The sequence below is a fragment of the Harpia harpyja genome, chromosome 12 (assembly GCF_026419915.1).
Source record: "Harpia harpyja isolate bHarHar1 chromosome 12, bHarHar1 primary haplotype, whole genome shotgun sequence".
In the NCBI taxonomy this organism is placed as follows: domain Eukaryota; kingdom Metazoa; phylum Chordata; class Aves; order Accipitriformes; family Accipitridae; genus Harpia; species Harpia harpyja.
This window is the reverse complement of record NC_068951.1, coordinates 119,274-181,233: the sequence shown is the minus strand read 5'-3', so window position 1 is coordinate 181,233 and position 61,960 is coordinate 119,274. Positions and strand designations below refer to the sequence as shown.

Below are 61,960 nucleotides of genomic sequence, written 5' to 3'. Positions count from 1 at the left end.
ACAACACATAGCATTAATGTAGTTATATCACCACTCATGTTACTCATAAGGGTAGAGCTTATTCCTTTCACCAAAAAGGATTCAACTCCTAAGACAGAAGCACCATTTAGAGGCCCTTCTGTTTTGCACTAAAACCCAAGACAGTCAATTCAGCTACTCTCACAACTCCAACATCAGAAGCCACACCTGGATTTACCTCTGCTGACACAGTCACCATGAACACGATACCTTAATTACAGCAGGTTGCCACATACCTAGAAAGTTTAAAGTTAGTCTGTCCTGCAGGCAGAATTCTACAACGTCCCTACAGCAAACTGCTCTCTTCATGGAATTTTTACAGAAATCCCTACTGTACTTCCCTTAATCAGAAAATGCTTGGCAGCTTACTAAAATCTCTAGTCCTGTAGAATATAAAAATACATGATTTAGATGCTTTGGCCCAGAAGCAAAAGCTTCTTATCTCCCCTCCCAAAGGCAAAAAAAAATTAATCAGACACCAAAACATGCAAGGCCCAATCCCACAAGGTGCTGAGCACATTCTGAAACATGCTGGAATATCCAACCTGCTCTACTCAAGACAACACATTTGTCCCTCCTCTTTTTAATATTACTATTTACTTAGTTGTATGACGATAGCACAAGGGAAACTCAGTCATGGGCCAGAACTCCATTTGTGTTAGTGCTAAACAAACAGCACTGTGACCTCAACAATGCCAAATTTTGCCTCAAAAATGCTATCATACACAATGTGAAGAGCAGAGTCATTCACCCAGATGCTAAGCATGGTCTGCATAGGGCCAGTAAAAGGTATCCGCCGCTGTCACAGATATGGAAGGTCACGCAAATTCTGCTCTGGGCACCACCATTGCAGCTAAGATGCTTCTCTTGCCTTTCACTTCTCCGAGCAACCTGGCACGGCAGCATCGTTTTCCACTGGTTTTGGTAGGGCCCACCAATAAATGACAGTAGCAGTTGCTAGGAGGATTCGGCTCACCCTGAAGTTCAGGATAACTGAGCAGAGCTTCTCATCGGGCACATTTAACATTCTTTCCAGGCCAGCTCAGTTCATTGGAGGTAGCATCCTACAGACTACTGCAGTATCCTTATGCTCAGAACTTTCAGTTCTTTCCAGTACTGAAGAGGCCACTTCCTCCTTGACCAGATGATGGAAAGTTCTGCATTCTTGCACACTGAGCAGATAAATATCTGCTTGCATGGTACCTTCTGGATTTCTGAAAATTGTCTGGTTTGCAAATGGCATAGCCTGTTTCACAAGTGCCACTGGCACACAAGGTCCCGATGCCATCTTCGAAAGCACAGTCCCCAGACTAAGTCATTATGCCAGTCTGTGTCAACTGGATCCTGCAGTGAGACCCAAAAGGGCAAAAGCACATGCTGCAGCTTTTCCATATTAGATCTTTATTTTTCAAAAGCAATGCTCTGAACTTAAGAGCTAATCAGCCAGTCTGGTACTCGCAGGAAAGAATTTATTCCTTGCTTATTCAGTGAAGCATGGAACAGAAATGTTACGTCTTGCATGGTCCTTAATCAGAGAAAGTTTGCAGTGGAAGAACGCCCTCACTGGCTTTTTTGTCTTTATACTTTTTACTCCTGCAATACGCTCCTTCTCTCAGAACTGCTTTATGCTTTGGAGTGAAGCATAACAATGCAACATGTTTCTGTTGCTTTTTCTGAGTTCAAATAGCACCCCCAGAGTGTGCCATATGCCACTACACATAAAATGGTATAACTTTTTAAGGTAGGAAAGCCACAGTCTGCCGGCTTCAAGGCTACACTGTTCATGCTGTAGCTGGTATGTGGATAGAAGACCCACAAGTCTGAAGCTGCTAACTAGACACCTCTCCCCAGCCTCAAACTCACGACAAAGCTGTAAAAAAACCCTGGCGAGACAAGGCGAATCTTATTTTCTACCATCTTTGACCTACTTACGACATGATCAAAAGAGCCTTTACACCATTGAGCGTATCACCTGACACAGTCTCATCAAGGTAGAGAACCTGAGAGGGGCTTAAACCAGCCCTCACATCAGACCTTCTTTAAACATTGAAATAACCCATTTCCAGATCCGGACTTGCAACTAGACTACTGGGCCCAAGCAAAACATTATTTCTAAGCTTCACTTTCCTTCCCCAAGTAGCCTCAGAAAGACCTTGTAAGTAAGAGCATAAAGCTGCCATTGAAGAATTGACTTCAATCAGGTATTACTACAGCAAGCAACTGCTAGGTATTTATCAAGGCATACACAATTACAGTCAGATATTCTGGCTTCCAGGGTTTACTAGTAAGCCCTTCATCATTTTTTTTATAAGGGTCAAATCACTGTGGACAAGACAATGACAACTAAGTACTTATAGTACTGTGTCATTTTGCATTTTACAACATATTTTACAATATATGAGAGATTAATTATGAAAACAGTGAGGTCACTAGCTTTGTCAGACTCGAAAACCCTGCAAACTCAGAATAAGCCAGTTGAACCCTGGGCAGAACTGCCCTCCTCATCGTTACACACATCAGCACCTTAAGGACGGTAAAGTTTTCCAGCAGAGGCAGAAGCCAGACTGCCAATTTCATTGGCTATAATACATCACATCACTGGAGTATTGTCATTCCCCAGGAAACAGCAGCATCATTTATTCACTCCTCACTAACAAGCCACGACTCTGCCTGACATCAACATGCTGTGAGCCATGTCCTAGACAGGTGGGTGGCTACCGCTGCTTTGGTGACTGAAGCTTTCTTTCATCCACACATTTGCCACAGATGGATGGGTAAGCCAAAGTAAAAATAACATAAGGAGAGACATGCCACATTGCCAGGCAGCATTAGCAAAAGGGCATGGACAACCGATGCTGTCCCTAGGAACTGTGAGGCTGAAGCACCTCAACAGCAGAAGTTAGCTGTCCCAAAATACTCTTCTTTGCTGGGACAACTTATGTATTGACACCACGAGCCCCCCCGCTCCCATGCCAACTCTGCTTATTTGTGTGATAACACAAATCCTCACGTACTAGTGCATACATATGTCATCAATGTTTTTTTCTCCAGTGTCTTTCATGAATGAGGATCTTAATGGAGGGAGACCAGAGTCCTCATCCCTACAAAGTCCCCATCTAATGAAAATTTCCTAATCTTGGCTGCCTTCTCTCTTTCTCATTCTAGTGGAGCTGTTCCTGATTTACTCCACTGCAGCATGTAAGCAAGAAGAATCAAGCCTGCTTTTCAAGTCAGAAAGAGCAAGCCTGGTCTCCCACAATGCATAATCTCCTCACTTCAGCCAGAGCAGAGAGGGGGAGGATCAAGCCTTACGGATACAAGAATGTTGCTGCTTATCCCATCTTCTATTGGGCAGGTTTGTTTTCAGAGTTGCTGTGACTGGGGATGGTGCAGGGCCATATTCAGGGCTAACAAGAAGGCTCGTTCCATGAATAAAGAATGACCTGAGATAAGCAAACCAGCAGTAGAATAAAAAGCCCAGGATCACTCCACAGCCTCTAAGGACAAAACTGTGTCTTTGTTATGCTAGAGGTGAATCCAGCTGCATCAGAATTCATCAGTCCCAGGAGAGAAGCATTGAGATAAGAATGCAGTGAATCCACAGTGGAAAGTGTTCCTGGTAGGGGTGATCTCTCCTTACGCTGTATCTACTCCTCCCCAGCTAGCCACAGGGAGGGAAGGAGTGACTTCTTCCATTTTCAAATTCAACACTGTCCTGATAGCCCCTGTTGTTACCACCTCCATACCCGAGTGCCTTGGTTGCTATGAAAAAGGTATATGCTCATCAACAGGTAATGAGTAGTCATTGAATTCAATGAACACTGGAAGAGCATGAGCTTAAACAGTTGGATTGATCTTTGCAGGGCAGGGGATTGTCTTATATTTTAAATTCTTTAAGGTCAAAGTGACTAGGCAATTGGATAAAACCTTGCAAAAACGTGTGAGTACTGAAAATAACTGTGGAACCGTTCATTTCTCCTTCCCTTATTTGCCAGAGGATACTAAATTGGAATTACTACCCCGATATCGAGTTATTTTTTGGTATCCATCTAAACCTTCCTGGGTATGATGTGATTTGACCCAAATAGGAGATAGGCTCAAGAGGAAAGCCAGACATGCAAAACTGTGTGGCTGTTCTTGCTTGCTCTGATAAATATAATGGTTGGAGATAGGGTAGCTTCTCTGAAAATATGACTGGATTTACCATGCTATCAGATGTTTACTAAAGAGAAATACGCTCTTATTCAATGGTGTTGTAATAAAGCACGTAAATTAACACAGCGTTTTGGAACTATGCAGATTTGTATCAGCCGAACATTTGGCCTGTGGCCCACATAACAAGCAGGGATAGGGCAAAGCTGTGCATTATAAGTAGCCCATGGGATCAACATCTCCCTTTCCCAACACACATGCTATTTTTACCTTTCCTTTTTGGCTTCCTTCCCAATTGGAAAAGCAAAATTGAGACACTAATGAAAACAATGAGACACGATATATTGATTCAAAGATTCCAAGTGCTCCTGGTCCATTTGCATCTTCCATGTTCTTTTTGGTCATCAAAATGCCTTTGAAATAAGGAAGAGCTTAAAGGCATGAGGAAAGGTCTCAGGCATGAGGAAAGAGACCATGTGAGATACATGAAATAGAAAGATGGGTCTGCAAGACAGGGACACTTGGAAAGCCATACTGTAAGAGTGCAAAACCTCTTTCCTTGGCAAAAAGATACATACTGTTAATTTCCTCATCGGTTACTGCCATCACACACAAGGCAACATAGTTCCTCTCATTTCTCCAGTTCCAGTGTAAAACTGGCCAATTTTTTTTTTCTTCCTTCGCTTTCAGGGCTTAGACTGGCAAAGTGCACGTTAAGGTTAGAAGCCTTGACGAACTGTGGAGCAACTGGAAAGTTCTCCTAGGTTATAGTATCACTTACCGATAGATCTTTAACTCCACTGATGACCCTATTACTGTCCATGAAGTCAAACTCCTCTGCTTACAGGTTTGTTAAGAGCAGTCTTCTAATGGACACACTCCCTTGGCCTTTAGGGAGGGAGCATAAAACCCACGTACACTTTCGCATGTTTTCAGGAGACTAAGACTCTGGGTGGTTGCCAACACAGCTGAAAAAAGGATAGATGGATGTTACTCCTCTGCAGAATAGACACAATACAGCAGCCTTTCTCCTCCATCCCCTTTGAAGTACCTGACAACGCAGAGGAGACAATGAAAAAGATGGAAATTTGATGTGAACGCACCTAGGAGTAATCAAGAAAAGATCCTCCTCTGCAATTTGACCAGAAAAGCACACCATTCTTGAAGGAAGGAACTGCCATCTAAAAGGAAGTTCATTCAGAGTAAGGGAGGTCACAAACATGCAGCATGTGGTGTATTCTACACCTCTTCCTTATACAGACACTTATGGGGTTAAGAGAGATGATACAGTTGATCCAATCTAATGGTACAGTGTGGCTGAGATGGAAAGCCAAGCCCCCTGTTACCATCCTCACTCCCACTGTTTGTGTTGCACCAGCTCCAGGTTCATCAGAACACTTCATGAGCTAACTCAATCATTCAGCCCAGCAGAAAACCAGTCCAAGTGAAAAAGAAATGGATTTGCTCTCTTCTGGGCTAGTAAGCTGAGTCAGCCCAGAATAGAATCTGAAAAGCCCAGGAGCCAATGGAAGGAGAAGGAAAGAACTGGGCAGCACTCAAAGCAGCAACCAGGAAAGGAAGAAGACCACTTCTGCTGGGCAGCAGTGAGTGGCTGGTCTGGTTCTTAGCATGCAGTGAGACTACCCTTGAATGGAGCCAGTTCCTCAGTCTCACTCTGCACAAAGCATGCTGATTAATTAGCGCACATCAAATTTGTATCATACCTCATTGCCCAGTAACTTCCAACAGCTGACACAGATCTCACCACACTGGCAAAGCTTCATAAACCAATAGGGTGGCAGGGATGATTGCCATCAGGGAAGATGTCCCTGCCTTGGAAAAAAATATAATCAGAGACGTCTTCCTTCCAGAAAGGTGGTGGGATGCAACTGCTGTATTCTCTGACAGCTACCCACTGGGGTGGAAAATGTTTTCTCTGTGGGAATGCTGCTTTTGGCAAGGTGTCAGAGAACAATGCTGTCACCAGCCCTGGCCACACTCACGTTTTCCATCTCTCCTTCTATATTTTGTTCTCACATAGTTACTTGCATCCTTTATCTGGCTGCAGCAGGAGCCATTTATCTCCTGTGGTACACCGCTTCCCAGGGCGAGTCTGCCTCTGCCTCTCCCTTCCCCCTTCTCCTCTCTTCAACAGCTTGAAAACCATACCTTAAATTCTATAAAGTAACCGAAGGCCTTGTTCTCTGCCATCAAAAGAGTCTAAAGGGCTTGCTGTGACAGACGCTGGACAGTCCTGATACTGGAAACCTCTGTACTGCTGCCAGCCAAAATTCTGCTTGTGAAGAGACTAAGACTGTATCTCTCCACCACCGCTCTCTGCTGCCACCGCCAAAAGAGCAGTGAGAATAAAGCAGGATCCTCAGGGTATCAGTACTGAAAGCAACAAAGGAGTAAAGAAGTGAGAACGGAAGCTAAAAGGAGCACTGAAGAGCAGGCAGTAGGATGAGTAATGGGTGTGTGTGATGTGTGGTGTTGTATATGCACCTGGAGTTTTGGTACACATGGGTCTATCCCATCTACACTCCACTTACTCTTAAATTGGGCTGTGAGAATAAATTTAGTGTTGCCCACAGGTGCTTAACCACTTCTCATACTGTGCCTTTTCCGCTTGGCAAGGAAGCGCTATCTCTAGCTAAAAGCTGAAGGTAAAGCTGTCTGTGATTTTTCTGCACAGACTAACAGGTCAGTCTGTGTTGCCTCCCTCTGGTGAGGAAACTCCTCAGAGTATTTTTGAATCATTGTTTTCCTGCCATTGCTGGAGCAGAGCCGAAGCACACTGGCTGACCTCAAAGAGAACTCAGTTCAGGGCTCCTGCTTCTGAGTTTTGCAGAGTTTAATGACTGAGTTTTGCAGATATGGACATTTCACCTTAGCAAACAGTGGCCTGACAAGGACTGGCAAATGGAGGAGCTCAGAGAGGAGCCGGCACGTACCCGATTTCCACATCATCTGCTGTCTTCCTGCAAACAGATGACCTTCAAGCACAGCCAGGTGGCAAGCATACGGGAACACTTGAAAGTTTCAGAGCAAAAAACGTGGCAGGCTTTTTATCCCAGCAGGCATCTGTTCATCTTCCTGTTGACTCTCCATTTCCCAGTGACCTGCAAAATGCCTTCTTTTGGAGAAGGCTCCCATAGAAAGGCTTACCACGTGAGTGTTTATTGTTTAAGAGTTTAAGTCCAGAGAAAGTATGTCACAAATTCTGTCCTTTCCAGCAATCTCTAAACATCTCTAATATTTAAATGGAGCGTCTGCATGGGTGTGCACTTCATACTGACGAGCAAGAGGTTACTGCTGTGCGAGGGCAGTTTGTTCATGAGCCTGCCAATTTTGTAGCAAGTCTGCATTGGATCTGCAATAGAAGAACATTATTGTTTATATTCCTCCAACAAAGCAAACATGCACTCTTCGAATTACGCCAGTCCTTCCTCAGCTTATCCTAGTCCTTACTGCAATTTATATGCCAAAAACATTGCTATTTCTCCCCCTGGCATTCCAGCTGGGAGTGCTCTGGGAAGGTACAGAATCGATTTTCCCTGCAAGAAGTAGGTCACGTGGCAGTATCTTCACTTCCACCCATTTGTTCTTTGCCAAGCCCCATCCTAATATCCTCTTGTCCCCTGCTGATTCTGATGGGGTTGGCCTTTTTCCAGTCTGTACTGGGAAACCGGCTAAAAAAAGAAAATCAACCAGCTTCTGCTTGTTGCCAGATGCCGTGCTTTGTAAAGATGGCTTGGGTGAGATCCTGCTGGCCAAGTCAGTAGGAGATTTGCCAGTGATGTACGGGATGCTGCATCAGGCTGTTCCTGCAAGAAGCAGTCTTGGTATTTATTACAGAAAGCACCTTGTCATACTAACAACCACCACCACCGAGACTTGGTTCCAAAGGAGTTTGAAATGCGCTGTACAGACTGGATGTAGAGGTGCAATAGATTAAGGGTGGGAAATGTTTCTTTCTTACTCATTTTTAAGACAGCAGATTTCTTCTTTTTCATGCCGGGCCAGACGCTTCTAAAACTACAGGCATAACCGCTTAATGCGGTAGCCCGAGTTGCTTCAACCATTCTGTCAGAGACATCCTCCTTGCGCTAGTCACCTTCATCCCTCCTCTGCCTCAGTTATCCTATATGCAGAATACAGCTAATAACAACCCCTCGGGTAAAGGTAAAGCACCTTCTGTTGACTGTCTTGCCAAATATGGCGGTCAGCTCTTTTGGTGACAGACTATTTTTTACCCCATGAATTACTGGGCAGCATCCGGCATAACTGGGAGCTCTCGGTACTCCTATAATAGAAGAAGTACTTGTAACACTGGCACCATTCATAAGGCAGCATGCCATCCTAACCACCAGCTTAACCCATCAGCTCTCAGCACATTCACAGGTTTAGGCTTGGAATCTTGATGACTATAACCAACTGCCAGGATGCATGTCCTGCTGTTAGGACAGGACATTTTGCCAGCCTACGTTGCTTCTTTCCCCCTGCTCTGACAGGTTCCAGGCTACCAGACTTTAAGCAGCGACCTGCAAGATGGCTCAAGCCTTCCACTGGGAGACCATGCCCTATGCTAGCAAGCGGTGCTTGGCATCTTCCACGGCTCACTCCTGCTTGCTGTCATTCGTATTCCAAAATTAATCCTCTAACCAAAGAGGAGATGAAGTTAGAGAACAAGATTCAAAGTTCTACGTTGCTGCCAACAAGACAGCTTGGATTAATCAGCATACATCTTTAAAACGTACTATAATGACTGGCAGTGTCAAAGCGGAGCTGAAATACACCGTTTGTAAAAGTGCTGGATTAAGCAGGCAGCTTCACAGCATCAGGCAAAGCAGAGGGAATGACCGCATCACTGAAACGCATGTGTCCACTTGAACTCCGACTCAAAAAGACGCGTAAGCCTGTGTCCAAATTTGCATCTGATTGGCTTTGCTCTTAAAAACAGATACTCCTGGGTGTTTTGCTGTACTTCAGCGTGATACAAGAAACATAGACATGCAGTGCCAAAGCAAGCACAAACCACATCAATGCACATGCAAAAGACCAGAGGCTTTGCATTTACTGTGTGAAACTTGATTACTACCAGAAGGCAAGTGCACATGCAAAAAGATTGCTAGTGCCCTCAATGTGATTTGCCAGTGTGTTGCGTGCTGATCAACACAGCACTTTGCAGTCATAATTCCAGAGCCCTTAAAATCAATTGTGCACTACGGCAGCATACCGCTAAGTGCTTCGCTGTTGGATTTCCTTACTTCAGATTTGTTCCCCTTTGGATGTAATTTCTAAGTTTGTTCTATTTTATGAACTGTTTTAGTTCCTTGAGTCTCTTTTCATTCACATTAGCAGACCAGTCAGAGCAGGGACTAGCAATTAGGCTCCAGTCTTCCCTCTGCCACTGACTTTCCAGCAATCATTGGGCAAGTTGTTGAATCTCTGGGACTACTGAGACTTAAAGGCCCTTTACACTCTTCTGCCAAAACTGGGGTGATGGGAAGTGGATGTGACTTCAGTTTGCTGTAAGGCTTCTTTAAAAAGCCATGATCATATAAAGAAAGAAGTAGGTTCCTACTCCACAGCAGCTCGGATATGTTATCAGGTTCTGTGAAGTGATCTTCCTGGACAGCACTGTTGATGACTTTAACATTTGGAACGACAAATAAGCATTGCAGAAAAGAAGCTGATATATCAGAGGACTTTCCATATTTCACCCTTTGGAATTTACTCCTCTGCAGGGAAGCCTGGGATCATGCCTATCATCTCCCACTAGCCAGCATCTGAAAACAGATGCCTGTCTGTTTACTCCTATCGGCCAGAGGAGGTATCCCTCCAAAGCTGGTGGGGCTGTACCTGGATGAAACTGGTGTAAGAAGAGTAGGGGAGTGCAGCCCACTGATTGTGGAGTTGTTCTGCTCAGTTGAGGAAGGGGATAGGCTCCCTTTCTTGTCACAATCATCTGGCAACTTGGTAAGTTTCAGCTGACCTTTCCATTCTTTGTTAAGTGTCACTATCCTTCCTCCCCTCAAGAGACATTGAAAGTGAAATACAATTTTTCCTTGCTTTTTTCAATAGCTTGCCTTTTCTCTCCCCTTCTTTCACCAATAGCTTTTATCAATCCTCTCCATGCCTTTTTCTCTATTACCTTATATAATCTTTCTCTTGCTGCACTAGTCATCGCTTTTCCCACTATGGTCTTGCCATTCAGGACAACAGGAGGACTGCCTTTCATGCAACTTCTTCCAGTAGTGTTTTAACATCAAGTTCCCAGGCAGAGGATCTGGGGGAGTGAGAAGGTGGGAGAGCTTGGAAGGTAGGAAAAGAAACCTAAATTCCATCACGTGAGTGTGATGAAATAAACAGAACCATATGGCAAATCTGGTCAACATTCACTACATCTTACAGTCTCTGACACGAGCGCGCATGTGTCTTTGTGTGGCCGGTACTGTTTGCCCGTAACATCCATGGTTGTGCCCATGTGCATTTGTGAGCTGAAGCACGAGCTGGGGAATCCTCACCTGAAATAAGTTCTTTCTAGACTTGTCTTAAGTCATACTCATTTCAGACCTTGAGAAAACACAACCTACTAAAATGGACTAATCTAAAAGCAAAGTAATCCACTGGAATTTATGCAACAAGGATTTAAAGAGGTGCCTTAGGTGCAGAAAGACTTTGGATAGTTTAAGTAACAAGCCGATTCTAAAATGGGATGAGTTGAGCGCACATGAACAATTGCCGCTCAGATGAAGTTTCACAGTCTGATGGCATGTGAAATTACAAGATTTTAGCAACTAAAGGAGCACAAACATTCTAATATTAAAAATCAGTTATGTTCTTAGTGACTTACCTTGGTCATTAGTTCTAATCTGCAAAGCTTATTTGAAAACAGCTGAAGATAACCATCACTTTGTGTGGGCTAACAGTCAAGAGTCCTCAGTTGTTTAACATAACTGACAGGCAACTTTACCGTGTCATCCTTTCCTGGCACTGGGAATTATCACAACACTGAAATGACAACGGCAGAAAGCAACAGAGCGCATGCACAAGGCATGTGCCTGCAGATACATGTGCAATCACATACATCCACAGGCAGCAAAAGGAGCAACCCTTCCCCGATTTGTGCACGGTCTTTCAGCTCCTTCAGCCCCGTTGACTCACCGCAAGAAGGACTAACAGTCTCTGTTACACTTCAGGGTGCCAAGCCCTGTAAAGGGTAACATTTAAGAGACAGCAGTCGCTGCCATGGCTGCAGACTTTGTTGTCTCAATACTGATCTTGGATAACACTGAGGCCTGGTCATCCTCAGCAAATCGCTATCTGATCGTGTGTCTGACAGCATTCCGTGGGCAGCTCCAATTCTTTCCAGGTCAGAGTTCTAGCTTTTCATGGCAGAAAGCAACCTGATACTCTGGCCTAGCTCCAGCTTACACGGGACTGCCAGCCGAGGGGAAGGCCTCAGCGATGGGACATTTTTTGTCAGCACCTGTCTCAAAGTGCTCTGTTACAGAAGAAGTGGAAAAAATCTACAATCACTTCACCGAAACCAGTTCCTTAATCACATTTCCTCCTTAGCACCTGCTTCATCATGCACAGCATCTTACAATGTGTCTTATTATTAGCCATTATTTTCCACAGCACTTAGCTTACCCAGCCTGGGGGCCAGAGGTGATGCCACTGGAAATTCTGAGACTGGGGCAGAGATGGGCAAAAGGGAAAAGTAACCGTGAGTCTTACCAGGCTCTGGTGCACTGTGAGAGTGACCCAGGCCAAGGGTCTCACAAGCAAACCCCTGGGAGGGAGGATGAACACTTGCTACTGTAGTAATTGACCTTTGGATTTTGCATTTGAAAGGAGCAGGGTTGCCTACTATGGGAAGGTGACGGCTCCATGGTTAGCAACCTGACATACCATCAGGCTGGGACACCGCTGCGTGCATCCATGGCTGGGGAGCTTCTCCCGTGGAGTTGCCAAAAGACATGCAAAACTCCAACTAAAATGGCCAGTGCTTTGTTCCCAAGTCAGCTAATTGCAGTCTGCTTTTGTCTTCATTCTAAGAAACACCTTTGCCAGGCATCTGGAGAGTTTCAGGAATGTCAAGAGACCAGTAGCATGCTGTTCTTGCTCATGCCTCGGGTGTAATCTACTGCTGGGTACCCCACTATCTCACTCTGCATTCCCCAAACACTTCATAAACTACTCCAGCTTCCATTACGGAATTCTTCAGGGCTCTTTGACCATTTATCAGGCCAGGGCTTGATAGTGGCTTTCCTGTCTGATAATGCTGGTTGATGAGCTCTTCAAGCATCCTTCACAAACCCTCCAACACATTCCTGTGTACCACATAAAATTCCCACCATTTGGATAGTGGCCTGACCAGTACGTTGGCTTGTCTCTTTTCCTGAGTGGGGTTCCCTTTTTCCTGGATGCTCTGCTTTTCTGGCTTGTTATCCTTCCCAGCCTGCTACGACCTGTCCCTCTCTTCCTTGTTCTACAGCAAACTGATTTCATTACATCTCCTTTGGGAGGGAGATCGTGAGTGTTAAAACATGCTCACAGCCTACGGCAAACCTGTACAAATTTGATACAGTCCCAAAGAGAGAGCAATCAGCTCTCTTCCTTCAACAGGAGAATTTTAGCCCTTGGCTGCTGTGGTGTTTCGGCCTGTGTAACATAGGTGACATGGTTAATGCTCATTAAATCACTGACTGTACCAGTAATTGGCAATAGAGTCAGACATTTACCAAGGGCGGCCATGTAATGTTTGCAGTGCGATTTCTGAAAGGTTGGGAAAGACTTCTGCCAAAGACAGAACCCAGACCTTGCATATTTGCATTAAACATAATGGAAGGAATGAGCTGAAGCTCCTAATCAAGGTAAATATGCATATGCTATGCTGGTAATTTAAAAGATAACAGGGCAAATTCCAGTCTCAGCTATAATACTAGGGTAAATGTAGAGTTATTCTATCAATTCCTGCAGTTACTTGAGATTTACAGTTGTGTCTCTAAAATCAGAATGCAGGCCTTGGTCTTGATTTTGAAGATTACACATACTAAGTACTGGATTTATTAGGATGTTTTCCCAGCCAACTTCTGCTGACAGCAATGGCAGTTAGGTGTCTTTTCTTTGGTTTCGGGGGTTTTTTTGTTTGGTTGGTTGGTTGGTTTGTTGTTTTTTTTTAATATCTGACCATAAGTTAAACCAGAGCTCCAACACTCTGTCATGAGAAAGGACAGGGAAACTGAGTGGGTGAGTAGAATATTGGGAGGGGCATGCTATAAGTACATAAGAAGGAATGTTAACAGGGAAACTAAAAATAAATGGGGGCTACAGATGAATCCTGATGTAACTGCTTTGACCTCAACGGAGTCATATTTTGTTTCCACTGAGCCATTGCCTCCAACTCTGGCTTCATATGTGATCCTTCATAAATAGCTAAACATGCTCTAATTCACTAGTTCTGTTCTCCCTTTATTGCTGTTCAGGTACTTCTGAGCTAAAAAGGAAGCTATCTCATCTGCTTATGTATTTGCAGTCACAGAACTAGTGAGGACCATGCAGGGAGACTACGTTTCAGCTATAGCAAGCCACTGTAATAACAAGGATACCAGAGCATCATTTGGACATATAAACTTTGGCACTGAAAACATGTAAAACCTTATGGCAGATATTAAAGGCCACTTCAGTATATTCCCAGAAACCAGTTGTTCAAACAATAAAAGGGGGGCAGTGGTGAGATACAATCTCAAGGTGATTACCCTCTCTCAAATTCTTAAACTCTATTACTATTGAAGTAAAACAATGCTAAAGACTTCTGATGATACACCCATCTATTTAATGCAAACCCGTTACAAGAATGAGCCTGAGTTTCCTGCTACTTAAGGCAGTACAAACGCACTGATACTACACTAGCATTCCTTGTTTCAGCTCTCACATGCAACAATTATGTCCAGACCCTTCACAAAGTTCTGCTTCTCCAACATTGAACTCCATGCCTCTGCTTAACTGCATTGTTTAAATACAGACAAAATAAAGGACTGACTCTCACTGAAGACAGTGGTATTTGGATGAATCGTAAGACCTTGACTTTAGTGTGGTTCAAGCATACATAAAGAAGTGGGAGCTAATCTCTAGCCAGCACCAACTGTCCTAGACGGTCTGAAGTTACTGAAACTAAAAATATTTACATTCAGTGCAGAGTTGCTCCCCCAGCCATCTGTAGAATAACAGGATATATCAAGTTGATGATATAAGGACACAGGTAACTCAGAGAGCTTCCACATCAGTGCTTTGGTCACAGTACCATAAATACTGGACACTTCACAGATTATGATCTGGAACATGGTGAGGCAATTGGTGTCCAGGTGGCCTTTATCCAGCTCCTGGGAATGCTGGCTGGTTAACCCACAGACCAAACTAAGCAGGAAGTTATTTTGGGGTGTGGCGGGAGGGTGCATTTGTATAGACAGAAAGAGAACATGCCATGGCCACTGCATACCCATCATTGTGCCTTGAGTTACCTGGCTGGGCACAGAGTTTGGTCCTCTACGATGGCTGGCATTCAAAAGCTGAGGCTTGTGTGACACTGGATGCTGATTTATCCGGGAGTGCACAGAATTCAACATTGAAAAATGGAAGCAACTAGAAACTGTCTCACTCCTCCTCAGGCAACTATTTGAATAACAGTTCCCATGCTTTTACCAACTATTTGAACAGCTTCACACTAGCGAGTAATCACACTTTGCCTAAGCATAATAGTTCCCCCCGAAGGTCATCAGGGTGGTTTAAACTTGTGACCTTCAGCACTGTCATGAGCTTTGCACAGGAGTAAAAAAAAAAAAAAAAACCAAACAATTCTATAAAAGAGGATTGTTATCCTCTCATACAGGCTAATAAATGAGTAAAAAAGGAAGGTGTTCTTTATCTAGGTTTACAAGAACATTCACAAAAAGAGGGAGATAAAAGCATTCTCTTCTCATTTGTGTTTTGCTTCATCAAAAACCTTTGATCCCAACTGCTGCTAAGCATTTCTTAGGCAGTACCCAAGTGCTAGTGCAAGCAACTGAAAGGCACTAGTCTAGAAGCCCTGGACAGGCTAGCTGGACCCTGGTGAGGCATTAATATCAGAGCAATGAACAGAGATGCGGAGAGTGGCAGCGTGCTCACCAATGACCTTGCTTCAACTCATTTTATATAGAGCCAAACTAATCCCTGATTCCTTAGATACATATACCTCTTCCTGTGAGTAGATCACTAAGTTCTTTAAGAAAGCCAAGATTTTTATCCACATTTTACAGACAGGACAGAAACAGAGGCATTTTCTGAAGTGATCTGCCTACAGCACCACCGGTTAAGGTGCTGTATGAGAACTCACCTTTGTACAGTTCCCATTTAGTCCTCTAGCATCAGCCCTGAGCTTTGCCTCCATGCTGCTTCAGCATGTGCCCTGACAGCTACGAAAGGAGGAACCGGGGGGAGTGCACCTATCCGTCTGTCTCTTTCTCGCTGCACTAAGATATGTCCCTCAGCTAAGAAATATATAAGACTTCCCCAATGGAATTAAACTAATACAACTTCCTCATTCTTCACCCTAAATTTAGAGAAAATATGGGGACCTTCCATACGCTTCCGGTTTTAAACTTTCCTATGAACATCAACATCAAACCTTTCCAGAAATTCCTCCCCCCACCCCCCATCCTGTATTTAGAAAGGTGGGGTTTTCTTCCATAATCTGCAGGATTGTGGAACTGGCAGTTCCTTTACCTATATCCTGTACGGCTTGGAACAGCTTGGGAGCTTTGCTCCAAATTAGCATTGCAAGTAATACCCAAAAGAGTTGAGATGCAGAGCAGAATAGCAGACATTTGACAACTGTTATCCTGAAATCAGTGGAATATACAATGCCTTTTTTCCAGCCCTGCTACTGTATTCCCAATGAGCTCCTTATAGTGTAGACCTGCACTGGGCTGCCCACACGAACAGCAGGCAGTTGTATGTGGTGGTCAGCAGTATGCCTTCTACATGGTAGCTTGTAAGCAGAGGTGAGCTCACTCTTCTGTTACAAGCAAACCAGAAGCTACATGAATGTGATTAACCAGCAGTACTTAGTACCGGTAGTTCGGGCCTGAAGCTTACCCTTCCCCAGAGTATATGCAGAGTAAACTAGGCTCTCCTCTGAAATACCTGGACCTATCTTCACAGATGCGCTAAGTAAGATTCAGCAGGCTCGCAGGCAGATAGTCTGGCTTGCACCACTAAGAAACACGCAACTTTGTTCTGAAGGTTTTTAGCAGTCAACAGAAATAGCACTTAGGAAAGGTCAGCAACTCATCTTTCTGGACCCAACAACAATAACAGGGCCAGCAAGGTTGTTCTGTGATGACAGCCACAGTGAATTATAACCTGCAGGGGCTGTGTGACAGCAGGAGCAAATAAAATGCAGTAATGTGAGTAGCAGCTTGGACATTGCGCTTTTTATGGCAAAGGGGTATTATTTTCACCAAATACAAACATATAAACAAACAGCCGAGAAGGGGGTGGGGAGGGGGGTGGGAAACGGACACACGGTGCTATTACCGGCACAATGATTCTGCATCTTTACAAAGCAGCGATCTTTGTAACAAGATGCCCACTGCAACTTAGAACCACAGTATCGCTGTGCATGCATTTGTCAATGATCAGCGAGAAACACTGAGGTCAGGCGGCCAGCGATTAGAAGGGTTCACTTTGAATGTATGTGCCTAAGCAAATTGATTCTGGTAAACAAGTAATTAATCCTGTCTCTTAACCCCCACTTCTGAGCTGCATAGCACCTCACTGGAGTGTTGAAATGAATGGCTGAAGGTCCCAAGATGAAGATGTTGCAGAAGAAGTTGGTAGCTTTGATTCTTGTTCCGACTCTGCTGTGGGTTTGGTGCCTGACCTCGGTCAGGTCATTCAAACTGCTGTTGAACGTGTTGTTTCTGGTCATCCACTGCTTCCTCTTTTCCCTGCTAGACGTTACTCTCTCTTCAAATCTGCACCTATGGTCCACCCCTAGCAATTTAGGTCACCTTTAGCACTTTCAGTAGAATCCTACCAAAACCAAACTGACTCTGAAACGTTTTCCGAGAATTCTGGATCTGTTCCATCCACTGAAAGGAATAGGTACTTAATGTTCCGCACGTCAATGGAAAAAACAAAATCTATTAACATCAAGCATGAATGACTTTCCAAGTTGCAGGGTACTGCCTTGAGCAGATGCTGAATGAGATGCTTTCTAAACACTTAAACCCAGAGAATCCGTGAGAAACCTGAATGCAGAAGGGGTAGCTTCAATAACAGAATAAGATAAAGAGAAAGCCAAAGGCCTGTGAATTATAGTCATCACCTACAAAGGCAATTAAGATGGCTAGATTTGGGGTAAATCTAGGTACTCTTGAATGGCTCTCTGGAGGAAGCTCTCACTCCATCAAAAAGACAGAGAGACCTAGGGAGATGTAAACTTTTAAATGATGCACCCAAGACTGAAATACGAATACTGCCACTTACAGCTACATTGAGAGGACCATGCAAAGCCTGGGAAGGTAGATACTGACTACATCCACGCCCACTGTGCATGCACATGCCGAAAAGCTCCTCCAACCTAATAAAAATATTATTGCATATTAAATATTTTTCAAGATTCATATTGTACTCACTGTCTTTGTTATTGTAGTCTAGGGGGATTGGATGGAACACTATGCAGCTCAACTTTGAAATGTATGCCCTGACCCACACTCAAATTTTGGAAGCAACTCCTGCTTTCCCCACAAATCAAACTGACCTCTCTCTCTGTCTCTCCTCAGCACTCCCAAACCACATGTTCAAAGCCGTCATTAATTTTAATCTCCCAGTCCACCCCAGGGCCTGTATAGCACTTAGCATTTGCCACATCTGAGCCATTACATTTTCCAAGTACTGTGAATCACCGATCAAGATGACCAGTAGACCGTTTTCTTGCTTTGAAAATAAGCCTTTCTTACAGGCTGATTCAAATCTATGAAATGAGCCTTCCCAATGCTCTCGATCACACTCCAGAAACTAGGACCACCACTCAACTCTTCTCGTGCCCTTCCAAGAACAAGTTGAATTTTTTTGAAAAAACACACCAAAATAAATCACCCCAAATCTTTCCAAGAAAAAGTCCATAGCCAAAACATTCTACCAAAGCAAAACTTTATTGGCACACTCTTTTCCCCCAGGGAAAGTGAGGAGTTCAAAAAGAAAGAGTGACAGATGTTAGCCACCTCACTTGGTGCACCACTGGAAGGCACCCAATATGAAGAGGTGTACAGCATAAGCATCTCTGGAGAACGGAATGGAATGCAAATGCCTGAGAGCATAGCGTTTCAGAGTAAGACACGGCATATCTCTAGCATCTTGAGATGACAAAGTGATCAGAGTAAAGCTGAGAGAAGTAAAATCTGCTATTTGAGCTACAATCAACCAGCTAAATGCAAGAATTGCAACTGCACTGCCTAGTTCAACAAAGAAGAGAGAAGAGAGGGGAGGAGAGGGAGGGAGGGAGGGAGGGAGAGAGAGAGAAGCCATTTCTCAGGAGAGCAACCACAAATAACGGTTTGGTTTTCAGCCTTTGATGGGAGAGATTTTAACTCCAGGATATCATGCTCTTTATAGTGCTGTCTAACAGGAGTAGGGGGCATCTCTCACATAGTGAATAGCTGAATGAGAAGGAAGATGAACTCTGGGAACTAGATATTTAAAACGTCAGACAGACTACAGACAGTCAGGCTGTGATATTTCCTTATGGAAAATATTCCCCTTGAGAAAACTCACTGCTTAAGTTTCTTTAAGGAGCTTGTAACAGAAGAAGCATCCTGCAGACTATGGTGGCACATCCCTTTTAGGTGTCATGGGTGCAGGATTGCTCCTGGTCTACTAAGGCTCTGCTTCGGTGCTGGATATCACTGAAAGGGAGAGACAAGGAAAGTCTCGAGACCCAAACAAAATTCAGAAAAAAACCAACCCTGTAGAAATTTTCAACAGGACACTGGGTACCATCCTGTATTCCAGACAGTAGAGGCAAAACGCAGACACCTTCCCCGAGCAGCTCTGCAGCAGCCAACAAACTGTTAGAAACAAAGCCCGCATCTTGGGAAGGTGAGAATTAAAGTCCGAATGAAGTCATCTTCCATGCCCTCCTCCTCCCCTACTCCTTAACTCAGTAGTTAGGAGACTACTGAGACACAGAAGACTACAGCCTAAGAGTTAGGAATCTGTAAATTACACCATGGTGAAGAATGCGAATTATCCCTTTCCAATGGTACCTATGGACCCAACTGGGAATGTAATCAGAGTAACGATGAAAACGCAAGCCAAACCAAGCTGAGCCAACATGAAAAATGCAAGCCAAAGTCTGGAGCAAGCAGCAATTAATCTGGTATCATACTCCTCTCTGGTAACAGCCTGTGTTTAATCTGCAGGGCAATTGAGAGGTTTGTGTCAACAGAGGCACCACCATTTGAGCAAAACACAGAAGCAAGGAGCTCGCACTGACACTTTTTGGACACTGTCACTACTTCTATTTTGGCCCACCTACCGTTTGGGAATTACTTTCTTCTGACATTCTAAAATTCTCAGTATTGCCTTCCATCGTACACAGTACCCCTCAGACCTAGTCCTGAATTATTGTCTTTGGGAGCTGTATCTCAGTGAGCAGCAGGGATATTCCTTCCTTATCAAGCCTTTCAGAGCTTTGGGGGAAAATATATACTCTGTTAATATTCCCGTTCCACATTATTTACTGCATTCTTACCCATTTATTACAACACAAAAGACATTCTGAAGGCTCTTAGAAGTAGCCTCTGTGCTGCTTAAACATATTGGGCACGACTATGAAAGTTAAAGCAATGCCCATAGGCCTCACTCACTAGATTTTAAAACCAGGTGGGACAATTAGATCATTTCATTGGCATTCCTAACCATGCTCTGCAGCCCACCAGCAGTCAGAAGGGTGCACGTAAGTGATTCACAGCAGGCCCATGAAACAGTATGATCGTATACCATTCTCATCCCAAATTTAAAGGGAGCAGTGGCTGGCCATTTGCAGGAAAGTACATTCACTCATGAACCAAAATATCTGGGAATACCTGTTTTGGGCTGAGCTCCTACATAACACAAACTATGGAATTTATCCAGTCAGTGAGGAAATTCAATAAAGAATCAGGACTCCATCATACTTGAGGCAGTACAGAGCCAAGTCTGTCCCAGTCCTCAAGAGCATTCTGATTGTGTAAGGTGAGAGCTGACAGGTGGCAAGTGTAGTGGGCAGGGAATAAGATGGAAAGAGGGTTTTACATTTCAGAATCTGTGAACTGAAAATAAAAGATGATACCACAGTCAGTGTTGGCAGGGTGATGAGAAAGCCACAGGTGAGCTGACTTCTAAAAGGTCTGCGCTTCATCAGAGTTTGGCAAGAAAGCTGTGAAAAGACCAGGAAGCTCAGCTCAGCTTTGATTCAGTACTTGCAGTTATACTTTTATGGCCTGCAGGCAGTTCCTTTTCACATGTATTTTGTTGGTTGGGAAGAAGAGTTGAAAGATAACAAAATTGACAATTTGGAGACTGAATAACTCAGTCAGGGGAAATGCAGGGCAGAGTTGCATGCTGGACGGACTGCTTTCTAATTTTGTGCCGCGATGCAGATGGACAGATAAGAAACTAATCTTGAGAGCTGAATGCAATGTGCATTCATTCACTTACAGCTTTCCCAGCTGAGCGTGATAATATAGCAGGAGTGAAAACTGAGTTGTAGAATTACCTCTTATCAATGAAATTACAAAAGGGTGAGAAAAAAAAAAGAAGATAAAAAAACCCCAAACAAACTCTCCTCTTGTTTCTGCCAGGTAGACTCATTAACGGTATCTGGATCTGTAAGAGGCTGAAATAACAAGCAAGTGAATTTATCCTCTGCACTTAATCAGCACAGCTGCAGCACTGACATCCATGGAAATGGAACTAAGCAAAGAACAGCAGCATTGACAGCCACGATGATCGCCAGCTGTCACCAGCTGTCTTCCTACAACCCAAGTAACTGTCACTGAATCCTCTCTGGAGATAGCACATGCTCCACAGATCGCCTTGTCAGTCATGCTGTGTTTCTAAGGGTAGGCTCAGCCTTCGACCACGTCACAATTTTCCAAAGGCAACAACTGGCTCCAAATGAAGGTTATTAACAGTCAAGAAGCCCTGCCTTCTCTCCAGAGAGGAGACTGGCTAAGTAAATGTGCAATGCAGAAAAGCCTCTGTGAGAAAGATCCCTTGCCCATGCAATAAAGTAGAGCAGGCATGTCTCTTGTGTGAATCTGGCAGTCAAGACAGAGGAAGCTACAGTGAAACAGCTCTTGGAAAAGCTGGTTTTGACAGCCCCATCGTGGTTGTCCCACACCAAGAAAGGCCAGTGACAGCTAAACAGACAGCAAGCAAGAGTCTGCAAAACCTTCCAGTGTCCAAAAGACAGCGCAAGGTAAGTATTACTGAACCTAGCTTCCATGGACTCTGTCCTCAGTCAAGACACAGCACAGAGGGAAGTCAAGCAGGATGTATCAGGCTGCAAGGATCTGAATGAGCAGTACTTCCTTCAGCAGCGGCTCCTAAGGCCGCTTGCACACTAGCACCACCTCCTTTTGCACACTTCTGTCCCCTGGGAGCAAAGGTTACCATAGCCGCAGCAGCTGTGTGGGGCTGCCAGCTAGAGCACATCTAGAGAGTTATTTGGTTTTAAAAGAAAAATCTCCTCCCCAAGTGTTTTGTTTTACAACTCAATCACTTTACAGACCTCCACAGAACTACGGACCGGACATTAATGCCCTCCAAGGCGGGTCAAAGCCTCTTAATCCAGACCTACTGCCCACAAAATAACTGTAATCCTTACCTACAATACAAGCCAAAGAAAGAAGCTGAGGAACGCAGCTAAGTTGATACTGTGTGACTCGCCTCAAACACACACAGCCATTATGACTTCATCACATCTTCCAATTCTCTCAGAACAACTCTCTGAAAGCCCTGATAGCGTGAGTAAAACTGCCCTAGGACCATAAATCTGCAAAGTGCTCTTGGTTGCTTGTCATATTCTCACTCCCTTACTTTGGATGCAGGAGCAGAGAAGTGAATATTCAGTGCTATACTTTGCAAATACATACACACTGAGCCAGGGTACTGGCATTTTGCCTGCAGGCCAGAAGCCAGCTATGGCCAAGTGCTAACTTAACTTTGACAAAGCCTGGCTCAGCCACTCTGGGCAAATCACTTCTCTCTTTCTGGCCTCAGGGTGAAGTACACAGGCAGACTTGCTCAGGCAGTGAAGCTAGGATAAGTAGTTCCTTCTCACTGCCCTATCCACCTTTCTCTTCACGGAGCTGCTACAATGGTCTGAGCAGTCACGGTATAAACTAGGTAACAGAGATAATCCCCAGGATGGAGGGGTTTTTTTGTTTGTTTAAAGCAAGCAAGCTAGAAGTAATGTGTCACAGCACAGCCTCACTGACACCCAAGTTACCAAATCAGGAAGGCACTGAATTAAACGCAGGGCAAGGGCAAGCAGCAGAGGGCAGGAACTTTTCCACGAGAGAAAATGGATTGGTCCCGTCCTAAAAGAAATGGGCATTGTGACGATTTCCTTCTTCAGGCAGGGCCTGTTAGCTAAGAGCATACAGCTAAGATTTTAGTAACATGCTCCCGCAAATACCCTTTGATGTCTCAAGGCCTGTGACGCTGACTTAACTCCTCTAGACAAATTTTCAGTTCCCACCTGTCATTCCCAGGTAGCTGACGAAACAAACTCTGGATCACGCATACTAGAAAGAAATAAACTCCTACTGCCCTCGAGTACGTTCAGCTAACTAAACTTAGGACAAAAGATAGTGGCCAAACTGCCGTATCATCATAAAATACAGCACTTTGATTTTATACAGCTATATAATCTTGATTGGAAAGCTCCAAACACTAGCAAATACAGTACCTCCTTGGACAAGTTGTTCCAACAGCTGATTCCTCCCACAGAGGAAAAACAAACTTGTTTTTCAGTCTGAATATGCTTCATTTCTGCTTCCAAGCACTAGATCTCATTGTGCCTTTCTCAGATGGCACAAACAGCCCTCAGCAAGGATGCTTCCCCAGAGGCGCTCCGAAGGCGCGACTGCAGTGCGTCTGAGTGAGCAAGATGTGGGCTGCCTGCCTCCTTTCTGTGGGGCTGGACTCACACACTGCCCAGTGTTAACAGCACACTGTGGGGGGGACACCCAGCTTCCTCTGGTCTCAGCACCCAGTCTCTGATAGACACGCCATGTCATCATCCATGAGTGGAGCTCCCACAAGCTTTTGCAATCAGTAAAAAGCATCTCAACACTGAGCTCCAGGGAGCACGTTACACATTGCGTCTGAGGAGATGGGGACCAGTCCTAAGGGCTCTTGGACCATTTTAAGGTTCCTTAAGGTTCTAGAGCAACCCCTGTGCTGTTCACGGGGCTACAGCGAATTTCTCTCACATTGCCACAGACATTTGGCTGTTAGGAACCGTTTGCATCACCCTGGTGGCTGCCAGGATCCCTCCAGTGCCGTGCAACGTCCTGAAAGCCGGTCCTGGATTATCCGTCAGCTCCTGAGACATGCCTGGTGTGTCTAGCGCCAAGGGCTGGGGCCTTCGGTGGTGGGGGTGGGAGTTGGAATTTCCATAGGGACAGGTGACTTCCTGTCAGCCCCACTGAGCCCCATTACATGCATTAGGGGCGTTTTGGTGTGTAAGAAGGCCTGCCATTTGTCATGCAAAGTGTGACAAAGTTTTCTGTTTAGCCTTCCTTTTTGTCTCAGACGTTTCCATGTGCTTTTTGGTGTGCCTCAGGGTTTTCCAATTTCCTTTTGGCATGCCACCGGGCCATTCTTTTGCCTTTCTGTGCTCCCAGAGTCATCCAGTTGTGTGTCACCCCCTGGCGTTTCTCTTTTAGCCTTTTGTCGCACTGCAAAGTTCTCCATTTGCTGTCTTGTCCTCTTAACACTACTTCTCCTTGCACAATCCAGGTTTCTCTATTTAGCTTTCAGCATGCCATTTGCAGGAGCTGGGGCACACCTCAGCTGCTTTGGCAGGCCCACCTGACCCTGATGGGGCTAATGGCGGTGGCTCACCAGCTCCCGATGGACGGCAGCTCTGGACCAAGGGGCTGGCGGACCGGACTGCAGCTGCGGATGGACGGGCAGGGGTGCGTTGCCCCCCGGGGGACAGTCGTGAGCCAGGGACTTGCCGAACATCGCGGCTAGGACCAGAACTACGGCTGCAACCGTGAAGTAGGCGAGCGCCGATGGCGGTTTTGTGCTCGGGCAGCGGGACCCGCCCATTCCGGGGGGGGGGGGGGGGGGAGACGGGAACGTCGCGGGCAACTTGACAGAAAAGCTGGGGGTCCCAGCACGCAACGAGCGAGGAGAGAAACAGCCTAGAGTCGTAAGCGAAGCCGCAGTACCGGGGCCGCAGCAGGGCGGCGCACCGCCTTGGCGGGGACCCGGGATCGCGGCGGGGCCGCACGGAAGCGAGGCGAGGCTGCCGGAGCGCCGGGGCTGCGCCAGAGGCGGCCGACGGCGGGGAGCTTACTGAGGAGTCGTAGTAGCCTGAGGTCAGCTGGACACGGATCTGGGCCAGGTCGTGTCGAGGCGGGGAGTCGCGGGGGAATCCCCGGGGAAGGGCTGGAGCAGCCGGCGGCCGCTCCGGAGGCTCGGAGCGCTGAAGCGGCTGTCGGCTCTGGGCGGGAGAAAGACCGCTCCCAGCGTCACACCGCCCGCAGCAGCGCGCACTGCATGCCGGGAGATGTAGTCCTTCGGCGCGGCGCCGGGCGCTTTGTTCTCCGCGGCATGCCGGGGGACGAGGCTTCCCGCCTCCGACTGCCAGCCGCAAGTGTTCTTCCGCGCCGCCTGCCCGGAGGTGAGTCCCGCAGCCGCCTTTTGCTCGCCTAGTCCTTTTAGGACCCCTTCTGCATCTCTTTTTCTCTGTCAGAGATTCCTTTCCTCTCTTATCCCTTTTAGATGACACTACATCTCCAGTAACTTCAGATGCTTTTAACAGCTTAAAATAAGAGTCTGCATTTGCTAGAGTAAAAACAAGTTTAAATTACCTCCCTGTTTATATCATTGCTATAATACACGCAGTCCTTCATAGTATTAGCCTATTTCCCTTTTCTGCGCTTTGTATGCTTGAACTAAGACAGAGAACAAGACTGACCTCCGCCCCGCTGGCCGTCTTTATGCGTTTTCCCGGTTTTCCCCTCCCCTTCCTCAGGAGGCTGTGGGTGGGGCTCAACGGGATGTCAGCCTCAGGTCGCACCGCAGGCTTCTCGTTCTGCTTCTGGCTTCTAAGGAGCTTAGCGGTCTGGTTTGGTTTTTTTTTTTTTGCTGGCGGTCTTTGAGCTAATAAAGATGTCTGGGAAGGTATGTTTTCAAGCTCAGGGAAGCAGAGGGTCCTGTCTGAGGTAAGAGCAACGGGATATGGCAAGGCTAAGCTGTGGGTATAGCACAGCCAAGCTGTGGGTATAGCACAAAGTGGTGTAGCCACGGCAGTTTTGTTTCCATGTCATCATTTTCCTCTCACTGATTTAGCAATGGTTTTTGTAATTGTAGTCTTCCTCTCTGGCCCCCAGTCCCTCAGGGGTGTGCCCTCCAGAACTCTGAGATCTCCGCTCCTCCTAAAAGTGCCTTTTACTTAACTTCATTCCCTGACTTTTGTATCCTTCCCTTCACTGTCCATCTAGGTGTCATGGTCATTGTTACTTGGAGGCATTGACTAGGCACTTATTTCCAGCACAGGTGTGTGTCACTGTCTTCCCTGGAATTTATTGTAAACAAGGATGCATGTTATTTGTGCTCGTAAAAATCTCCAGTTGCTGGTCTTTCCTTTATCACAGTCCCTGGGCACGTAAGCTTCTTCTGTTACTCCAGTTTTGCTTTTTTCCTTAAGTGTCCAGTGCGGTTTGCTCCACTATCAGTCATGGCAGTTAGTCTTTTACTGTATATTTAGCACCAGTTTCTGTAGTTGTAAGGTGTCCATTTTAGATCTTCAAGTCACTACATCACACCATTGTAGGTTTTCCATCAGCTGACCACCTCCATAATTCCCTAAGGGGCTTTGTAGGTAATTAGGTTTGGGTCTCCTGTCCTCCCGGCTTCATCTGTTAGGGGGTCTCGGTTGCTGTATGGTGTGGTGTCCTGTCTTTTTGAGCGTTTTGGGTTTTTCATGTTTTCTGGTTTTTAGTTTGATTTTTTTTTTTTCCATTCCTGCAGGTAAAGTCAGGTCTTCTTTTGACATCAAGGTCCCTGTGGCTCTCTTTCCTCTTTTTTTTGCCAGATATCTTCACCAGCATTTTCCCATGATGGGAGTGGCGGGGGGGGGGGGGGGTGGGGCAGGAGGAAGCAGAGTGCTTGGAGCTCTGGGTCATCTGGGGAGGTAGCGTTGGGCTTCCTCTCATCTTTGCAGGGTTGACCCTGAGGAAGTCCAGTACGTGGGTTGATTGTGTGAGTATATATGATGTCAGTGCACTGATCCCTTTCAAAGTGTGTCAGAGGGTAAGGTTTTTGTTCTGTTTGGTGTAATGTTCTGTTTTGTGCACTTGTTGAAGCTGGCTTCCTCCTACGCAAAACTTTATCCCCAAAACAGTCAGATAGATACAAGTCGGATACACACGTGTTTTTAGGTCGTATCTTATTTGCCGGATGTTTTGAACTAATTGTATCTGATTTTCCCAGCAACTCACAAAGGGTTTGGGGCACCCCAATGGCAGGTGCTGTCGCCAAAAGGCAAAGCAAGGTCATAGAGTTTTCCTTTTACGGGGATGGGCTTAGTCATCTCCTGCACAAACTTCTGTTATGTAGTGATTGGGATAGTAGCTTTCTTTAGATTTCTTGAAGAACAAGAGGATGATGGAGCAGGTTATCGGAGCATAATCATTTTCACTTCCTTTGGCAGTACAGGCACCCAGGGGCCACGCCGCATTCAAGGAACAGCGTAAAGGTATGTGTGTCAACCGGCAGCAGAGGAAGGAAGCACCTTTTTGGAGTCCAAGGTGATGAAGCAGAGTCTGTTTGATTTTCATTATGAGCGGACCCCTCGTCATGGGGGGCGGGGCTTGGACATGTAAACATGGCCCTGGATGGGGGAACTGTCTGTTAAGTTCAAGGCTGTGAGGCCTATCATAGACACCACCGGACAAGCATTAGAACCTGGTGCCCAGATCGGACCAACCTGGCAGAACTATCCTGCCATCTGAAGTAATGCATAGTTCTGTACCGAGTTTTTAATAGCTTGGTCACCTTCAGCTTTTCCTCATCGAGCTTGTATTTTGGCAAGAGGTGGCTCTCAACAAGCATTTGGGTCTGAGGGGTCTCCATTAGATTTTTGGTGCCAGTCTCCATTGGATTTCGTGACCATCGAGTCATATTCAGCATCTGTCTGCAGTCAGGTCTCCTGTAACTCCTATGCAGTTGTGGCTTAAGACTTTTTAGCACAGTGTTATCCAATAATAGCGTTCTGTATGTGAGAGGCTTCTGGCAGCCCAGCCTTTTGTCCCATTTATGTTGGCACTCTCGTTCCAGAATGCAGTCTACCAAGCGGTTCTCCTTGCTGCAGTTCATGGAGTCATTTAGGAGTTATCTATCCATAAAGGAAAAGTCTGTCATTACACCAGCCACAGATGCTAGCTACCCATACCTGTTTTGGCATTTGCAGGCCTGAGTGTTTCAGCTCTGTCTGTCACCCCGCCCGTGATATTTGAGTCATCTGGCGGTAACTCTCATTTTTGTGTGTTGGTGAGTGGTTTGACTTATTCTTGCAGTTTAAGTAATAGGTCTAGGCTAAGCAAGATGGATGAGCAAGGTGCGACAGCAAAGGTGAGCAGATGGTGCCAAGGGGGGTGAGGTCGACAGCTTGGGTTTTGTGCTTTTGGGGTCTCTCTGTGTTGCCTGAGTATGTAAGTCGGTCAGTGGGATTTGTTAGTCTGTTTTGCTTGGCAGGCTCTCTATGTCAGAAACCTGTGTGCCTCTGCATTTTCCCAAGGTGAGCCTGGCATCAAAGGTTCTGGTTTCTGGGACATTGGAGATGGACTGACGATATGAGCAGGTGCCTGACATGAAGACTGACCCCAGAGGCATGGCATGGGAGGTGGGCAGAAAGGGTGAGTCTGGGGTGTGGCTATCTGGGTGGGGGAAAGAAGAGGGAAAGGTGTATGCTTTTTATGGGTACTACTGTTTTTCTTGGACTTGCTGATGTAACTGTCTCAGCATGGTGGATTGGAGCACAAAGCACAGGTTGACAAGGTTAGTGGAGCAAAGTCAGAATGAGGACAGTTTCCTGTTTGTTAGGGTGTTTTTCAGCATCGGGGTGACTTGTTTTGTTTTATTGCTGCAGATGCAGAGCAGGGAGTTGGTCACTGAAGGCAGGTGGCAAGCAGAGTGCCGTAAGAAGGTCAGTCAGCACGCAACAATGGAGGGAATAGTTCCATCGTTGGTGCCTAAATGACCAGTTAACACTCTGTTTTGAAGGTGTGAAAAAACTCATGAAACCATGTGTGAAGCGGGATGTCCATCCTGGAGTGTGTTGGGCAAGGTGCAACACCAAAACGTATTGGTGGTTATTTTTGAGACATCAATGTTGTTTGCGAGTAGGCGAGTGCTTCCAGACACAATGGTCACTTTGCCTCTCTGGTTTTCCAGGTGCCACGGGTGATGCCAGCTGCAACATCTGGTGTTAGACTGGGAGTGGAGCAGGTGAGCAGAATGCCACTGCGCTTCCAAAGAGGCCATCGTTGCATAAGAGGTCAGCGTTGACTGGTGTGAAACTCGCTGATGGCACTCCATTTGCAGGTGATGAAGAGGAACTGGGTGATTGCAGCAACATCCTAGTTACCCTAGTCAGTCTGCTTTGAGGATGGATTCTGACCCCCAGCCCCCTCAAAGCTAAATTGAGCTATCTTTGCATGGGGTGGCAGGGAAGAGTTTTAAATTCAGTGTAGCTGAGAGGGCGGTTCCGAGTAGGACATGTTTGGGCAGAGAGAGGGTCCGGGTTCCTTTGCGCAAAATGCAAGCGTCTGCTGGGCAGGGCAGTTCCAGCCCATCTCTGTGGTGTTGTGTAGTTTGTGTAGCCTGTTTTATGTGTCCTATGCAATACCTTACTTGGGTCTTGATGTTCCCAGTGATCTTCTTCTCTGTGTCCTTATGTTCTTAGGTCTTAGAGACAGGCTTCTGGTGCATCCATCATCCCAGTTGGGGCCATAACTTTTCGTCATGGACCAAGGCATTTGACTTTTCCAAGGCCATTGTAGATTCTTCCTCAGGGCCCTTGTAAGTCTCTTCACCCGGTGGTGTCTCCGGTCCGGGAGTCATTCTTCTTGCCAAGAGTTTTCTCACATTTTTGGGTTATGTTGTTTGTATTATTTATGCAGTGTTGGTCTGTAGATGTGTGTGTCTGGACTGGAGCTGCTCTGCCTGGGGGCGTAGCAATGGTAGAGTCAGGGGAAGAATAGCAATAAGAGTCTATGGTTAATATGTTGATATGGCTAGACTTTGTAGGCAAAGGCTGTACAATCCATCCCGGAGCAAGTAGTTGTCTGCAGCTGGTGAGGAAGCAGAGGGGATGACTGGAGCCATCTGGGAGATGCTGCTCAAGTGGTAGTTGAGCAGAGTGAGTCTCAAAGATGTTAAGGCTTGTATGTGTGAGGCTTAATGCTTTGGGGTTTGTTTTTTGGGGTTTTTTGGGGGGGGGGGGGTTTAATGGCAGGCTGTAGTTGGAATCTAGATGGTATTCCTAATTGGGAATAGGACCTCTGGAATTGTTAAGCTATCGCACAGCATCCAGGTAACTTGTTTGATAATGTTTTTGCAGATGTAGGGGGATGAGATGAGCTGTGCGCCAAAGGGTGACAGAGGAGGTGAGTAGACCACTGTAAGAAGGCGGGTTGGTGTATGGTGTCGGAGAGAAGAGGTGACTGGTGGCTGTATTGCTAGCTTTTATGTGGGTTTTTGTGGGTTTTTTTTTCCTTGTTTTGGAGTGAAGTGGGATATCAGCACTGGAGATGACTCAGGCGAGGTAAGCAATGTCTAGGGGGCTGAAGTAGCTGTTATTTTTCAGGTGCTGTATGGTGAAGTTATAATCATTCCATTTTTGGGGTTTTACAGGTGGTGTGCAAGCTTCAGTACGGCAGGCCAAAATGGCAGAGGCTGGGTGGGTGAGCAACCAAGGTAAAGGAGAGGGAGATGGTAACTGCTGAGGTTTCAGGCAGTATTTCAGCATGTTTCTTTTGCTTTGGTTTTTTTTTTCAGGTGCCGCACAGAGCTGTGGAGGGGCGAAGCTGCATGCTGACAAGCAGTCCGAGAAGGTGAGGTGGTTGTTGGCCAGTTGACATCTAATAGCAAAGAATCATATGGCAACTTGGTTAAACATTTCCCCCTGGTTTTGCAGATGCTGTGCAGGCTATCTTCAGAATTGGATGGGCATTTGAGGTGAGCTGGTGTGGCAGAGAAGAGGAGTATGGGGCTGGTGATTTCTTGCAAGCACAACGGTAATTTTGTGTCTGTTGGTATCTTAAGTACCACAAGTGATGATGGCTGTACCGTCTGACTCTGGAATTGGTGCGGAGCAGGTGAGCAGAATGCCATGGTGCTTTTGAGGGGGAGGGTGTTGTGGAAGAGGTTGGTGTTGGCTGATGTGATGGTAACTGCTGGCACTGGTGTGTGTGTATTTGGTTTTGGTTTTTTTGGGGGGGGGAGTGTAGGTGTTTTGGGGGGGAGGTTTGGGGGTTTGGTTTGTTTTTTTTTTTTCAGGTGGGGGTGGGGTGTGTGCAGATGGAGAGGAACCTGTTATTTTTGTTGACGATGGATTCAGACTGCTGGCCCTCTGAAAGCTAAGTTGAGGGACCAGGGCTGGGAGGAGGGTACAAGGTTGGGAATTGCGGGGAGGGGTTTTAAAATTAGCGTAGGAGAGAGGGCTGTGTGGAACAGTACCCTTTAGGCAGACAAAGGGAGCGGCTTACTCCTCAGCACAACGCTAGCGTGTGCTGGGCAGGGCAGTTCCAGCCTGTGTCTGTTTTGTGTAGTCTGTCTTCTGTGTCTTAGACCTTCTGTCTCCCCCTGCCCCATCGTGTCCACCTCCCCCCCTGCGAGTTTTTACCCCTGCACATGCCCCCCATAATCCCTGCCTGCCTATCTTGTGTCACCCCTCCTCCCACTCCCCCCATATTCTGCACAGCCCCCCCACCTACCCCCTTTGCCTCTGGATCCCTGGGGTGCTGCCTTTGCCCCCCAATCTCCCCATTGCCCCCCACCCAAACTCTGACAACCCCACTTTCCCTCCTCCTGTGCTTTGGATTTGTGCTGAAAACAGTGTTGGTAACAGGGATGTGTTAGTTATGCCAAGGGATTTTCCAGACCATATGATGACATGCTCAGCAATAAAACTGGAGGGGGGGAATGAGGGGGGTGGGGGGTGTGCTGCTCAGGGACTAGCTTGGCTATCAGTTGGTCGGTGGTGAGCGATTGTTTTCATTTGCATCACTTGTTCTTCTTGGCTTTTATTTTTCTCTCTGTTATTTCCCCCCCCCCCCCCCTTTTCTTTACATGTTGCTCTTGTTTCTTTTTAGTTATTAAACTGTTTTTATCTCAAGCCATGAGTATTCTCACTTTTACCCTTGTGATTCTCCCCCATCCCACAGGGGGTAGGGGAGTCAGTGAGTGGTTGTGTGGTGCTTAGCTGCTGGCTGGGGTTAAAAGATGACACAAGGTTAGTTGCAAGCCATGCCTGGCTAATGCTTTAGGCTCTCCGTGTTATTCCTACCATCCTGATAGGTCATCCTTGTTCTTCATTGATGCTTTATAGTGCCTTTTTGCTCTGTAAGCAGCAGTACTTGGGCCGTGCAAGCATACCTGTCTCCCAACTGCTGGGAAGTAACTCTGCCAAAGGCAAAGAGTGAAACAGCCACAGCACAATCTACAGCAATTCTGCCTCTCGAGGGACCCAGCAGGCCCCTTTCTCGTGCCTCTTTCTAGCCTAGCTGGACAGAGTAAGTACAGTTGTTGCAGAAACTGCTACCCCCTGTGCCTCCTTCTCGGGTTGTTAGCTTGGCCCTGTGTACAGGTTGCCAAGGTCATTGACTCTGCACGGGACATAAGCACCCTGGAGAGCTTTACACAGAGTCATTCCTTTCCCTTTGGGCAGCAGTGGTTCTGCCGCTGCTACAGGCAGCCACTTTCTCAAGGGTGAGGGCCTGGGACAACAACAGGCTGCTGCATGCTCCAGTCGGACTAAGACGCTGCTCTGGGGACCCAGTGCACGGAAAGCTGAGGTACTTTCTGCACTGCCAATGGCTCTTCACAAGGGAATTGTGCTCTGGTTTTAGTAGAAGAAAGTGTCAGTCACAGGCAGCCACATATCGCTGTGCACAGCTGTTTGGCAGGTGTCTTGCTTGTTCAAGTAGAAGCATATTTCTTGCCTTGCTGTCTTGATGCCAAAACAATCAGGGACTCAAGTTACAATAGCCTTTTGATATCAAAGCACGATGACAGCTAGATCTCTACCAGCACTGTATTTCAGCTGTGTTGCTAGCTGGAAATGGCTTGCAGGCCAGGAGATCTTTAGAGGGGTCTGAATTAAACCGAGTGTTGAAGTGTTCGTTTTAAGGAGGCAAATTAGGCAGCCAAAGGAACCGAAATGCTCACCTGACATGTTGGCAGAACAGCCCATCCAGCCTACCAAGTATTGCGTGTTGCAGGCAGAAAAGTGCAACTGTGATGCTTGCTGGCAGGGAGCGGCAAGGAGTGTGGAGCCACGTTCCTGTATGGAGCAAAGATGGAACCTCCAGGGCTCTAGGGTCATCTGCTAAGGACATGTAATATCCCAACACACCTCTTTGCTTTCCCTGCTTCATGTCTAATTACTTTGCATGCCGGAGGGCAGGGTGGTAAGTAACACTGTGCAGTGTCTCTTACCTAAGTGACAAGCCCTGCACAGGAAACCTTGTGTGTATGCAGGATTAGGAGAGCAGAGTACTGATAGCACAGAGGTGAGGAAAGGTGCGCCCACCCCAACAGAGCCCCAGGATCGCCAGGGTATCGCTCATTTGCAGATCAGCCGCTTGCATCTGGTCTGCTCGGATGTGCCGTTTCCTGCTGAACAGAGCTGTCCCTCTGGCACAAAGCAGCTTTGGGTCTCTCGTGGCCTGCCTTCAGGCTGTCACCTGAACCAGGTGTTATTTTTTTTTTTTTTTAAATCTCTCGCCAGCATCTGTTGACTGGCTGCTGTCCCTCCCCGAACCCTGATGCCACATGCAGACGGATACAGCAGTCCCTGGGGCTTGCTCCAGGGCAACCCCCCGCTGTTCACACGTTCCCTGTGCTGCTTCTCCTCTCTAGATACTGGGGTGGGGGGGCAGGGACAGAAGCGACCGCCCGCATTGTCTGTTGTTTGCGCTTGACTGCTGTAAAGGCTCCAGCCACTCGGGTGCTTTTTGGAACGGAGGCAATGAAGAGGACTGCCCGGGCTGCGAGTGGGGAAAGGGCAGGGAAACGTAAGCCCTGTGCCCCCAGTAAGTAGTTGCCGCCTGTGGCTGGTCTCTACTGGGCTGAGCTGTCAGTGGTGTCTCATCCAGCTGATGCTCAGAAGAGGATCGTTACGGGGGTGCTGCTGCCACCCTGCGACCAATGTTCGGTACTGCAGCTCGGAGGCTGCGAGGGCGCGGGGCTGCCCCTGTCTTGCACGTGCCGTCCGACGGTAACGGCAATGCGGCGCCGGCGGGAGGTGCCGCCGCGCTCGTTGCTTCCTCCCGGTAATGAAACGCCGCTGCCGCCCCAGGCGCGCGGTGTCGGCGGGCGCTCGGCGCGCGAAGCGCGGAACTGCCGCTCCGGTGCCGTCCCGGGCACGCGCCTCCCGCCGTCCGCTCGCTGCTGCTGCCGCCGCCTCGTGGCCGAAGCGCGGAAGTGCAGCGCCGGCGCCGCAGAGGTGCGCAGCAGCGCCGCCGCCGCCGCTCTCGCTGCTGCCACCTGGTGGCCAAGAGCGCGGTACTGCAGCCCGGCGTTCTCGTGCCGGCTCTGGCCCCTCCGGCGCGCCGTCGGCGGTCGGCGCATGCGCGGTCCCCGGGAGCAGCGTGGCGGCGCGCAGGGCGCTGGTCTCGGCGGCAGCGGGCGAGCGCCGGGACCGCGGGCGAGGCGAGCGATCCCCTCCGGCGGGGGCGAGGGCGAGGGGTGCCTCCTGCCCGCTGGCCGCCCGGGGCTGGCGGGACGGGAAGCTGCGAAGCGGCCGCCGCGGCAGGCTGCCGCTCCGCCGGAGGCGAGCCGGGCCAGGGCAGCGCCGGGGAGTTCCCCGAGAGCCGGTAGAAGGGAAGAGGGGACGGAGGCGGGCACCCCCCAGGCGCGGCCAGCGGGCGCCTGCCCGAGTCGCCAGAGCTCCCCCGGCCCCGCTCGGCCCGCGCGGCTGCCCCCAGCTCCAGCCCCTCCCCTGAAGCCTGCGCTGTAGCCGCAGGCAGCCCCCGAGCCCTGTCGCGAGGGCAGCAAGCTGGCCCTGCGGTGGTCTGGAGTCTCCCTTAACGGGGGTGCCGTTAGCAGCGGCGCGGGGAACGAGCGGCGTCTGCGGAAGCCCCTGCGGAAGGAGGGGCTCCGGCCAGGGTCGAGCTGCGGTAATAACGGTCACTGCTGCCTCTTTCCCTCTCCCAGAGGCCACGCTGTGGGTGCGGTTGTCCGTTCGTCCCCTGGGGATGCCGTTGACTGCAGCAACCTCAGGCTTGCGTGGGCTGTCTCTGCCTGGCCTCCCTCTCCTCACGGCGCGGGAGTGCAGAGGGACAGGCGGAGCGCTTACTGGCTGTGGGCGGGAGCTGCGGAAGCTGGAGAGGCCACAGAAAGGTAAAGAAGAAGAAATGGGAGGCCATCTGGCTGGCAGCTGCCTCCCGTTGCAGGCAAGAGAGAGCCTGCCTCTCTGGGTGTGGGAGCATCCCTCCTCGTAGTCCACAGCAGGTCAGACCGCCAGGGTCTGTATGCACGACCAGCAGCGGGGTACGGCCACGTAGTGAGCAAGCGAGCGAGGCTACACGTCTAGGAGGCCTCATCTCGTAAGAGCTGAGAGATGCTCGCGTGCTCCCTTATGTGGAGGACAGCCAAGCGACTGGAGTTCCAGAAGAGGAAGGGAGGAGAGAAGGAGAAAGAAGCGTCTGAGCTGACAAGGTCTCCGGGCAGCTCCAAGAGCGAGAGCTGTGGTGAGTCTTGGGCCCTCGGGGCCCTGTCGCTCCTCTTGTGCGTCCCGGTCCCTCCCTCCCCCTCTCCTGGCCCCCTCGCTTTCCCATGCTGCTGTGACGTTTGGTTTTTTTTTTTTGTTGGTTTTTTTTTTTTGCTTCCCTGTATCTCTCTTCTTCTGTCTATTCTCTTGTCCTGCTCCCTCTTCCTGTCCCCCTTTCTCTCTCTTGTTCGACTGCCCCCCTTCCTTTTTCTCTCTGCGTTCTTGTCCTGCTCCCTCTCCCTCTCCCCCCCCCCCCCCGTCTTTGTCCTGGAGCCAGTCGCTGTTTTTTCCTTTTCCATCTCCTTGTCCTGATCTGCATTCGCCTCTTTCCCCGCCTCCCACTTTCTCTGGCCTGTTCCCTGGCGTTCTTTTCCTCTCTGCACCTGTACGTGCCGCTCTGTGTCCCTGCCTTCCTATCTCTTTTCTTCCTACTTTCTCTTTCTCTTTTTCTATCCCTTTGTCTTGCTCACTGTTGCTGTTTATTTTGGTCATTCTGGATCTCACTGTTCCCGTCCTCCTTCCTGTTCATCTCTTACTCTCTCTGAGCCTTTGTGCGGCTACCCACGGGGGTGCTTCGGCTCGGGGGTTTGGGGTGGGGGCCTGGCCGTGCCGGTGATGCAGGGGAAATAAAGCCTGAAACGGCAATCATGAAGCGACGCCCTGCCTGTGCTGGGGCTGCCCCACAGAGGCGTGGGGCCGAGCCCTCCGCCAGTCCCGAGCACTCCCCAAAACTGCGCGTGGGGCCCTGGGGATGCAGGGCTGTGGGGTGGCTACGCTCGGCGTCGCCCGTGGGCGCTGCAGGGTCAGAAATGGAGAACAAGTTTTCTGTTCTGGGGCTTGACAACAGGCTCGCCTGGCTGATTTTGGGGCTCGGAAACAGACCGAGCTGCGTGTCTTTGGGCCCAGAAACAGAGGTCCGGCCCTGCGTTTTTGGGCCTTGAGAACAGGCTCAGCAGCCGGGTTTTTTGGCTCCTAAATGGGCTCCGAGTCCGCTGGTGTGGGGGCTAAAAGCGGGAGCCGGCTTGGCTGGTTTGGCAGGCGGGTGGGAGGGTGTTGGGGGCTGCGAGGGAAAGCAGGGGGTGGGCAGGGCGCGTGGACCCTCCCCGGAGATGGGGGTCTGGTTGTGTCGGACGCCGAAGTTCGGGAGGCCGGCACGCAGCAGGCCAAACGCAACATCTGCGATGGTCTGTGGGGGGAAAGGCGCTTTTCAGACCCCACGTGCCCTCTTTGAGTCCGGCTCTTCTTTCTGCGCTGCTCAGAATAGTTGTTAAGTAATTAATCGCACAAACTAACGCATATTTATACGGCGTGTAACTCTGATGTTTAATCCTAATGCTCCAGTTTTGACAGCAGTTGATATACAACCTTATCAAAAGGCCAGACCGTTGCACATAGCTGGAGCTTGTAAGGAGAAGCAGCTGAAATCAGCCGGAGCTTCAGTGCGGAGCTGGGGCTTCAGTGAGCCAGAACTGTACCAAGCGGGAGCTGGAACGAGGCAGGGTGTCTGCTGTCTGGAGCATGCATTAGCCAGAGGCAAAATTACCTGCGGCTGGAACGAGCAGGAGCTGCAATTAGCTGCAGCGTCTTTTCGCTGGAGCGTCCGTCAGCTGGACTGCGCTCCCAGCACGGCCGAAGAGCATCCAGGCGCAGGCAGGGCTGTCCGCAGCGAGCAGCTCCGAGCAGCGGGGAGGTGAGTTGTCCTTCTGCCAGCGGGGAGCCTGGCCTCTTCCCTCAGGGATGCAATCCACGCCACGCTCCTCTCTCTGCGTGGAGGGTCTCGCCCGGTCCGTTCCCGCGGGCAGAAGCGAGGTGGGGGTCCCCCGGCTCTCCGGGGGCAGCCCCCCCCCGCCAGGGGGTGCGGGCGAGGTGTCGTCGTCCCCTCGGTACCGGGCAAAGGGGAGAGAAACCGGCCGGTGGGAGCTCCTGGGGTGCAGAACCCTTCCGGCAGAATCCTCCCCTGTCTTTTCACCGTTGGCTGGGTGTGACAAGCAGGTTCATTTCTTTGTCTCCTCTTTTCCCAGTGTCACCTTCCGTGTCACACGAAGAAAATCCTGCGTGGTTAATTCCACTTGCTGCTCAGGTAATCGCACATATCGGGCTGGGGGAGCGGAGAGAAACACTTGCGAGTTCGAGGGCACTACAGATGCTCCACGTTAAACCCACAGAAAAGGCAAATTTGCTGCTAGTGCAGAAGAGCTGATGGAAAAATTGCTGTTGACAGATCGTGCCCCGTTCCTGAACTGGTCCCTTGATATGTTTTTGTTTCAGGTGAAAGAACGAAATTTCCTGTCTGGTAAATTCAGAGCTGCCTATTAGCTTCTTTAGGGTCAAATGTTTCTCTTCTCTCTGTTCATACTGATTTTATGGGCAAGTTGGAAATAGCCTTTTATTTTTTTATGTATAACTGAATTTTTAGGAATATGTGGTGTCCCTGTAGTTCATTTTTGAGCACCTAGATGCCAGTACAAATGTAATGAGTGAAACATGATGGAAACTGGTACTTAAAAAAAAACAACCTCAAATAAAAATCAAGTTTGGTTGTTGTTTTTTTTTTTTTTCCTTTCATTAGAGTGTTGATGGCATGTTGTCCTATGGCACAATCCCCATTCTGTTTGGAGTCTTCAGTCTAGGACTTTTAAGTAAAGAAGTTTGTCCTTCCAAAAAAGGACTAGTCATTCATAGGACTGAGGCATAGTCTTGGAGAGTCGCTTAAGTATGTGATCGGAATTAAAGCCAACTTTCAGTTAATGTTGCTGCTGTTGGTCTTTGCTTTCATTGATTTCTCCACCACTCCCTCATGTTTGGGAGCCCTGAGTCGTAATTTTTTTCAGTCTCTAACACATTTCCCCCCCAAAAAAGGAGAGGCAATGCCTAAAAGTTAATTAGTTTCCTCACAAATGCGTGAGTAAATAAAATTTGAGTTATGATGATTAAAACCATAAAAATGACACCAGTCTTGCAGATCTGGATTATTTCTGAACGGCATTCATCACGTGCAAAAGTCGTCAGGGTACGGATCACCTGCGCTTCATGCTCTGACAAGACAAAATGCTGAGGCAGGGATGAGCTCTGAAGGAAAAAAAAAAAAAAAGGATACAGGGTCACGGGGGTTTTTTTGTTGTTGTTTGTTTTTAAAGAGTGCAATATTGACTGGCGCCAGCCTGCAGAGCTCTTCTGCTGCCTGACCTCTCCTTCTCTTTCATGGCTGTAATTGTCATTTGGATAATTGTAGAAGAGCAATTAAGTTACTTGCCTCTGTGAATGTGCTGGTAATACCAGGAAGGCAAATGCTTGAACCAGTAGTGAATAACTTGGCTACAAGTAGAATTTCTGAAGGAAGAACAGCAGCAGCAACAGGAAGCAAATAGCAAGTGACCAAAAATTTGCGTGTGTCAAACGCAGCGAAGCTTTATTGCCAAATGTTGTTTGGCAATATGTTCCAAATGGCTTTTTTTTGGTAAACGTAAATTTTCAGGAAGTTCAGGGTCGTGTGGGGCAAAACGCGTCCCTCTGCGTACGCGTCCTGCTACGTAAATAGCGTGGGTCCGTGGCAAGTCCAGCGGCAGGGCTGCTGTTCCCTACTCTCGACGTTGCCGTAGTAGCGTTGCGCTATTGAGACCTTAACGGACGGGCTGAGGAATGGAAGGAGAATGCCCGTTTTCTGTAAGGGCTCGGAATGCCGACGCTTTTCTCTGCCTGCCGCTCCCCTGTGCGTGAGATGAAGCTGTTTTATTTTTCTCCCTTGTTTCTGGTCTAAATATTTCTGGAGCTGTTGCTGCTGTGGGTTTGCAATTTGTGTTACTGCATTTTTGTAGCGTTCTAGCGATGGGTCGTTTCTACTGTGGCGAAGCATCGAGATACGGTTTTCGGTTTAAAGCGTCAGAAACTACATTCACCGAAACCGGTAACTGGCGGCGTAGGTGAAACCGATCTGGCGCGTGCAGCTGTGCTCGCAGGGATGCTCGGTGGCTCCTCATCAAAACGGCAAGGGGTGTGTGTGTGTGGACATCCGTAGGGTTGCGCTCTGGGTCCGAGAGCGTTAACGTATTTTTGCTGTTGGAAGATGGAATGGAGCGTGTGCCTGTTAAATCTCAGGGCAGTCAAAAGCTAGGAGGGACCCTGAGCGGGTTTGGTGGCGCAACTGCGGTTTTAAAAGATCTTGACCGTTTGGAGCAACGGCCTGGAAAAAATCATTCCTTTTTTGCAACGAGGCAGTTCACAAGGACAGATGTGTTGCTGTGCTCTTTAGCAAAAATACTCGACTTGGGACGTATAGGGTGATGAAGTCTTGGCAATACTAAGGCTTGAGGAAATGTATGTAGGTATCTATGTCTGTCACCTGCGTGAATCTAGGAGAGTGAGTTCTAGTGAAACTAAAGTTGCCAATCAGTCAAAAAGGAAAAAAAAAAAAAAAGGCACGGTTGTCTGAAAAATGCAAAAGCTCTAGTGGCCTGTGTCAACAACTGTATGGGAGATGATGCAAAAATACTTTTTGCTCTGCTCAGTCGTACTGTCTTCACAAACCTTCACAAAAAAAAGACAGCTTTGGATTCCTACCCAGCTTTATGCTAACGGATTTTTTTCTTCTCTCAGCTGGATGTCAGCTGGCACCATTTCGCTGTGGTTGCCCTTTCTTCTGCAATGACGGTACGAGACAGATGGAAAGATTCCGTAGTGGTCTGCAAGTACAAGGTACGCCTACGATGCGTGTCTGCATTTTTCCAAAGGTACTTGCAGTATGGACTTTTAACATTAAGAGTGTGCCAACTCTCCTACGTTATTTTACATGAAATATTTTAACAGAAATACTAAAAATAAGTTCTGTTCTGGAACATGTTACACCTATACAAAGTTTACTTCCCTCAGTTTTTCTCTTCCTGAAAGCATAATCTTCTGTTTCTGTGTGCTTGCTAGTAAATGATACTGTGAAAATAATTTTGTACTAAAAGAGGGAAGAAACTGTTCGTAAGAGTTCAGCTGTTCAGAAGAAACAGACTTTGTTTTCATGATAAAAGCTTTATGCTTTTACAGTCAATGAGTTTTTAAAAATATCTTCTAGTAGTACTCAAAAATGTTAGTGAGATAATTAGTATCTGTACTAAAAGCAGTCAAGGTCAAAGAAGAGACGTGGACAAAACAGAACAAATTGGCGTCGCATCTGTGTGTTTTCCAGGCTTTCCCAGGAAGCATTAGCAGCCTTGTAACTAGTGACAGTGAGTCCTGAGGTGTTTTTGATGAGTTACTGCTTCAGTAATGTATTTTTTCCTTTAACCTACAGTGTGTAATTTTGACTTCAATTGGAAAGAGATTTTCCAAAATGGAAGTCTTTCTCACTCAAAGAAATTTTGTTTTATGAACTTCCCATCAGAGTGGATCTTCAGAGGTGATCAACTTGACAGTAGAAGTCATCAGTAATAAGACTTTTCACTCTCTTTAAAAAAAGAAAAAAAAAAAAGTAAATTTCCTTCTAAAGACCCAAGCACAGCCCACCTTCCTAAAGTTGATGGCATCGCTGTTTTTTGGTTTCTCAGTTGTAACAGTCGAGATAACATGAAAACGTGTTGCTCTGCATGCTTCAGTACTGCCAAAAGCATTAGGAAATACACTAGTCCTTTTTGGTAGTCTGAGGTATTGCAGCACTGGGGATTTTACAAGTTGACTTGCATTGTTTAAACTGTAACTGCCAAATAGCTGTAGTATATGATTTATTAGGTGTATGTAAGCAGTTAGGTATTTTTCTAAACATTTAAAAAGAGAGGCAACTGAATGTTATGGGGTTTTGACGGAGTGCTCTGAAGTACTTTCTTTCTGTCTGGCTTTCAATGGTGCGTTTCCCCGGCAGTTCAGTAACACCTCTCTTGGGCAGCGCAACTGGCCAGGTGTCCCTCCTCATTATGTAACACACACAAAAACCCCTAGCCTCATTATAACTGTGTACTTTGGAGATAGATAATTTAATGGTATGAATTCAGAGCTGTGCAAGTTAAGGTAATGGAAAAGGAAAATCAAATACTTTTATAGTATAAGTATTTTTACTGGATGTATATAAACACGGGCACACCTTTTTAGTACAAAGTGAATTATTGAGATTTATTCTTTATTTTTCATTTTGCTTTTTGAAGTTTTCCACTTCACTTTCAGCTTTATTCACCAAACGAGCAAGATGCAAAGCAGCAGCAGCAGCGCAAGGGCTGTAGCTGTTGCGGTGGATCCGTAAGCGTAGATTCTGATTGCGTACGACCTCGTCCCGCAGCCTCCCAGGGTTATCTCCCTGCAGCAGTGCTGTAAGGAAGGGAGGAGACGTTTTCCAACACCGGCGAGAGTGTTTACTTGTATGCTGAGAAGGTGTTCAAAATGGTATCAATTAGCCTAAATGCTGATTTTAAGCGTTCAAATCACACTTAACTTTTAAAGGAGGTGGTGTATTTTGAGCTGACCTGTTTACCTGGAATCCTCCTTTAGCTCAGCGACTCTTCTTGTGCACCCCCAGCCTCTGCTGGCAGGGCGGTATGAGAAGCTGGAAGGTCCTTGACTTAGTATAAACACTGCTTAGCAACAACTAAAGCGTCGGTGTGTTGTCAACATTATTCTCATCCTAAATCCAAAATGGCCCTGTACCAGCTACTCAGAAGAAAATAAACTTTATTCCAGCCGAAACCAGGACAACCCCAACCCCCCGATTCTGATTCTGCAACGGAAAAAAACAAATGAATTTGGGACTCCTGGGAAAGCCAAATCCGCCTGGATTTGTGCAGCTGGAAAGCAAAAAACCCACCCCGTTTTCATGCACAAAACCACAACCAAAAGATCACCCCTTTTGATGTTGTGGAAAAGCACTGAAACACACCCCAAACTGAGTATTTTGAAAAAGCAAAAAACTCCCCAGTTTGGGGAAGATTGGGGGTGAAGCACAGGCAGTTTGAGGGGCATTGCTGGGGGTCCTCCCAGTGTGGATGATCTGGTGTGGATTCTCTGTTGCGGGTTATCCCAGGTGAGTTACCTGCTGTGGATCATCCCGGGTGGACTCCCTGGGGTAGGTCATCCCCACCCGTGTCCCCCCGTGCACCTTTGTACCCTCCCCTACCCTCCCCCCTGTGTGTGTTTCTCCCCCATATGCCCCCCGTTGCTCCGGCCCGCCCCCTTCACCCACGCGAGTTTTTAACCCACACAAGTTGTTTCCCCCCGCATCCCCTGCTCTCCTATCTCCTGCCCGCCCCCCTTTCCCTCCTCCATATTCCACCCCCCCCACCACCATCTGTCAGGCTCCAGACCCCTGGCATGCTGCCTACACCCCGTTCTCTGTCATTTTTTTTCCTTTTTTTCCTTACAAGTTGTTGTTTTTGTTGTTTCTTTTTAATGATTACACTGTTTTCATTTCAAGCCACGAGTTTTCTCACTTTCACCCTTCCGATTGTCTCCCCGTCCCACTGGGGGCGGGGGAGCGAGTGAGCGGTCGCGTGGGGCTTCGTTGCCGGCTGGCGTTAAACCACGACACGAGGTGAGTTGGAAGCCCTGCCTGGCTAATGCTGGAGGCTCTCTGTGTTCCTCCTGCCATCTTGACAGGCCGTCCTTGTTCTTCATTGCCGCTTTATAGCGAGCGCCTCTTGCTCCGTAAGCAGCAGTACTCGGGCCGTGCAGGTACGGCGCGTTGCAGGCAGCAAAGGGCAATTGTGACGCTTGCTGGCGGGAGCGGCAAGGAGTGCGGAGCCATGCTCCTGTAGGGAGCAAAGATGGAACCTTGAGGGCTCTACGGTCATCTGCTGAGGACATCTAATATCCCGACGTGCCTCTTTGCTTTCCCTGCTTCATGTCTAATTACTTTGCACGCTGGAGGGCAGGGCAGTAAGTAACACCGTGCAATGTCTCTTCGATAAGAGACAAGCCCTGCACAAGAAGCCTTGCGTGCGTGCAGGATTAGGAGAGCAGAGTACTGATAGCACAGAGGTGAGGAAAGGTGCGCCCACCCCAACAGGGCCCCAGGATCGCCAGGGTATCGCTCATTTACAGATCAGCTGCTTGCATCTGGTCCGCTGGGATGCGCCGTTTCCTGCTGAACAGAGCTGCCCCTCTGGCACGAAGCAGCTTTGGGTCTCTCGTGGCCTGCCTTCAGGCTGTCACCTGAACCAGGTGTTATTTTTTTTTTTTTTTAAATCTCTCGCCAGCATCTGTTGACTGGCTGCTGTCCCTCCCCGAACCCTGATGCCACATGCAGACGGATACAGCAGTCCCTGGGGCTTGGTCCAGGGCAACCCCCCTGCTCCCTGCCGTTTGCAGGTTCCCTGTGCTGCTTCTCCTCTCTAGATACTGGGGTGGGGGGGCAGGGACAGAAGCGACCGCCCGCATTGTCTGTTGTTTGCGCTTGGCTGCTGTAAAGGCTCCAGCCACTGGGGTGCTTTTTGGAACGGAGGCAATGAAGAGGACTGCCCGGGCTGCGAATGGGGAAAGGGCAGGGAAACGTAAGCCCTGTGCCCCCAGTAAGTAGTTGCCGCCTGTGGCTGGTCTCTACTGGGCTGAGCTGTCAGTGGTGTCTCATCCAGCTGATGCTCAGAAGAGGATCGTTGCGGGGGTGCTGCTGCCCGGCGAGCGAAGGTGGGAACTGGCGTTCGGGAGGCGCGCATGCGCGGTGGTGGGTGTGGCTGGGCCCCCGCTGTTGCCTGGTAAGGGAGAGGCTGTACGGCAGCTGGGAAGGAGCGCATGCGCGGTGCGCCTTTTACGGCGCTCGCCGCTGTTGCCTAGCAACCGTAGCGCGACACGACGCCTCTGCTACCGCGCATGCGCGGTGGCGCGGTTTACGGCGCTCGTCCCGTTGCCTAGCAACCGACACGCTGTACGGCAGCTCGGAGGCGCGCATGCGCGCTGCGCGTTTTACGGCGCTCGCCGCTGTTGCCTAGCAACCGTAGCGCGACACGACGCCTCGGCAACCGCGCATGCGCGGTGGCGCGGTTTACGGCGCTCCTGCTATTGCCTAGCAACGAGGAGGCTGTACGGCAGCTCGGAAACCGCGCATGCGCGGTGCGCCTTTTACGGCGGTCGCCGCTGTTGCCTAGCAACCGTAGCGCGACACGACGCCTCGGCAACCGCGCATGCGCGGCGGCGCTGTTTACGGCGCTCGTCCTGTTGCCTAGCAACGAGGATGCTGTAAGGCAGGTCGGAAACCGCGCATGCGCGGTGCGCCTTTTACGGCGGTCGCTGCTGTTGCCTAGCAACCGTAGCGCGACACGACGCCTCGGCAACCGCGCATGCGCGGTGGCGCGGTTTACGGCGCTCGTGCTGTTGTCTAGCAACCGAGATGCTGTACGGCAGCTCGGAGGCGCGCATGCGCACTGCTCCTTTTACGGCGCTCGCCGCTGTTGCCTAGCAACCGTAGCGCGACACGACGCCTCTGCAATAGCGCATGCGCGGTGCCGGCGTTTACGGCGCTCGTGCTGTTGCCTAGCAGCCGAGATGCTGTACGGCAGCTCGGAGGCGGGCATGCGCGGTGCGCCTTTTACGGCGCTCGCCGCTGTTGCCTAGCAACCGTAGCGCGACACGACGCCTCTGCAATCACGCATGCGCGGTGGCGCGGTTTACGGCGCTCGTGCTGTTGCCTAGCAACCGAGATGCTGTACGGCAGCTCGGAAACCGCGCATGCGCGGTACGCCTTTTACGGCGCTCGCCGCTGTTGCCTAGCAACCGTAGCGCGACGCGACGCCTCTGCAATCGCGCATGCGCGGTGCCGGGGTTTACGGCGCTCGTCCTGTTGCCTAGCAACAAGGATGCTGTAAGGCAGGTCGGAAACCGCGCATGCGCTGTGCGCCTTTTACGGCGGTCGCCGCTGTTGCCTAGCAACCGTAGCGCGACACGACGCCTCGGCAACCGCGCATGCGCGGTGGCGCGGTTTACGGCGCTCCTGCTATTGCCTAGCAACGAGGAGGCTGTACGGCAGCTCGGAAACCGCGCATGCGCGGTGCGCCTTTTACGGCGCTCGCCGCTGTTGCCTAGCAACCGTAGCGCGACACGACGCCTCGGCAACCGCGCATGCGCGGTGGCGCGGTTTACGGCGCTCGTCCTGTTGCCTAGCAACGAGGATGCTGTAAGGCAGGTCGGAAACCGCGCATGCGCGGTGCGCCTTTTACGGCGGTCGCCGCTGTTGCCTAGCAACCGTAGCGCGACACGACGCCTCGGCAACCGCGCATGCGCGGTGGCGCGGTTTACGGCGCTCCTGCTATTGCCTAGCAACGAGGAGGCTGTACGGCAGCTCGGAAACCGCGCATGCGCGGTGCGCCTTTTACGGCGCTCGCCGCTGTTGCCTAGCAACCGTAGCGCGACACGACGCCTCTGCAATAGCGCATGCGCGGTGCCGGCGTTTACGCCGCTCGTGCTGTTGCCTAGCAACCGAGATGCTGTACGGCAGCTCAGAGGCGGGCATGCGCGGTGCGCCTTTTACGGCGGTCGCCGCTGTTGCCTAGCAACAGTAGCGCGACACGACGCCTCGGCAACCGCGCATGCGCGGTGGCGCGGTTTACGGCGCTCCTGCTATTGCCTAGCAACGAGGAGGCTGTACGGCAGCTCGGAAACCGCGCATGCGCGGTGCGCCTTTTACGGCGCTCGCCGCTGTTGCCTAGCAACCGTAGCGCGACACGACGCCTCGGCAATAGCGCATGCGCGGTGCCGGCGTTTACGCCGCTCGTGCTGTTGCCTAGCAACCGAGATGCTGTACGGCAGCTCGGAAACCGCGCATGCGCGGTGCGCCTTTTACGGCGCTCGCCGCTGTTGCCTAGCAACCGTAGCGCGACGCGACGCCTCGGCAACCGCGCATGCGCGGTGGCGCGGTTTACGGCGCTCGTCCTGTTGCCTAGCAACGAGGATGCTGTAAGGCAGGTCGGAAACCGCGCATGCGCTGTGCGCCTTTTACGGCGGTCGCCGCTGTTGCCTAGCAACCGTAGCGCGACACGACGCCTCGGCAACCGCGCATGCGCGGTGGCGCGGTTTACGGCGCTCCTGCTATTGCCTAGCAACGAGGAGGCTGTACGGCAGCTCGGAAACCGCGCATGCGCGGTGCGCCTTTTACGGCGGTCGCCGCTGTTGCCTAGCAACCGTAGCGCGACACGACGCCTCGGCAACCGCGCATGCGCGGTGGCGCGGTTTACGGCGCTCGTCCTGTTGCCTAGCAACGAGGATGCTGTAAGGCAGGTCGGAAACCGCGCATGCGCTGTGCGCCTTTTACGGCGGTCGCCGCTGTTGCCTAGCAACCGTAGCGCGACACGACGCCTCGGCAACCGCGCATGCGCGATGGCGCGGTTTACGGCGCTCGTGCTGTTGCCTAGCAACCAGAAGGCGGTCCTGGTGTTCGGGAGCCGCGCATGCGCGTTGGCGCGTTTTGCCGCCCTCCTGCTGTTGCCTGGCAACCAGAACGCGGCACGGGAGCTCGGGATCCGCGCATGCGCGGTGGCGGCGCCTTTCGCCGCCGCTCTCTTCCGCCACCTCGTGACCAATGTTCGGTACTGCCGCTGGGGAGCCGCGCTGGCGCCTCGTGCCAAGCGCTCGCCGCTGCCACCCTGCGACCAATGTTCGGTACTGCAGCTCGGAGGCTGCGGGTGCGCGGGGCTGCCCCCGTCCCGCACGTGCCGTCCGACGGTAACGGCAATGCGGCGCCGGCGGGAGGTGCCGCGGCGCTCGTTGCTTCCTCCCGGTAAGGAAACGCCGCCGGAAGGGAAAGCTTGCATGGGCTGTCTCTGCCTGGCCTCCCTCTCCGCGCGGCGTGGCATGGCGTGGCGTGGGAGCACAAAGGGACAGGCGGGGCACTTACCGGCTGTGGGCAGGAGCTGCTGCGGCTGAAGCTGGAGAGGCCAGAGAAAGGTAAAGAAGAAATGGAAGGCCGGCCAGCCGCCCGGCCGGCAGCTGCCTCCCGCTGCAGGCAAGAGAGAGCCTGCCTCTCCGCGTGTGGAAGGATCCCTCTTCGTAGTCCACAGCAGGTCAGACCGCCACGGTGCACCGCAGGGTCCGTGTGCAGCACCGACGGTGCGGTACGGCCGCGTGGCGTGCGGGCCAGCGAGGCTCCGTGCCTAGGAAGCCTCGTCTTGCGAGACCTGTGAGACGCGTGTTCTCCTAGGGGGAGGACGGCCGTGCAGCCGGAGTTACGGAAGAGGAGGGGAGCGGGAGAGGAGCCGAAAGAAGCGTCTGAACTGGCAAAGTCTGCTGGCAGCGCCAAGAAAGAGAGCTGTGGTGAGCCCCGGGCCCTCGGGGCCCTGCCTCTCTCTCCCCTCTTCTGCGTTCTGGTCCCTCCCTGCCCCTCCCCTGGCCCCCTCTCTTTCCCACGCCGCTGCTTTTTTTTTTTTTCCTTTCCTCCCTTGTACCTCTGATACTGAAAAGCCGGTGCAAGAAACTCTCGAAGGCTCGTTTTGGAGTTTTAGAAAGCAGGCATTCTTCACTGCAGCGCTGGATGCACGGGGGATAGTTCCACCTAGCGTGCGTGCCACACCTTTAGCACAAACAGGTCGTATAGACTAACTAATTGCATATGAATCAGATTAGTATACGTATACATAAAAATGATGGCAACTGATTATCATAGCACTGCCTACATCCGATCACGCGCAATGAAGGATCCATTTGAGACGAAGGGCTGCTTTTGCGACCACCGACCCATTTGAAGTTCTTGCCGGCTGTCCTTGAAGTCTTTATTCTTGTCCTTGGTTCTTTGATCTTGAAGCTTAACGCAGTTTCAATCGCATGCGGTCAGTTTCAGCATTGTTCTCATCTAGTCATAAGAGCAAAGAACTGCAAAACTTGGGAGTACCTACCTCTGCTAGTTAATTGCTTGGCTATACTTTTGTCTATTGTTTCAATCATCGCGTTAGTGTAAGATTTCTAATAATTATTTACTAAATCTCACTTTTACAGTCACCTAGCAGCAAACCAGTTTCCACGGCTGGTACAAAATATTAAAACCATCCAAAACTATTTAGACGTGCCATACAGAATGTACGGAAATATGCTATCAGAGGTGTCCCAGGGGCAGGGGGAGCGTCGGGGGGGGCCCCGAGCCCCGGAGCGGACTCGCTGGCAGGACTCGTTAGGCGCGCGACTGACCGAACGGATGCCGGCCGGCCGGCCCCGTTGCCCTCCGGGCTGCGTTTGCGCTCCCTTTGCACGGGGCGAGGGGCCGTGAGGGAGCCCAGGGGAGGAGGAGGTGAGGCGCTGGGGGGGGTCGGGCCATGCCCCCCCCGTTCCTGCTGGGCTCCAGCTGTTGCAAATATTCTGGTAAAGAAATCAAAATTTAATCACATAGAAGAGTTAGGTTTGATTAAGAAGTAAAATTGTGAAGCGTAACGTATAGGATTGTTACGTTTGAAACGTAGCCATAGAAACTTTAGGAACTGCGTTACGTGTGACTATCGGAACCTTAATATTGTTAAGGTTGGAAATAGCTAACCCTAGAAACCTCACCAGGAAGTTACAGGTTTTTCTATGTTCCGTTTCAAGAAACGAAGGAAACCGTCGTGGACGCCACTTTGCTGCTTGGAAACCCCCTTACCCTTCCCATCTTGATTTGAGTATCGAAGATTCCAGTCAGTAGAGCTAAGTGTAACTGACCAATGATTGTTTTTAAATAAGAATATTGATAAGGTTATATAATCAAAGGACCAATCCTTAGAAAGGTTAAATTTAACAACGAGCATAGTATGCCTCTTTACGGAAAGAGCTTATGTAACAATGACCTGAAAGAAAAAGTCTGTAAAAACTGACGGATTTTGATACTAAGTGGGACACGCCTTTGGAGGAGCGATCCCCCGTGTCCCCAGCGCTGCGATAAACGAAGCGCCCGCTTCTTAACTTCACGTTGGTGTTAAGGAGTTCTATTCCGGATTTCGGTAACGGTTTTGGCGACCCAGGCGGGACCTTGCGAGTGAGACCGGACGAGATCGAGTGTCGATCGAACTCCGGCCGGCGCCGAGGTATTCTCGGGGAGAACCATCGCCCTCGACTCACAAAGCTCCTCGCGGCGTTCCCTGGAAAAAAGGTAAGGCGCTGCTGCTTTGGAATTTGTTTGGAAAGCCTGCCCGTGAGGCGCGGCGAAAGCTTCGCAGGGTTGGGGCTTGGAGGGTACCCGTTTGCAGTGGAAGCCTAGGCGTCTGCCCCTAAGTCGTAAGCGAAAGCTATTGCTGGGTTGGACTTTGTGTATTATTTGGGACAACTGCCATTTGCGTTTGTTTGGTGTTTGGGATTTGAATGTATACAAGTATAATGGCATTAGCAAAATTGTTTAAGAATAAGAGTGCAGGAAATAGAACTGCTGATGAAAAGATACCAAAACCATCACCGTTGGGATGTTTGTTGGCACACTGGGGTGAATTGCAGGAAAACTGGGAAACAAACAGAACTTTGAGTTATAATACTATATTGCAATTACTGTTGTTTTGTAGGAGAGAGAGTAAATGGAATGAAGTGCCATATGTCGATTTGTTCTTTTTAAGTGAACGCAGCTGACGGGGACCGGAGGGGAGTCTCCCAGCAGAAGCTCTGGTTACAGCTAAACTGGGAGAACAGAAAATTGAATATGAATTGACGCTAGAGTCACCTTTTCAGTTTTAAATGCCTTAGAGGGAGAGTTAAGTTTTGAAGAAATTGGTGGTGTTGGTGCAACAAGTGAACGAGAAACTAGACCCTTCTTTAAATCTTTAACAATGAAATTAGGAAAGCAATGGGTCACTCAGCAGTTTTTGTATGTGCCAAATTCTCCTAAACTCCTGTTAAGGGGAGATCTACTGGAGAACGTAGAGGCAGAAATTAAATTAAAAAATGGAGAGATTAAAATTTTAATTCCAGAAACTAAACGTATCGAAGCAGTGGCTTTGTTGTTACAGGATGGTTACCGAAAGCAGAAGATCATACCAGTCAAAGTATAATGCTGTAATTCCAATCGTCTGGACTGGGAAGTTCCCGGTAAATCCAAAAAGCAGAACCTGTGAGACTGGATGTAAAGCCGGGATCGAATCCGCTAAGAATTGAGCCATACCCCCTAAAACTGGAAAGCCGGAAAGGGTTAGTATTGATAATACAAAAATTTTTAAGATATAAATTGTTAACAGAATGTGAATCCAAATATAACACCCCGACCTTGCCTGTTAAAAGGCTAATGAAAAAGATTATAGATTAGTTCAACACCTCAGAGCAATAAATCAAATAGTACAAGATATTCATCCGGTAGTAGCAAATCCTTATACTTTGTTAACAACCCTAACAGAGAAACGAGAACGGTTCACAGTGTTAGACTGAAAAGATGCCTTTTTCTGTATTCCCTTGGATCCCAACAGTCAAGAGCTTTTTGCTTTTGAATGGGAAAATCCTGAGACTGGGAGAAAAAGACAATATACACGGACAGTCTTGCCTCAAGGCTTTAAGAATAGTCTTACCATCTTTGGAAATCCATTGGCACGAGAATTAGAGCTTTGGAAGAAAGAAAATAATCAAGAAATCTTGTTGAAATGTATGGATGATCTGTTAATTGTAGCTGAGATGGAAGAACAACGCACAAAGTTAACTATTAACTTTTTGAACTCTTTGGGAATCAGTGGATAGCGAGTGTCAAAAGAAAAAACCCAAATAACCCAGAAAGAAGAAACTTATTTGAGTTTTAAAATCCTAAAAGGACAGAGACAATTAGGAACTGAGAGCAAAGAGGCAATTTGTCGTCTCCCCGAACCTAAGACTAACAAATTAACGACGAGCATTTCCGGGAACGGTTGCGTGGTGTCACCTGTCGATTATCAGTTGTGGCTTGCAGGTCCGACCTTTATAGGAGCAGCTCAAAACCTCAAACAATGGATTGGACTGATGAGACAAGGGGAGTCAAAAGAATCTCAGTAGACATAATAAAGGGGGATGAGAGATGATGTTTAGCGCTTACATTGTTGAAATTAGCTGAGGCAAAGACAGTCTTTGATACGAAGAGCTGGTCCCAAGGACCAGCCAATGAGGTAGAGACAGCTCCCGATAAGAAGCAGGAGCAGGCCCCAAGAGCCAGCTAAGACCGGTCTTGCGGCTTGGGTGAATACCAAGAAATCACTGAGCCTGCGCAAGAAAAAAGGTTACTAGCGGTGACGAAGAGGAGTCATCTCTCTTCATCTCTGCGACCACCAGACGACCACCATAAAGAGGCACTGCGCAAGCGCAGTTGAGAGGAGACTATGGCAATGACCTCTCGGAGCTAATTTTAATAGGAAGCGGGGATAGGTCACGCATATGTATAGGCGTATTGTGAATATGTAACACTTGACTGTATAAACTTGAGACAAACTGCCGAGTCGGGTGCGCACGACTTTGGTGGGACTACCCCCCGTGCTGCCCAGTGCCGAATGAACATACCTACTTTACAATCTCACTGACTGTGGAGTCTGTTTTCCGCACGTCACTGATGCCGAGAAAGCTACTTTCAAAGAATTGAAACAGGCTGTAATAGGGGTGCCAGCCCTAGGCCTGCCAGATCTCACAAAGACATTTGAACTTTTCACTCGCGAAAGAAGAGGTATAGCTCTGGGCATCCCGGCCCAATATTTAGGGCCAAGTGGGCGAGCTGTGGCCTACTTCTCGAAGCGATTAGATCACGTGAGTCTGGGATGCTCTGGTCGTCTGAGAGCCGTCGCTGCAACTGCGCTACTGATCCAGGAAGCTCGTAAGTTCACCTGAGGACAAAGGATTACTGTACGTTTCCCATACGATAACTGTTGTGCTAAAACAGAAAGGGGGGCATTGGTTATCCCCTAGCAGAATGCTGAAATACCGAGTGGTGTTGCTGGAACAAGGTGATGTTTACTTAAGAACTACTACCACCGTTAACCCTGTTGCGTTTTCAACAACTGGTCAAGTTAAAGGAGAACTGGAACGTGACTGCTTGCAGACAATCGAAAGAGTTTACCCCAGCTGACTGGATCTCTGAGATGTGCCGCTAGAAGAAGCAGACTGGGAACTGTATACCGACGGAAGCGGTTTCATCTGTGAAGGAAAACGTTTATCGAGATAGACAATAACAACCGAGGAGATAATTGCGTTGCGAACTTTGCCTTCGATGATATATGCCCAAAAGGCTGAATTGAGAGCTCTTATTCGAGCTCTGGAACTAAGTCAAGGAAAGCGAGTCAACATTTGGACAGACTCAAAGTACGCTTTTGGAGTAGTAAGTGCGCATGGAGCGATATGGAGAGAGAGAGGACTGTTATCTGCACAAGGAACCACCATTCAGCATGCAGAAGAAATACCGAAATTGTTAGAAACCGTTCAAAAACCAACAGCAGTCACGATAACGCGCTGTAAAGCGCATCAGTTAGGTAAGACTGTTCCTAACGCAGGTAACCGACTGGCCGATAAAGCTGCTAAAGAGGCTGCAGAAAAAGGCATCCTAGCGCTAGTTCCAGAGAAAAGTATAAAATTGCCTAAAGAAACTCCAAATTATAATGAAAAAGATGGAAGAATTAATTGTTAGATTGCAGGCTAACAAAATGAAACAGGACAGGCTGTAACACCGACAGGTCAAATAATAGTCCCGCCCACAATAATAAGAGAAACTGCCCGAGCTGAGCATAACAAAGGCTATCGGGGAACAGAAAGTAAAATATGACAAAGATTGTTTAAACATTTATAAGCGGATGTGAAATTTATATATAAAATGATCCCCAAATCAGTAATAAGATTATCTTTGGAATTATTAAATAAGGAAATTTTTTAGGGGAATACTAGCAAATTGATTTTATAGAATTGCCTTGAAAAGAAGGATCTACCCTAGTTTTAGTTGATATCTTTACTGGGTGGCCCGAGGCTTTCCCTTGTCGCACCGACAAAGCAAGAGAAGTAGTTAGAGTCTTGCTCAAAGAGATAATACCAAAATATGGGGTGCCTGTAAGAATGTCATCTGACAATGGCCCTCATTTTATAGCAAAGATGATGAGACAAGTCGAGCAAAGTATTATCTATAGATTGAGACTATCACACCCCATATAGACCACAAGCAAGGGGGCGGGGGGGGGGAAGAAAGAGAATGAACTATACGCTTAAGCAACAGTTGAGTAAAATTTGTCAGGAAACCTCACTCACATGGGTTAAAGCCTTACCCATGGCTCTATTAAGAATCAGAGTATAGCCAGAAGAGAAAGAAAATTTAAGTCATTATGCAATGTTATATGAAGGACCGTATCAAGAGACCTATGTTCTGAGTATCTTGAGTGGCTTTGGAGATACGTTTTTAAAAGGTGTTATGATTTCTTTAAGAAATTCTTGTCAAGAACTTCGTCAGTATGTCTCCGCAGCTGGACCCTTAGAATTGGACGTAGCAGCGCATCCCTTCCGACCAGGAGATTGAATATATATAAAATCACTGAGAAGTGGAAAGGACCGTATCGAGTCATTTTAACAACACTTACAGCAGTAAAGGTCTGGGCGAAGAACCTTGGCTTCATTATTCAAGACTAAAGAAAGCACCAACAGGGAATTGGAAGTCTAAAGAAACTGGCCCTTTGAAACTGAAAACCTGTAAGTAAGTTTCACGTTATCTATTTGGGAAAACAATTGTGTAAAGTTTATAATATTGGGGTTGCTATTAGGAATATTGTCAAGGGCAGTAATCTTTTTGTGTGTTATAGGGTTTAAGTATTTTTTTGGAGGGGTTCTAAACACAAGATAAACAAAATGAAACAATTATTGTTTGAGCTATTAATCTTGATATTAACCGTTTCTGTAATTTTGATTAAAAAAAAAAAAATTCTAGTTTTGGAATTGATTCGAAGTTTTGTAAAGACACAAAATTTAACCTCGATAACAGCCTGCCTTCCGATTCCAAAGTCAGATGAAAATCTAGTTCCGTGGAGAATAGTGACACTGAATTTAACCAAAACTTGAGAAAAGACGTAGAACAATGAGAATCATTTTAGCAAATTAAATTGGATGGATTTAAAAGGCAATTATTTTTTTAAATTTGAAAGAAGGAATTATAGCATTTTGAATTATAACATTACCAAAGTATCCACCTCACGGACAAAAGAATTAATTTATCGCCCTTCGGGAGAAACTTGTACAAAGACCCCTTGGGGCTGTCAGTTGTCAAAACCGTAGAGACAAGTGCAGAAAGGAACTTGGGATCCTATTTAAAATATAAAACGATGTTTGGAATTTACTGGAGTTCCAGGATCCTTGTTAGATCCACCCAGAGTCAGGACCATCTATGGAAATTTAGATTGGTTTAGACAAAGAGAGAAAAATCACACATCCTAAAGAGAAGGGTATGAAAGTTTAGACTTGCAACTCCTCTGACCCCAAAATCCAAAGACTTTCTCTAGTAGCTAAAGCTCTAAGATGGGGCATGTATTTGTAGAAAGTAGAATAATATTTTAAATGATCCTGGGTCCCCTCTTAATAATGGAAAAAAATTAGCTTGGAAGTGACTGTAGTAAAGGACAGGTGAAAAGTTTAGGGTTGTTAACTGTTTGGGTGAATAGTGATGATATACGATCCACTCACCTTTTCCTGAAGGACAAAAGCAAATAATGGACTTTAGACTTAATAACTCTATCCTCTCTCTGGAAGAAATCTCCCTTGTGGCCTCGGCGGTGGACCTGGGTAAATCGAAAAGATGATACCTGGCAATTGCCAAGTCTTAGAACTAAAATAAGACGGGTATTAAAATCTGTATTTTTACCCCAGTGAACAGCTCGTCAAGAGTCATCTTACTTTGACATCTTTCATTCCATAAACGAAGCGCCTGCTTCTGAACTTCCCATGGGTGTTGTGGAGTTTTATTCGGGATTTCGGTACCACAGCTGCGGGCCGGGGCTGGAGGAGCCCCAGGTGCGGGCAGTGAGGCTGATGGCGACGGCCCCTCCCTGGGAAGGGCGGGCTGCCGGGGGAGGGGCCGCGGCGGGGCCGGTGGGAGCCCAGGCAGGAGCGGAGCGGAGCGGAGCAGAGCGGTGGCCGGGCTGCGGCTGCCCCTCGGGAGAAGGTGAGCGGGGCCGGGCGCCCCTCGGACCGCGACCGTCCCAGGCGGGGGTGGCCCGGGGGAGGTGGGGGCCGCCTGTGCCGAGGCCGGGGGGGGGGCCGGGGCCCTGGGGGCTCGCGGGGGGCCGGGAGCACGTGGGCCGGGGGGGGCCCGGGCCCCGTGGCGGGGCTTGCGCAATCGCCCGGCGGGTCCCGGGGAAAGCCCCGAGGAGGACGGCGGGGTCCGTGCCGGACGCGCGGAGCGGCAGCGGGGCGGGGCCGCGCCGTGCCGGAGCGGCGGCGGCGGGCGCTGCCCGGAGCCGGGCGGGGGATGCCGCGCCGTGCCGGAGCGGCGGCGACGGGGACTGACCGGAGCCGGGCGGGGGTGCCGCGCCGTGCCGGAGCCGGCGGCGGGAGCGCGCCGGAGCTGCCCGGAGCGGCGCTGGGGGCTCGGCGGGGACTGCGGCTGCGCCGGCGTGGGGGTGGGCGGAAACGGAAGCGGCGTCCCCTCGGGGCATGCCGGGAGCTGTAGTTTCCGCGGACTCGGCGGCCGGGCAGCCGCGTGGCTCTCGGGCGCGGCGTAGTCCTCGCTGCTGCCGCCGCCGCGGCCCCCGGAGTGCGACCAGGTCAGACTCAGGAGCGTTGCCGGTTTCGCGTGGTTTTCCGCGGGCTTCCCGCTGCGCCCGCTCCCCGACCAGCCCTCCCGGGCGCATGCGCCGTCCTGCGCGTGGGGCAGCCCGGCGTTCGCGCGCCGGCTCCGGCCCCTCCGGCGCATGCGCGGTCCCCGGGAGCAGCGTGGCGGCGCGCGGGTCTCGGCGGCAGCGGGCGAGCGCCGGGACCGCGGGTGAGGCGAGCGATCCCCTCCGGCGGGGGCGAGGGGTGCCTCCTGCCCGCTGGCCGCCCGGGGCTGGCGGGACGGGAAGCTGCGAAGCGGCCGCCGCGGCAGGCTGCCGGTCCGCCGGAGGCGAGCCGGGCCAGGGCAGCACCGGGGAGTTCCCCGGTAGAAGGGAAGAGGGGACGGAGGCGGGCACCCCCCAGGCGCGGCCAGCGGGCACCTGCCCGAGTCGCCAGAGCTCCCCCGGCCCCGCTCGGCCCGTGCGGCTGCCCCCAGCTCCAGCCCCTCCCCTGAAGCCTGCGCTGTAGCCGCAGGCAGCCCCCGAGCCCTGTCGCGAGGGCAGCAAGCTGGCCCTGCGGTGGTCTGGAGTCTCCCTTAACGGGGGTGCCGTTAGCAGCGGCGCGGGGAATGAGCGGCGTCTGCGGAAGGAGGGGCTCCGGCCAGGGTCGAGCTGCGGTAATAATGGTCACTGCTGCCTCTTTCCTTCTCCCAGAGACCACGCTGTGGGTGCGGTTGTCCGTTCATCCCCTGGGGATGCCGTTGACTGCAGCAGCCTCAGGCTTGCGTGGGCTGTCTCTGCCTGGCCTCCCTCTCCTTGCGGCGCGGGAGCACAGAGGGACAGGCGGAGCGCTTACTGGCTGTGGACAGGAGCTGCTGAAGCTGACGCTGAAGCTGGAGAGGCCACAGAATGGTAAAGCTGCTGAAGAATAAAATAAAGAGGATCCAGCCACCAGCTGCAGACAGGAGATAGCCTGCCTCTCCAGGTGAGGATGGATCCTTCCTAGTGTAGTCCTCAGCAGGTCCGATCACCAGTGTGCACGGCAGGGTCTGTATGCATAACCAAAACCACAGTACAGCCGTGTAGTGTGTGTGCATGTGAGGCTGTGTTTCTAGGAAGCCTCATATTGTAAGAGCTGGAAGACACCAATCTATTCTCTTAGGTGGATGACAGTCAAGTGAGTGCAGCTACAGAGGAGGAAGGGAGAGGGAGGGAGAGAGACATGTCTGAACTGTCAAATTCTCCCAGCAGCTCCAACAGCGGGAGGTACAGTGAGTCCTGGACCCCTGGGGCTTTGTCACCCCTCTTCTGCATCCCAGTCCCTCCCTGCCCCCACCTTCTCTTTCTCTCACTGCTTTAATTTTTTTGGGGTTTTTTTTTTCCTGTACCTCTCCCTTTCTTGTTCTCTAAGTCCCCCTCTTTCTCTGTTGTTCTGCCTCTCTGTTTTCTTTTTCTCTCTGCACTTCTGACCTGTCCCATCCCTCTTTTTTTTATCCTCTGTCTCTGCCTTGCAGCCCATCACTACTTTGTCTTTCTCCATCTATCCGTCTGTCTTCTTATCCCAATCTTGTTAATTCCTCCCTGTCTGCCCTTTAGCCCTTCACAATTCCCACTGCTCTCACCTGTCTGATGCTGTGTCTCTATTTTTAAATTCCTTTCTCTGCCCTGTATTCTGGATACACTTTTACTTTCTTAGATTCTCTTGTTCCAGGTCCCTGTCCCTATGTTTTAACTTCTTCCCTCACTGTCCCATAGCCCATTTTTGTCTTTATTATTCTCTCTCTGTCTGGTTCCCTGTCCCTATTCTTTATTTCCCCTCTCTCTCCCCTTTAGATCATCAGTGTTTTTGATATTTCTCAGTCTCTCTCATCTACCTCACTGTCCCGTTTTTTAATTCTTCCTTTTGCCCTGTGGCTCATCACTAATATTTGTTTTTATCCATCTCTCTGTCTGGTACCCTCTCCTTTTTTATTGGTTCCTCCTCTCTGTCCTGTAGCCCGTTGCTATTTCCCCACCCTGTCTCTCTCTGTCTCCCTTTCCTTACTTTTCAATCCCCCCTCTCTGCCCTGTAGCCGATCACTGTTGTAGTGAGTTTGTGTGGCAAGCTGGGGCAGGGGAGTGGATAGGGGCTGCAGGGGTGGGTTCTGTGAGAAGACACCAGGACTTGCCCCCATGTTGGGCACAGCCAGTTCCAGCTCCAAGATGGAGCTGCTACTGGTCAAAGCTGAGCCAACCAGCAACGCTGGTAGCACCTCTGTGATATTTAAGAAGGGCTAAAAAAAAGCTGTGCAGAAGCTGTCAGTCCTGCAGACACCAAGGTCAGTGAAGAAGAAGAAGGAGGTGGTGATCCAGGTCCTAAAGCAGAGATTCCCCTGCAGCCTGCAGTGAAGACCATGGTGACACAGGCTGTCCCCCTGCAGCCCACGGAGGTCCATGGCGGAGCAGATATGCACCCTGCAGCCGACGGAGGACCCCTCGCCAGAGCAGGCGGATTCACCCGAAGGAGGCTGTGACGCTGTGGAGAGGAGCCCACACTGGAGCAGGTTTTCTGGCAGGACCTGCGGCCCCATGGGAGTGACACCACACTGGAACAGAAGAAGAGCACAAAGAAGGAAGGAGCAGCAGAGACAACTTGTGATGAACTGACTGCAACCCCCCGCTCCTTCTCCCCCTGTGCTGCTCGGTAGGAGGAGGTAGAGAAGTCAGGAGTGAAGATGAGCCCAGGAAAAAAAGAGGGGTGGGGGGAAGGTGTTTTTCAGATTTGTTCGTATTTCTCATTATTGTACTCTGATTTTGACTGACAATAAATTAATTTCCCCAAGTCGAGTCTGTTTTGCCTGTGACAGTAATTGGTGAGCGATTGCTCTGTCCTTATCTTGACCCACAAGCTTTTTTGTTGTATTTTCTACCCTCCGGTCTTGTTGAGGAGGGGGAATGGTAGAGTGGCTTGGTGGACGCTCGTCAGCCAGCCAAGGTCAACCCACCACAGTTTCCTTCTCTCAGGCTCCCTGTCCCTATTTTTAAAATCTGGCCTATGTTTCTTGTATGTCGTCACTTTTGAAACTTTCTACCTCTCCATCCTTATTTAAATTCTTGCATGTTTCTTAAACCCAGTTGCTTTTTAAATTTTCTTGCTACTTTTCCTTCTCTTTGTCTCCCTGACCTTATTTTAATTTCTCACCTGTGTTTCTTGTACCCTGTTGCTTTTCAAATTTCGTTCTTATGTCTCCCTCTATGCAGCTCCATGTACCTACTTTTTGATTCTTGTACCCTGTTGCTTTCAAAATTTTCTATGTTTCCTTCTATCCATCTCCCTGTCTCTAGTTCTTAACTCTTCCCTCTCTGTCCTGTACCCTGTCACTTCTTAGATTTTCTTTCTACATCTCCCTCTTTCTATCTCCCTGTGCCTATTTGTTAGTTCTTGCCTATGTTTCTCGTATGCTGTTGCTTTTTGAAAATTTTCTCTCTACCTGGCTCCCTGTTTCTGTTTTCTAGTTCTTGCTGTTTCTTCTCCCGTATCGCTTGAGAATGTTTCCCTGTCCCTTGTCCTGTCTTTATCTTGTTGTCCTGCCAGTCCCTTCCCCTTCTCTCCCCCACTTCCTATTATTTATTCCTCCATCTCCATCCCTGTTGTTTTGCTCAGTCTCTCTGCGCTTCTCTCTCTACACTGTTTTCCTGCTTCTTGTCCCTCTCTTGTTCCCAGCATCCCATTTTCTGGCTCCCTGTCTTGCACCTCTGTGTCCCTCTGTCCTTCCTCCTGCTTTACTCTTCCCTTTTATCACCCCATCCTGCTGCCTTTGGGCACTGAGCCTTGTAGCCAACTCATTGCCAGGATTTCTTATATGCATTAATGAATAAATTTTTCCTGCCTCCTCTGTGTCCCTGGATGTGGGTAGGTGCAGGGGCAGGGATAATATGCTGTGGGGCTTTGGCAATGGCCCCTGTTCCTGATGGGCTCCAGCTGGGGCTGGGATGGCCCCAGGTGTGGCCAGTGAGGTTGAGGATGGGGCTGGCCCTGCTGTGTGAAGGGGCTCCAGCTGTAAAGGGGGCTGCCTGGGCAGGGGAACTGGCTGAGGAGGGAGTGCAAGGGGGTCTGGCTGGTAGGTGCCTGCAGCAAGGAATGGCCAGTCCCCGTGGCAAGGAAGGATCCCTCTGAGCTGTTCCTGGCCTCTGTTGGCTACATGCGTGAGCTGCCACGTATCAAGGAAGCCTTGTGGATGAGGAGCATTGAGGCGTCCGCTGCGTGCTGCCGAGTGGGTGAGGGTCAGGCAGCCGGCACTGGGGAGGAGGAAGGGGCAGAGGCAGAGAGAGAAACGTCGGGGCGGTGAAGGTCTCCTGCCGGCACCAGGAGCTGTGGTGAGTCGCACATCCTCTCCTCTACATCCTGGCCCACCTCCGCCTCCCTTCCTCCGTCTCCCTCTCTGCCTGCCCACCTATGTGTATGGCTCCTCAAAACTTGTTATTCTTCTGTCAACTCTGCCCAGTACCCTGTTGCCTTTTAAATGTTTAATATGCCTCTCTCTAACCAGCTGCTTCTCCCTGTTTTTTATTTTTTCTGCACCGCCTTGTACCCCGTTACTTTTAAAATTTAATTTCTATGTTTTCCCCTCTCTGTCTCCCTGACCCTATATTTTAATTCTTCCCTCTTTGTCCTGTACCCAGTTGCTTGAGACTGGCTGGGCATCGGTCAGTTGGTGGTAAGCAAATGTTTTCATTTGCTGGTTTTTTTTTTTTTCTGTTACAACTTTTAAAAAAAAGTCTTTTTAATTATTAAACTTTTTATATCAACCCATGAGTTTCTCACATTTACCCTCCTGATTCTCCCCCTATCCCACTGTAGGAGGGAGTAAGTGAGCAGCTGTATGGTACTTAGTTGCCAGCCAGGGTTAAACCACGATGCTACATCTACATTTATGAAGCTGCCTATTGCTATTTTTTAATTATTTCCTGTCTGTTGTGTACCCTGTTGCTTTGAAAATTTGCTTTCTATGTCTACTTTTATCCAGTTTACTGTCTTTATTTTTTATCTCTCTGTCCTGTGCCCCTGTGATACTTTTAAATTTCCTTTATATTTCTCAGTTTTAGTTCACTGTGGCTATTTTTAAAATTTTTTCTGTCCTGTACCCAATCACTTCTTAAATTTTCCTTCTATGTCTACTTCTATCGAGCTGTGTATCACTGTTTTTTAATTCTTTCCTCACTATTGTGTACCCCGTTGCTTTTTACTTTTTCTTTCTATGTCTACTTTAACCTATTCACTGTCTTTAAGTTATTCCCGTCTGTCATGTAGCCCATCACCTTTTAAATTTTCTTCCTATGTCTGTTTGTTTAGTTAGCTGTCCCTGTTTTTTAATTCTTTTGTCTCTGTCATGTACCCTGTTGTGCTGGTTTGGGCTGGGATAGAGTTGATTTTCCTCCCAGTAGCTAGTATGGGGCTACGTTTTGGAGTTGTGCTGAAAACAGTGTTGATAACACAGGGATGTTTTTGTTATTGTTGAGCAGTGCTTGCTCAGAGTCAAGGGCTGTTCTGCTTCCCACCCTGCCCCACCAGTGAGCAGGCTGGGGCTGAACAAGGAGCTGGGAGGGGACACAGCTGGGACAGCTGACCCCAACTGACCCGAGGGCTGTTCCAGACCATACGATGTCATGCTCAGCATATAAAGCTGGGGGAAGGAGAAGGAAGGGGGGACATTCAGAGCGATGGCATTTGTCTTCCCACATAACCGTTACGCGTGATGGAGCCCTGCTTTCCTGGAGATGGCTGAACACCCGCCTGCTGGCGGGACGCTTCAAGGAATGAATTCCTTGTCTTGCTTTGCTTGTGCGCGTGGCTTCTGCTTTACCTATTAAACTGGCTTTATCTCAACCTGTGAGTTTTACTTTTTTTCTGGTTTTTCTCCCCCATCCCACTGCAGGGGGGCAGCGAGCAAGCGGCTGGGTGGTGCTTAGTTGCCAGCTG

At 49.2% G+C, this 61,960-nt stretch overlaps 1 protein-coding gene and 4 long non-coding RNA genes across 11 annotated transcripts in view; 3 read left to right on the top strand and 2 right to left on the bottom strand.

Annotated features, from left to right (window-relative positions):
• Positions 1 to 6,013: 6,013 nt before the first annotated feature.
• On the bottom strand, positions 6,014 to 23,310 carry LOC128149086 (uncharacterized). The gene is made up of 3 exons (XR_008237529.1): positions 23,183 to 23,310; positions 7,125 to 7,543; positions 6,014 to 6,564 (listed from the first exon to the last, which is right to left on the bottom strand). It is a non-coding gene; the product is annotated as an uncharacterized LOC128149086 (long non-coding RNA).
• A 1,752-nt stretch (positions 23,311 to 25,062) lies between these two features.
• Positions 25,063 to 30,921, top strand: LOC128149602 (uncharacterized). 2 transcript variants are annotated; one of them, XR_008237693.1, is made up of 8 exons: positions 25,063 to 25,129; positions 25,953 to 26,007; positions 27,164 to 28,367; positions 28,906 to 29,055; positions 29,417 to 29,532; positions 30,511 to 30,566; positions 30,650 to 30,690; positions 30,778 to 30,921. It is a non-coding gene; the product is annotated as an uncharacterized LOC128149602 (long non-coding RNA). The 2 variants fall into 2 exon arrangements; XR_008237692.1 differs by lacking the exon at positions 29,417 to 29,532.
• Positions 30,922 to 34,754: 3,833 nt separating this feature from the next.
• LOC128149265 (uncharacterized) lies at positions 34,755 to 42,316 on the top strand. Of its 4 annotated transcripts, none has more exons than XM_052804255.1 (5): positions 34,755 to 35,426; positions 36,788 to 37,136; positions 37,468 to 37,526; positions 40,051 to 40,138; positions 41,588 to 42,316. In XM_052804255.1, exons 1-4 carry the CDS (start codon positions 35,297 to 35,299, stop codon positions 40,089 to 40,091), a joined length of 579 nt encoding a protein of 192 aa, XP_052660215.1. In that variant the 5' UTR covers positions 34,755 to 35,296; the 3' UTR covers positions 40,092 to 40,138; positions 41,588 to 42,316. The 4 variants fall into 4 exon arrangements, with proteins under 4 accessions (XP_052660215.1, XP_052660213.1, XP_052660212.1 ...); XM_052804253.1 differs by having other exon boundaries at positions 40,040 to 40,138; XM_052804252.1 differs by lacking the exon at positions 41,588 to 42,316 and having other exon boundaries at positions 40,040 to 40,906.
• A 13,869-nt stretch (positions 42,317 to 56,185) lies between these two features.
• Positions 56,186 to 58,827, top strand: LOC128149490 (uncharacterized). Of its 3 annotated transcripts, none has more exons than XR_008237651.1 (4): positions 56,186 to 56,231; positions 56,716 to 56,986; positions 57,164 to 57,267; positions 58,380 to 58,827. It is a non-coding gene; the product is annotated as an uncharacterized LOC128149490 (long non-coding RNA). The 3 variants fall into 3 exon arrangements; XR_008237653.1 differs by having other exon boundaries at positions 57,164 to 57,272; XR_008237652.1 differs by lacking the exon at positions 57,164 to 57,267.
• Positions 58,828 to 61,016: 2,189 nt separating this feature from the next.
• LOC128149491 (uncharacterized) overlaps positions 61,017 to 61,960 on the bottom strand; it is a 1,150-nt gene continuing 206 nt past the window's right edge. The window contains exon 2 of the long non-coding RNA XR_008237654.1: positions 61,017 to 61,259. This is a non-coding gene — a long non-coding RNA (uncharacterized LOC128149491). The remainder of the gene's footprint in view (positions 61,260 to 61,960) is intronic.

Bases quoted from the DNA above. Each gene is read 5' to 3' on its own strand.
- LOC128149265 (XM_052804252.1), top strand. From the start codon at position 35,297: ATGCTCGCGTGCTCCCTTATGTGGAGGACAGCCAAGCGACTGGAGTTC. The intron at 35,427-36,787 runs GTGAGTCTTGGG...CTAATGCTCCAG, and splicing joins CTCCAAGAGCGAGAGCTGTG to TTTTGACAGCAGTTGATATA. The intron at 37,527-40,039 runs GTAATCGCACAT...TTCTTCTCTCAG, and splicing joins TAATTCCACTTGCTGCTCAG to CTGGATGTCAGCTGGCACCA.